This window comes from Manihot esculenta, chromosome 7, assembly GCF_001659605.2.
Source record: "Manihot esculenta cultivar AM560-2 chromosome 7, M.esculenta_v8, whole genome shotgun sequence".
Lineage (NCBI taxonomy): Eukaryota > Viridiplantae > Streptophyta > Magnoliopsida > Malpighiales > Euphorbiaceae > Manihot > Manihot esculenta.
Genome location: NC_035167.2, coordinates 1 through 72,089, shown reverse-complemented (window position 1 = coordinate 72,089; position 72,089 = coordinate 1). Strand labels below are relative to the sequence as shown.

The 72,089-nt window shown below is 35.2% G+C and overlaps 2 protein-coding genes, 1 non-coding gene and 1 pseudogene across 3 annotated transcripts; 1 reads left to right on the top strand and 3 right to left on the bottom strand.

The window, feature by feature from the left end:
• The first annotated feature begins 6,326 nt into the window (after positions 1-6,326).
• Positions 6,327-9,523, top strand: LOC110618575 (trihelix transcription factor PTL). Its single transcript, XM_021761731.2, has 2 exons — positions 6,327-7,074; positions 7,952-9,523. The coding sequence occupies exons 1-2, from the start codon at positions 6,596-6,598 to the stop codon at positions 9,156-9,158; spliced, it is 1,686 nt and encodes a 561-aa protein (XP_021617423.1). The 5' UTR covers positions 6,327-6,595; the 3' UTR covers positions 9,159-9,523.
• A 6,326-nt stretch (positions 9,524-15,849) lies between these two features.
• Positions 15,850-15,956, bottom strand: LOC122724276. Its single transcript, XR_006351540.1, has one exon. It is a non-coding gene; the product is annotated as a small nucleolar RNA R71 (small nucleolar RNA).
• A 39,028-nt stretch (positions 15,957-54,984) lies between these two features.
• LOC110619424 (fructose-bisphosphate aldolase 6, cytosolic) lies at positions 54,985-57,512 on the bottom strand. Its single transcript, XM_021762863.2, has 3 exons — positions 57,355-57,512; positions 56,197-56,424; positions 54,985-56,035 (listed from the first exon to the last, which is right to left on the bottom strand). The coding sequence occupies exons 1-3, from the start codon at positions 57,380-57,382 to the stop codon at positions 55,215-55,217; spliced, it is 1,077 nt and encodes a 358-aa protein (XP_021618555.1). The 5' UTR covers positions 57,383-57,512; the 3' UTR covers positions 54,985-55,214.
• A 3,001-nt stretch (positions 57,513-60,513) lies between these two features.
• LOC110619252 lies at positions 60,514-66,493 on the bottom strand (annotated as a pseudogene).
• Between the last annotated feature and the right edge of the window lie 5,596 nt (positions 66,494-72,089).

Below are 72,089 nucleotides of genomic sequence, written 5' to 3'. Positions count from 1 at the left end.
TACTTTTGTTTTTTTTTTTTGGTCGAAGTTCTGAAGTACTTCAATCTATAGATATATAGTGCTCAGACAATTCTTCAATTATTGACATCGGGTTTGAATTGAATGTCCACCCCTATTCCCTATTTATTTTTCATTTTTATTTAAAAAATCTTTTCAAAATTTAATCAAGATTAATCGCAGTCAATAATATAAAGGACACTAATATTTCTCGCTTTCTCTTGTTAGACTAGAAAGACATTCTCCTCTGATCTTCCCTTTTTCTTCTTGTGATGCACAGTTCTCCTCGCTCCGTCGTGTTGTCGATTGCCCTCTATTCCATTTGGGTGAAGGACGACTCTCTTTTCAACTGAAAGTAGGTTCTTTTCTCCCCATTTCAAATGGGTGTATAATTTTATTTGAATGAATAACGATAAATCAAGATTTTTTTTTAAATTAATAAAATAATTAATTAATAAATATTTTAATATATTAAAAATATTTTCATATATTTTTTTTTAAATTAAAAAACTAAGGAATGAATTTTTTTTTTATTATAGAAATTAAATAATAAATTTTCTTAAATTTAAATTATTAAATCCCTGCTTTTTGAACTGATTTTTTTTTTATTGGTGTTTTTCTCTTTTAAAGGTTCTAATTATATGGATCGGATGTTAATGGTTATCTTGAACTGAAATGGATCCATCTTGTAATAGCTTCTCTTCTACTCTTTTTCTATTAAATTTTCTTTGTTCAGGCGAAGATTTCTTTTAAAGGAAATTTATAATTTAATCTTTAGATATTATCATTATTAATAACTTAGTTTTTATATTTTTAAAAACATATTAAAACGTTATTATCTTTTCTCTCCGTTAATAAAATAGTAATTCTGTCCTCTTTTCCGTTAAAATAGATAAATGATGATAGAAAATTTTTAAAATTCAATTTTATTCTCAAATAAAAGTCCTTATTTAATCTTTGGATATTGCTATTATTAATAAGTCAGTCCATACATTTTCAAAAATCTATTAAAACGTTCTTATTTTTTTTCATATATATTAAAACGTTCTTATCGTTTTTTTCCGTCAATGAAATAGTCATTATCGTTTCTTTCCGTCAATGAAATAGTCCCTATATTTTCTCATATATATTAAAATGTTCTTATCGTTTATTTTCATCAACGAAATAGTCTCTTCTCATCGTTTCTTTTCGTCAACTAAATAGTCTCTCCCCATATTTTCAAAAATCTATTAAAACGTCCTTATCTTTTCTTATATTTATTAAAACGTCCTTATCGTTTCTTTTTGTCAACGAAATAGTCTCTATCTTTTCTCATATCTATTAAAACGTCTTTATTGTTTCTTTCCATCAACGAAATAGTCCTCCTCCTCCTCCTCCTCCTCCTCCTCAAAAAAGAAGAAAAAAAAAAGAAGATGATGATAATGAAGGAGAAGAAGAAGAAGAAAAAGAAGAAAAAAGAAGAAGAAGAAGAAGGAGAAGAAGGAGAAGAAGAAAAAGAAGGAGAAGGAGAAGGAGAAGAAGAAGAAGAAGAAGAAGGAGGAGAAGGAGAAGAAGAAGAAGAAAAAGCAGAAAAAAGAGGAAGAATCGATGAAGGAGGAGGAGGAGGAGGAGGAGGAGGAGGAGGAGGAGGAGGAGGAGGAAGAGGAAAATAAGAGAGGGTAATTTAGTCTTTTACTATATTTTTAACGGTAGAAATAGACGGAATGACTATTTTGTTGACAGAGATAAAAGATAAGGACGTTGTAATAGGTTTCTGAAAATGTAAGGGCTAACTTGTTAATAATAGTAATACTCAGGAATTAAATTATAAATCTCCCTTCTTTCAATGATGTGAGAAGAAAATTCTTATTTGGCTAATTAACAGGATGAGACGGTATGATTTTATTCATATAAATGGATTGCCTTGCACTTGTATAATTCCACTAATAGTTTAAATTCATTGGCTTCCTTTTATGAAAACAAATATAAATATATATATATTTTTTTGCTTTACATAAAAATATATTAATTTTTATTGTTAATAATATTGATCATAATTATAACAATGTATACTAACAGAATTAATGTGGTGGTAAGTGCACCTTAAATAAATCTCTTAATTTTTATTTAAAAAAAATTATAATTATAATAATGTGTTATAATACATATCTTTATATTTTTTTTAAATAATTAAAGAAAACTATAAAAGACGATATTCACTTGTAAAAAATTCGGAGTAATTCTTTTAAATTTTTGAAACTGAAAAATAAAATTTCATATTTACATGTATTGGTTTTTCAAATGAAAAATTGACAATGAATTAGCTCTTCATTATTTCAAAAACAATTATTTTTCATTTATTCCTTCATAAAAAATTTATTTACAAAAATTAACAAATTATATAATATTTTCATAATTAATATTCAATGATTATTTAGAAAATATTTATTTATAATTATAAAAATATTCTAATACAGTACAATAAATATTAAAATAATGATAAAAAATTTTACAACGATATTGATTTTACTATTATAATAGCTAATATATAACCATATAAATAATTATATTAAGGATATATAAAAAATATAATATTATTAAAAATTGTAGAGAATAGCAAAAAAATTTTAATAATAATATTTGTAATTATTATTTTAATAGTAATCATAATTTTATGATAAAATATTTATGACCATATCTTTATAGCACTAATATACAATAATCACATATTATTACCATAAATTTCATAGCAGCAAATTTTATATTTTTTGCAATAAATAAATAGCACACATTTTAAAATTTTTAAATAAATAAAAAGTTTTATTAACATATTATATTATAATAGTTTATTTTTAATTCTTAAATTAAAAAAATGACATTTTACTATTGACAATAAACTCGTTTTTCATTTTTTTATAAAATAAAATAAAAATTTCTAAAGAAATAAAAAATATTTTTCATTTAAAGTATCTACCAATAAAGCAGGGTTTCTTAAATCTATTGATTTTTGAAATTAATTGTATATGGTATTTAGAGGTTTGAGGAGATAAAAAAAATGTTGGCAAATTAAATTAATCCAAAAAAATTAAAAAGCAGGAAAAGTAGCACTCACAGAATATTTATAAAATTTAAAAAATTATACTAAATAATATAATATAATAATAATTTAGAATAAATTAAAAACATATTCACATCATAAGATCTTATAGGTTAATATGCGGTCTCATCCGTAAAAAAAAAAAAAAAATTCAAACACCATAACATCGGATTTTTTATCAAAATTCATTTTTTTTAAAAAAAATATAGTGTTTACATAAAATTACTATTAACTAGCATATATAATCCATTAAAATTCTCGTTACGCTTGTAATTATGAAATCATTAATTAATTAAACAAGTAAAATCGCTTATCAATTAGCTGGTACAAAATAAATTTTTAAAAAATGTTATAATTAACTTGATGTTTATAAAATATAAAAACTAATGATTGTATAAACAAAAATTTAAAACATTACATTCCACTCGGTTTTGTTTTCAGTTTATTGATTTAAACATTTGAATAGTTATTTTAGGCACCAACACCTTACTTTTTCTTTCTTACAGATTGACTAATCGCGATACAGTTTCGTTTTAATCACATCACTAATAATTATTTTATTAATTTTAGCCATTAAGCATCTTACTATTTAATTCTTGTGATAGTTGAAAATTTATTAGTTAGTCTTTCAATTTGTAATAATTAATATATAGTAATTAACCCTTCGTATTAAGTAAATTTTAAGTTTTTATAGAATAATTAATGGATAAAATTATTAGATGAATTAATTAGTAATTTTTTTAAAATTTAAAAGATTTTTTAATATATTTTTAAAATTTAGAGTAATAGACTATTATAAATTGAAATTCATGTTTCCATATGCAACTACAGAATTCTCATGTTGACGAGATGGAATGAATTTGAAGTGAGAGTGTCTCGTAAACTAAATACCTTAAAATTTTAGGTTGAATATAGTGCTAATATGCTTTTTTTTTTTAAGGATATCTTTTTATTAGCACTAAATTTAATTATTATTATTTTTGAAAATAAAATTATAAGAGAATTTATAAATGCGGTAAAGTTAAATTCTCAGTTTTAGTAGTGAACATGTTAAAAACTAAAGTTTCATATTTGACTAATAAAAATTGATAAAAAAAATGGTTAATCAGTTTTAGAAATTTAGTTAATTACGCTAAAAATTCTTTGATATAGATAAATTAATAATATATAGCTTAGTCAATAATATCTTTAAATCTTTTATTGATCGATTTACGTAAAATTTTCCTTTATTAAAATTTCTTTATTTCACTTTTATCACGATTTAGCTGGCTTACCTTTCCAGGTAAGGGAAAATATCTTCTCCACATGGTCGTGGGTCTGGGATGGTTTTGATTGTAAAATTTTAAAATTTCTACATAAAATTTTTTATGTTATTTTGCGAAGATGGGTTTGTTAAGAGTTAAGCTCCCTTGTCCTATAAATTTAGAGTTTTTTCTGTTGTAAATAGAAAAAATTAATTTAAAAAATTATTTAAATCAATTTTAATTAGATTGTAACGGCCTTTAAGATGGATTCTCAGTCCTAATATGCTGGCTCAATAAGCTTTGCCGCCCAACACTCTGAACCAGGCAAGGCCGTCACAATGGAAAGCTAAGTTGTCGGTGATGCCCTTTCTTTCTAAGCCTCTCGATTTTTCTTTTGTCTATATATTATGTAGGCCCATGGTTCTAACGTTGGCTTCAGGTTATTGTATGTAATATTCAATTAAAATAAAAAAACTAAATTATCTAAATCTGGAAAAATTTTGTCGAATATAATTTAATAAAATACTTATAAAAATTAAAAATATATATATAAAGAAATACTTTATAATTTTACTTTTTCTTCTTTTTATTTTAATATTTATAATTTAATTTATTTTAAAATAATATTTCGTAATATCACACCATTAATAATTTTTAAATATTAAAAAAATATTAATTATGCAATAGAGTCATGTGACAAGGTTATAATAAACCGTGACACTCAATTACAAAAGTTTTATCAATAAAAAAAAGAGATTTGAGCATTATAATGGTTAATACTCAGAATATCGCCCTCCCACAACTAGTCGAATCTTTCATAACATTTAAATTAACATTAAAAGATATTATACAGTAAATTTTTATTATATCTATAATTACAAAATCTCTTATCTATTAAGTATTAGTCGAATTTTTAAGAAATTTACTAACAAATTTTATTTTATTTTTTTATGGTATAAAAACAAAATATGCACAAAGTTCAAGATATATATTATTATACTCTTCTCAAACTCAAGTAATTTATTTACAAAGTATGCATTATCACACACTCTTCTCAAATTCAAGTAATCTATTTACACTCGGACTCTCTGATAATTTACTGATTTGAGCATTGAAGTAACTGTCTGTAGACACCAATTACTAGGGGTGAGCAGTATTCAGTTCAAATAAAAAAAATCGATGGAACTAAATTAATATGAAAATTTGATTTATTTTTTATTCATTTCAATTCAGTTTGGTTCGGTTTTTAATTTTAAAAATTTTTATTATTTCAGTTCGGTTCGGTTTTGATAAAAAAATGAAAAAATCAAATCGAACCGATTAGTGATAATAGTATATTGTTTTTAATAATATAAAAAAATTAGATTATATCAAGATTAAAATATTTCAATTAAATTTTAAAATATTAAAATTAAAGTGTAAAAAATAAAAAAAATTATTAAAATTTCAAACTGAATTAAATCGAACCAAATCAGATCGATTCGATTTCTAATCAAAATTGATTCGGTTCGGCTTTCATAAATACCAAAATTTTGATTTTCAGTATATTCTATTCGATTCGATTTTTAACTAAACTGAGCAAATGCTCAACCCTATTAATCACCTCACTTTCTTTTTTTGCTGAGTGACTAATCATTTTCAGTTTTTTTTCGACCATATAATATTTAAAAAAATACTCCATGGTTTCACTATTTTTTTCATTTTAAAGTTTGTGATTTAATTTGTATTAAATTTTAATATTTAGCGATATTAAAATTAAAATTTTAATATAAATTAAATTATATATTCTGAAATAAAATGAGAAATAAAGTATATGATATTTTTTTTTGTATGGACATAAGCGTAATTGTAAATAGGATAATATCCTAAATAAGAAAGGTTGCACTATTTGCCTACATATGCAATTAGATCATGGCAAAGCTTAATTAGGGTACGAAACATAAAGAATTTTTTAACAACAGAAATCTAAAATAGAGAGTGAAGCATTTGGGGTTCTTTGATGGCTCTGCTGATACTTGAAAGGAATCCCATATATAAGAGGAAGAGGAGGTGGGAGAGAATCTGAGAAAGATCAATGTACGTAGTTACCCAAACTTACACACTCACGCTCGAAACACACATGGGACCATTGTCCTGTGCTTAAATTCGAGCTTTTTCGTGGACGACACGATCCGAGTCTGCCGCTCTCTCTCTCTCTCTCTCTCTCTCTCTCTCGAGAAAGCTTTTATCTTTCTTGTTTAGCTTTCTTTCTCTCCTCTTTCTTTCTTTCAAGAATCAAATGGAAATGGAAGATCACAATCACCATAATCAGTATAATATAGATCTCAGGCAGTTCATCAGTGGGAGGCCAATCCATTTCCCTGCAATCCCACAGCCATCGCCAACTGAGCTCTTCGCTGCCCACAGGAGTCTACCACCACAGACCCGCCACTATGATATGATGATGCTGATGCCTCGGAGTGGTGGTTTACACGACTTCCACTCGGATTCTACTACTGCTGCTTGTGTCCCTCCTCCACCTCCTCCTCCTCCTGCTGCCACTGCTGCTGCTAATAGTGGCAATACCACTGTTGCTGCAACTTCTGCTACACCTACACTAAGTGGTTTAGAAGCTGAGATAGGCTCCTTTGGTGGTGATGCTGGTACTGGAAGATGGCCTCGACAAGAGACTTTAACACTTCTTGATATCAGATCTCGTCTTGATTCCAAGTTCAAGGAGGCTAATCAAAAGGGTCCCTTGTGGGATGAAGTTTCTAGGTATGGTATATGTTACCCTAACTAAAATTCTTGTTTTCGTTTTTGTTCTTCTTCTCATTCTTCGCCCTCCCCTTCTTCTTGTTTGTCATATTAATGTGCTGCTTTGGTTGAGATTAACATCTTAATTTCGTTTTGTCAATTACTTAGTATTGCTTAACAAGGTTTTAACAAAACCCATGTCCTTACATTTTTTTTCCCAAAAAGGGTATTCTTTCTTTCTTCCTTCTTTAATTTTTGCTCTTTTGCTTTCTTACTGATGGTAATGATGTGAGGAAGAATTGTTCGCTTTGATTAATAAGAAGATGCCAACGAAGTCATTGTGGCTTTTTGCTAGAAAAAATGACTACTCTTTTACTGCTGCCTGATAAAACTTTTTGAAGCAAATTTCGTTTACAGGTTTTTGACTAAGAAAATGACTGCTCATTCACAGACTGAGATGCTATAATTTCTTAGTCTTGTTTTTGTGATTTCGTGTTTGAAAAAGTCGCTGATGGGCTTGTTTATGGCTCCATTTCTGACTCGTTTTTCCAATTTGAAAATCTGTACCTTGCTTTCTGGTGCAAGTTTCGCTGGTCTTTTTTTTTTCCCCCTAAAAAATGGCTAAACTTTTGGATCCTTAGGCACCCATCTTCTAACAGGAAACTTCTCTCATAGGCTTTATGTTTGTTTCGCAATTTGAATAGTCGCATACTAAATTAGGCAAACTACAAGTACTCAGCAAGAAAAGAACTCCAACTTACACAGCATTAGCAAAGCTCATTATCACATGAAGTTTCTTTGTTATTAGTTAACATTTCAATCTAGGGTTCCTCTTGATCTCTCATGACTTAATTTCTTCTCTCTATTTTTATATGTATATATATACACATATATATAGGATCATGTATGAGGAACATGGGTATCAGAGAAGTGGCAAGAAATGCAGGGAAAAGTTTGAAAACTTGTACAAGTACTACAAGAAGACTAAGGAAGGAAAAGCTGGAAGACAAGATGGCAAGCACTATAGATTCTTCAGACAACTTGAAGCTCTTTATGGAGAGACAAGCAATCCTGCCTTAGTCCCAGAAACCCAATTTGGTGGAACTGGTCTTCGATTTCACAGTAGTAACCAAGCAAACAACGGGATCTTTCATTCTCAAAAGCTTTGTGATAGTCTTAGCCTCTCCGACTCTGCCGAATTTGATACTTCTTCTGAGGAAAATGATCTAAGCACGGGTACATTAATGGAGAATGGTTCAACAGAAAAGAGGAGGAAGAGAAGAGATGGCAAGAGCTGGAAGACAAAGATAAAAGACTTTATCGATTCCCAGATGAGGAAGCTAATTGAAAGGCAAGAGGCATGGTTGGAGAAAGTAACAAAGACCCTGGAGCAAAAAGAGCAAGAGAGAACTTTGAGAGAGGAAGAATGGAGGAAACGAGAAGCTGCAAGGATAGATAGAGAGCAGAAGTTTTGGGCTAAAGAACGAGCCTGGATCGAAGCTCGTGATGCTGCTTTAATGGAAACATTACGAAAATTAACAGGAAGAGAAGTGAATGCTTCGTCTGCTGAAGAACTAATAAGGGTCTATGAGATTCAAAACCAAAGAGAAAATGGAATTGAAAGTGGTAGTGAAAGAGCACACAACAGTCTCAAATGCGAAAGCTGGACAGAAGCTGAAACTGCAAGACTAATGCAATTGAGAAGTAACATGGAATCAAGATTTCAGCAAAGTGGATGCATGGAGGAGGAAGCTTTATGGGAGGAAATATCAGCAAAGATGGCTTATATGGGCTATGAAAAGAGTGCCTTGATGTGCGAAGAGAAATGGAAAAACAAGGAAGGCAACAATAAGAAACGAAAGGAGAATACAAGAGGCTCATGTTACTTCCAAAGCAATGAATCTATATACAATCCTGGAGGAACTTATTGTGAAATCAACGAACAAGGGCCAGAAACAGTGAGGCTACAAGCAAACGAAGGTTCATCACCAGCAAATTCTAATGCTGGAAACACAGTAAGTGAAAGCTGCTTTCGATTCTTGATGGGGGATGGAGGAGAGAACTTGTGGGAGAATTATGGATTGAAGCTTAGTAAAGGAGATTAAAATCAATAAAGCCATAACTCTTACTGACAGTTTGTTTAGTTGGTCTACTAAGCAGGACCAAGGAGATGATGATGTGAGGGAGAAAAATTTACTAATTAAAGAGGACAGGAGATGGAATTGCCACAGATGGGACCTGATTATTACAGTCTGTAAGCAAGAAGAGCTGACTTAGGATTTTTATATAAATATTGGGATTGGTGTTCATCTTTAATGGGTTTTTATTAATTATATAGAGATCATTTAAGAGAAAAAAAAATAATGGGTTTTTTTCTTTTCATGAGGAGCAGGAGGAAGATGTAGAGTTGCAATGTCGCCGGCCAGTAGTAGCTTTTGGCTCTCTTTCTAACAATTTCCCTTTGAGATTCTCCAATTTGTGCTAAATTTTCCTTGGGCATGCAATTGCAATATGCTACTGCTCTAATTCGTTCATATAATATTGAAGAAAATTGATCCATTTCTTTAACCATTTCACCCTACTTTGGGAAATCTTAGAGAAGTTTTAACCAAGAAGAAAACTTGGAATTTCATTTCAAGAACAGAAAATGAGCAAAAGCAACATAGGCCACACTACAAGAAACTGAATTTTTAGCGACCATATTGTAGTGAAGGGCGCTCAAATTAATTGCAATTACATATTTTTAGAGACCAATATAATTTTCCTTTGCAATTTAATGTATTATTAGCGACATGAAATTATTTCCGTCGCTAATTGAACTAAATCCCGTCGCTACTCCTAAAAGAACCCACCTCTCACTCCAGCTTTATTTTTTTCTATTAATTAAAAAATATATAATAAAAAATAAAAGTTAAAGTTATAAAGAGGGATCAGGGTTTTCTTTCACTCTCACTTTTCTTCATATTCAAACAACCCTTCATCAATTCTTCACCGATTTTGCTCTGTTCTTAGCTGATTCTACTTGATTTTTCGATTGGTTCTGCAAGAAAGTGCATTTGTTCAATAATTCTTCCAACTTGAGTGGGTGACGCTGCAACAAGTGAAGAGAGCCACGAAACTGCCAAGGTGGTTGAAATACGGTTCTTCATACTTTGAGGGAGACTGGGCAATAACATATTAAGACTGAATTAAGGCTGTTGGTACTGAAAGGTAAGCATGGTTGCACTAATAGGAAACTGCCTAAAGTGGATTTCTTTTTAAGTTTTTAATTTTTTTAAGTTATATTTTTCGTTTCCTATTCAATTTGACTGAGTTTCTAACATTCTAACTCAAGTGAGTTCCTAAATCTTAACTTCAAGTGAGTTCCTAAATCTTAACTTCTTACATCTTAAATTAAGTGAGTTTATAGTATCTTACATTTTAAAGGCTAACGAGTTTTCAGTATTTTAGTATTATTTTTAATTCTTTTTTAATCTGAAAAAAGGAAAGAAAATTTAAACTTTTTATGATAGAAAATATAATATAAAACAAAAATTAATGAAAATGAAGATAAATTAAAATTTAATATTAAAATCACAATAATATCATTTATTAAAATTAATGAATGCACTGTACAGCAAGTTCTGCTGCACTGTGCAACAATCACTTGCTGCACTGAGCAACGATCACTTGTTGCACTGTGCAGCAAGCTCCTGTACAAATTAGGCTAGTTAAAAAAATTAAAATACTGAATTTGAAACAGTTTAAATTCAATTAAATTTACTTATGCTATATTAAAATTGTAAGTACAATTTCTCTTAGACTAATTAAAAATATATTAAAATAAAGATAAAATAATAAAGAATATCAAAGCTAAAAGGGAAATAAGAAGAGATTAAAAAAGACACAAAATATAACATGGGATGATATATATTTACTTTTAATTTAAGTCAAGTGTGTGGAGTTGAGTAGAATATGTAGTAAGAACATGATGTACCATACATGATTATGGTTAATCATTAATAATCCATTTCATTAATATAGTGTAGCAGTATATCACCGTTAATTGCTATGATTTTTATGAAAATATATATTCTCACTGTATTTTCTTAAATTCACTTACATTACTAAAATTTTTATTTGGCATGTAATTCAATTATTCCATTGCTATGATTTTTATGGAAATATATATTCTCACTGTATTCTCTTAAATTCACTTACATTACTAAAATTTTTATTTGGCATGTAATTCAATTATTCCATTTTTAATTTTTCCACTTACAGTTTATTGAGAATTGTGTATTAAGAATTTATCATTCCCTATTTAAATATTATGTGGTTTTTATTTATTAATAGGTACTTTCAAGATCGTAATCATCGAACCACTAGAATATGGCATCTAATAAAGATTGGATGGACTTTGTTGTCGATTGGCTTAATAATGCATATCAATTAGGGGTTAGGAAATTTATGGTATTTGCTTGTAATAGGGCAAGAGAGAAATATGAGATTAAGTGTCCATGTGTGAAATATGGGAACACACATTCAGGAACTCGTAAAGTTGTTGAGACTCATTTAAAAATTTATAGGATAATGAAAAATTATACTTTTTGGTATCACCATAGGGAAATGTTAGGTGAGGACCAATGTGAAAGTAGTGATGGTGGTGAAGTAGGAGATGAGAGTGAGGATAAGATGGAAGAAATGAGAAGAGATTTTTATCCCAATTTTAATGATTTTAATGAAATTTTTCAAAAGGAACCAAATGTTGAGGCAAAAAAAATTTATAGGTTAGTGAAGGATTCACAATAGCCATTGTACGAAGGTTCTACGAACTCAAAGTTATTTGGTAAAATTAATTCATACCAAAAGTCTTGGTAAAATTACTTCATACCAAAAGTCTTGGTCGATAGAGTAATGAGTCATTTAATATGTTACCGAAGATGCTTAAAGAAGAACTACTTCCTAAAGAATCTACTTTGCTCGATTCATATTATGAGGCGAAGAAGATAATTCAAGATCTTGGCCTTTCTTATGAAAAGATTGGTACTTGCATAAATAACTGTATGTTATTTTAGAAAGAATACAAAGATGTCAATTTTTGTAAGGTTTGTGGTTCTTCTAGATGGAAGTATGAAAAGCATAACGGGAAAGTAAAATATAAGGAAAATGAGAAGAAAATACCAATAAAAATATTGTGTTACTTTTCATCAAAGCCTAGGCTTCAAAGATTGCTTATGTCTACCAAAACATTTTATTTGATGAGATGGCATCATGATAAAAGATTTGGTGATGGGATGATGCGGCATCCAGCCGATTCAATGGCCTAGAAATCACTTAATGAGCTTTATGAATCATTTGCCTTAGACCCTCGAAATGTTAGACTTGGCCTTGCTAGTAATGGTTTTTAACTATTTATAAATTTCAAGACACCACATTGTTGAGAATCTTATAAGCTTAATATCAGATTGGTGCAGCGGAAAAACAAAATAATTTTAAGCCATAAGAATAAATAAAAGTCGATGCATGCAATAATGGCATTAAAGGTGCAAGAGTTATCTTTGCTGAATTATTTGTAAGACTAGACCAAAATGAAACGAATCAAAATCACTTTTTTAATCTCCTCTCTAGCTGCAAAACGTGACCAAGGGATTACCCAATAGCGACTCCCTTCTACAATTTTACATACTGAAATTTTCAATCAAAGGAAGTGTGCTAACACCTTGAATGTTTGCTTCTTCCTTTCGGGTTTTGTGAATTTGATTTAGGTAGAGGATTGGAGATCTGATCTCATTCAATCTCTGAAGTGTTTAGTTCTAAAAACTTAAGAGCAAATAGGAGAAAAATCTCTTCTTTTTCTCTAAGAGGTTCGGCCAAAGAGAGGAGGTGGAAGAAGCTTGCCCTTTTTTCTCCTTTTTCTCACTTATATATAGTCACATCTTCAGAGTCCTATTAGAGTTTTATTTCTCCCTATTTTAAGCACTCTAATTCTGCAAAGGAAGTGAAAAACCTGGAGAGAAATTTTTTATTTAATTTGAATTCAAATCCAATTAGATATTGGCATTTAATTCAAAATAAACTTTCTTAAAACAAGTTCTAATCCTATTATGACTCTCTCTTTTTTTAACTAATTAATTAAACATTTTAATTAACTAATTATATAAGAACTTAAACGACATCGAGTGGGTCTAAGAATATGTACCGAAATTTACATGAGCCCATGGATAATATTTTAAATAAAACACTTATTAATGGCTCGATAAAAAAAGACTAAAGTACCCTTTGTCTAAATTTCATTGTGTGCGATCTTGTAGGACTATTCAATATTGAAATGGATTTTTAAGGTCCTGATCAAACATAATTTAGCCATATTTTTATTATCATTATTGCTGTTTAAATATGCATTTTTCTAGTTTGATTTATGTTTTTATGATGTTTTTGCAGAAAAGGAGAAAAATGAAAACTTGGAGAAAATTTGTAGAAAAAGCTGAAAAATCGATTTGGCCAAGGTGATTTGGCCAAATCACTTGCAGAAAGTTGAAGCAGAAAACTGGAACTGACTTACATAAATGATTTGGGCAAATCAACTGCCCAAATCAAACTGACGCAGCAGAGTCCAGCAGTGCGGGAAAAAGAAAAATCAGAATTTAAAAAGTGTTGGAGTCATATCCTATTTCAAACATCTCAAGACCAATCCTATGACATCTCCAAGAGCCACTCCAAAGGAAGACTCTCTCCAAAAGAAGATTTATTCATGATTAAATATAAAGGCAAAGAAGGAATAAAAGACTACAAAAGACCAAGTCAAATTAGGATTCCAAATCCTAATTGGATTAGGACTCACCTATAAAGAGGGACAACAACCAACCAGCAGAAAAATAATCGAATTCACTGCAGAATTTCGGCAGCAACACAGCAGCTCTCTTCCTCTACTTTTCTTCTTTTTTTTTGTGTGTGTATATTTTTGTCCACCATGAGTGGCTAAACATCTTCTTTTCTAGTTGAAGTTGGGAAATTTCAATTTTGTGATGAATTGGGAGATTTAAAACTCCATTGTTAAGCTTCTATTTTTCAATATTTATGCAACTTGTTCTTCATGCTATTATTGCTTTGCTATTAGAATCAATTAAGACCTGTTGCTTTTAATTGCATAAGTGATAAATTGTTAGTTTAAATAATTTAGGTCCGTAATTGCTTAAATTGTTTGAACACAAGCACACTTGGTTGCATAATCTAAACTTGATCACGCGGTTGGCAAGGTTAGAATTAGGTTTCTCTAAGTCTTAATGCAGTTAACAGTTGAAAAGTAAAAAACCCCAAGGACGTTCCTTGGCAACTTGTTAACTAGTGTTTGATTAGCGAACATTTCCTAGTCGAACTAAAACTAAGGAGGAATTTGGTTGTGAGAAGCGTCTTCCACAACCTAAACTAATTTATTAAAATAAATAGGAGTATCAAATAATCAATGATCAATTCTAAACAACTGAAATAGATCCATACTTCAACTAGAGTCCTTCTCCCATTGATTTACTCATCTTTTCAAATTATTGCTTTCTTCTACTACATTTTTTTTTTAAATTTCAAGTTCTCTATCATAAAAAACAAACCCTCCTTTATTTTTACTTTTATTATTTAATTGCCCAAGTCATTATCCTTAGTGTCAAATCCCTGTGATTCGACCCTATTGTCACTATCTACAAATTATTTTGTTGATTGATAATAGATTTATTTTTTACGGCTTCGACAACCGCTATCAAAAATTGGCACCGTTGCTGGGGATTTGACTTAACTAATGAATTTTCCTTTTATGACTAGGGCTGGCCTTCTTTACGATCCAGAAATCGAACGTACTGCCAAGAGTTTAAAGACAAGTAAATCCGAGGAATCAAGCCTCAAGACTGTCTTCATCAACAATAGCAACTGATCTGGAAACTAGAATACATTCTGCTGCACAGAACACAGAAACAGCTGCTGCACAATTCACAAATACAACTGTTGTACCCGAAGCAGAATCCCCTGCTGCACCTACTGTAACTGCAGCTGCACCTGAAACTGAATCAGTTGCTGAACCTGCTGAACCTGCTACAGTTGTTGCTATATCTGCTGCACAAATCACTGCTGTATTTGCTGCACAAATTGCTGTTGTACCTGCTGAATAAGTTGCTGAACTAATTACTGAAACTGCTATACATGCTGCACTTGTTGAATCTATTGCTGCACAAGCTGCTGCACTCAAAACTAGCCTTTAAAACTGCACCAGAACCAGCCCAAAAACCAGAAATTTTTGCTAAAAAAATTCCAGAACTAGCCCTTAAAATAGTAGCTAAACCAGCTGCTATAAAGACAGTCACAGCAGCACCTGAAGAGGCAGAAAATGCAGTAGCTACTGCTCTTGAACCAGCTACTGTCCTTGCTGAATTTGAAGTTAAAAACGTTGAGGTAAGAGCTTCAAAGGCACAAGAAAGAACTCTTCGCGAATTAGCAACACCCTTGGATGATCAAGCACTATGGTGCATCACTTACCCACCTTTGGTAGCCCCTTTTAAGCTTAAAACCAGATTAATTCATCTCCTTCCAAAATTTAGAGGTTTGAAAAATGAGGATCCACACAAGCACCTCAAATAATTTCACATTGTGTGCTTAACAATGAGGCCTCAAGGTATTTCCGAAGAGCATGTTAAATTAAGAGCTTTTCCCTTTTCTCTTGATGATTTTGCCAAAGATTGATTGTTCTATTTACCACCTGGATCCATCACTTCATGGGCTGGGATAGTGAGAGCATTCTTGAGCGAATACTTTCCAACCTCAAAAGCTATTGGCATCAGAAGAGAGATTAGTTGCATCAAGCAAAAAGATTATGAAGAGCTATATGAATATTGGGAAAGATTCAATCGATTGTACATAAGCTGCCCTCAACATGACATCTCTTATAAGTCCCTAATTGAATACTTTTATGGAGGTTTGTTACCTTTCGAAAGGAGGTTGATTGATGCAGCGTGTGGAGGATCAATTGAAGACAAAACACCTCAAGCCATAAGAGACATAATCTCCATCATGGCAGCAGCCTCAAAATAATATGGAGATCAAAGAGAATTGCCAAGAAGAGTAAATGAGGTAAGTACATCTTTCTTAGCTTCACAGATTTTTGATCTAAACTCTGCTATCTGTAGCCTTGTTGTAGGACAAGCCCAATGACTATGCAGTTGTCGACGCCGGTAAAAAATAACCTTATTGGTTATCAATAATTTTACAACTGTAGATAGTGGCAAAAGGATCGAATCCACAGGGAATTGATACTTACCTATTTTCCTTATCAAGACCAAGAAAATAAACTGAAAGCAAAATAAACTGAAGGTAAATAAACTGAAAGTAAAATAAAGGGGGGGGGTTTGAGATTGATTCAATTAAACTAATGATGAAAGCAATAAAGTAAGCGAATAATAAAAATAAAGAGATTCAATTATGAGAAAAGTTCTAGTTGAAGAATTGGATCTACTTCAGTTGTTGGGATTGATCATTGATACTTAGGTTCCTTTGTTTGATTCAATAAATTAGTTATGAAGATGGAAGACGCTTCTCACCACCATATCTCTCCTTAAGCATAAATTAATTAGGGAACGTCCTCTAACCAATCACTAATCAACAAGTTGCCAAGGAATATCCTTGGGCCTTAGGCATCTAACAACTGTCAATCGCATTAAGAAATAGAGAGACCTAATTCTAGCTACCCAAACGCATGGTGATATCGCTAGATCATGCAATTTTCTCAGTTTTTACACCAAGAGTTACTTATGTTTGAACAATCCAAGTAATTACGGACTTAAAACTATCTAAACTAACAATTTATTACTTGCAATCAAGAATCAATTGGCCATATTGATCAAAATAACAAAGCAACAATGGAATTAAGCATGAGATTGCACGAATATTGAAAAATAAAAGTTAAACAATGTGTGTTCAGATCTCCCAATCCATAAAACAACAAAAGTATCAACCAATCTTCAACTGAAAATAAAGGTTTTAACCACTCATGGCTGAAACAAAACCAAAAATAAAGAAAGAGATAAAGAAGAGATGTGGCCACTTGCAATCCCGTATGTATGTCCAAGGAAGAGTAGTAAAAATATGGGGAGACTCCTTATGTGTCTTTTTATAGTTGAAAGTGTTGCCCTAGGTCTCCTTGCTGCCCAAGTTGGTCTCCTTGCCGCCCAAGTTGGTCTTCCTTGCTGACCAAGTTGCTACCCTTGCCGCCCAAGTGTACATTAGTGAGGTGAAGCCTCTTTTTGAATTTTGTATTTTGAATGTGCAAGACTTGGGGGGCAAGTATGTCTTCTTTGGCTTCCTTAACAAGCTAAATTTTGAATTTCAAATTTTGAATGTGCATCTTCTTGAGATTTGGCTTCCTCAATAAGGAATAGGATTCTTGAAGATTTGAAATTTGAATTTCAAATTGCTCTGCTGACTGCACTTTCCTTATTTGCCACTTTCCTTATTTAGCACTTTCCTTAATAAGCTGAATCTTGAATTTTGAATTTTGAATGCTCTTGGAGATTTGAAATTTGAATTTGAAATTACTTTCCTTGTTTATCTCCTCTTCAATTGCAACTTGGCATGCTTGCTCTCCTTTGTTCCATTTTAGGCAGTTTTAAGGGCATTTTCTCCAAATTATCTCTTTATACCATTTTCTGCAGAATAAGATAAAAATCACAAAATTAGGCAGAAAAAGTGTAAATTAACATCAATAACATCATGATAAAATGGTCTAAATTTGGACTGATCAAATACCCCCACACCTAGCCTTTTGCTTGTCCTCAAGCAAATAAACTTAGTCAAACAAGCTCTCTTTTCCACTTGATCCTTTGTTGCCACTTAAGCTTTTACTGTAGATCCCTATTTTGAAGTATTGCAGTGAAGAATGTATGCATCAAGGTTACTCACCTTCTTTCGTTGTCTCCCTTTACCTACCATGGCTAGTATTTGTTTTCCTCAAGAGAGAGATTATACATGCACATATTCTTATTCAGTTAAGACTTTTCCTAGCTTTCGGAGTGACTTGCCCTTACTTGGAGCACATTATTCAGCCTTTTGCACTTTAATCTTGCTTGAAAAAGTCACCAACCTTTTGACGTGAAGGTACATATTTGTGATACCCACCCCCAGTTACTCAGTTGGTCACCTGTCCAAGTGGCTACTAGCTCTGTTCATAGTCTTTCAACCATTGGAACAGTTTAATTTGTGTGTTTGAAGTCTTTGCCTTTGCTGAATTTTTTTCTCAATGAGTTGGGCAAATCAACACCAATTGTTAAAATAAGCCATATTAAGTTTATTCACACATCTTTCAGTTTATTCTCTCTAATGAGTAATATATATTTTTCACCATGGCAAGCTCAAAGATTCAATTCAAAAGGAAATTTTCAAAAATGAATGCAACTCACTGTAATTAATTCAACTTAAGTTTAAAGAGTCATCACATCAATGGGGTCATGGAAAGAAAGCTTATTCAACATAATCTATGTGTTTGAATAAAGCATATAAAAAAAAAAAAAAAACTGTGGCTACATGTGTGTGTATTGAAAGCAAAAATAAAAAAAATCAAACTGTGGCTATTCAAACTAAGAATTAAAAAAAAAGGATGATCAGTAGAATTAAAAAAAAATGAATGATCAAGTATAATTTAGCCACATTTTTATTATCATTATTACTGTTTAAATACACATTTTTCTAGTTTAGTCTATGATTTTATGATGTTTTTGTAGAAAAGGAGAAAACTAAAAACTTGGAGAAAAATTGCAGAAAAAGCTGGAAAATTGATTGGGTCGAAGTGATTTGGCCAAATCACTCGCAGGAAGCTGAAGCAGAAAACTGGGATTGACTTGCAGAAACGATCTGGGCAAGCGATTTGGGCAAATCAACTGCCCAAATCAAACTGACGCAGAAGAGTCCAGCAGCGTGGGAAAAAGGAAATCCAGAATTTAAAAAGTATTGGAATCCCATCCTACTTCAAACACCACAAGACCAATCCTATGACATCTCCAAGAGCCACTCCAAAGGAAGACTTTCTCCAAAAGAAGATTTATTCATGATTAAATAGAAAGGCAAAGAAGGAATAAAATACTACAAAAGACCAAGTCAAATTAGGATTCCAAATCCTAATTAGATTAGGACTCTTCACCTATAAATAGGGACAACAACCAACCAGCAAAAATCATTCAGATTCTCTCCAGAATTTAGGCAGCCCTCTTCCTCTACTTTTCTTCTTTCTTTTTGTGTATTTTTGTCCACTATGAGTGGCTAAACATCTTTTTATCTAGTTAAACTTGGAGAATTTTCAGTTTGTGATGAATTCGGAGATTTAAAACTCCATTGTTAAGCTTCTATTTTTCAATATTTATGCAAATTGTTCTTCATGCTATTATTGCTTTGTTATTAGAATCAATTAAGGCCTGTTGCTTTTAATTGCATAAGTGATAAATTGTTAGTTTAAATAATTTAGGTCCGTAATTGCTTAGATTGTTTGAACACAAACACACTTGGTTGCATAATCTAAACTTGACCACGCGGTTGGCAAGGTTAGAATTAGGTTTCTCTAAGTCTTGATGCAGTTAACAGTTGAAAAGTAAAAAACCCTAAGGACGTTCCTTGGCAACTTGTTAACTAGTATTTGATTAGCTAACGCTTCCTAGTCGAACTAAAACTAAGGAGGAATTTAGTTGTGAGGAGCGTCTTCCACAACCTAAACTAATTTATTGAAATAAATAGGAGTATCAAAGAATCAATGATCAATTCTAAACAACTGAAATAGATCCATACTTCAACTAGAGTCTTTCTCCCATTGATTTACTCATCTTTTCAAGTTATTGCTTTCTTCTACTACTTAATTTTTAAATTTCTGTTCTCTATCATCAAAAACAAACCTCCCTCTTTTTATTTTACTTTTGTTATTTATTTGCCCAAGTCATTATTAGGAAGATCCTTAGAGTCAAATCCCTGTGGTTCGACCCTATTGCTACTATCTACAAGTTATTTGTTGATTGATTAATAGGTTTATTTTTGACGGCTTTGACAACCGCTAGCTTGGTCGTCATGTTATTATTGCCTTGCTTTTAGAATCAATTAAGGCATGTTGCTTTTAATTGCATGAGTAATATATTATTAGTTTGAATTATTTGGGTCCATAATTGCTTAGATTATTTAAACACAAGCACAAATGGTTATATAATCTAAACTTGACCATGCGGTTGACAAGGTTAGAATTAGATTTCTCTATGTCTTAATGCAGTTAACAGTTGAAAAGTAAAAAAACTCAAAGACATTCCTTGGCAACCTGTTAACTAGTGTTTGATTAGCGAATGTTTCCTAATCGAACTAAAACTAAGGAGGAATTTGGTTGTGAGAAGTGTCTTCCACATCCTAAACTAATTTATTGAAATAAATAGAAGTATCAAAAAGTCAATAATCAATTCTAAAAACTGAAATATATCCTACACTTCAACTATAGTCCTTCTCCTATTGATTTACTCATCTTTTTAATTATTGCTTTCTCTTACTACTTAGTTTTAATTTTAGTTCACTATCATCAAAATAAACCCCCTCTTTTTTTACTTTTGTTATTTATTTGCCCAAGTCATTATTAGGAAGATCCTTAGTGTCAAATCCCTGTGATTCGACCCTATTGCCACTATCTACAATTTTTAATTGTTGATTGTTAATAGGTTTATTTTTTATGGTTTCGACAACCGCTATCAGACTCTCAATAGCCTCTCGGTAGGTAACCAGATCATTTTGATACATTAACTCTACAGTTTTATCGTCAGTCATAAGAAAACCATATCTTATGGGCTTGTGATGAATCCTACTAGACCTTCTCAAATATTGTGTAATGGGCTCGGACTCTACAACTTGTTGTGAATTCGATTCCATTTTCAAACTATATTGAATAGAAGTTTGTGGAACTTGAATTTCTTCAAGTTGTATACTACTCCCATTGTTTTTCTTGAGAATAAATTCTCTTTTTAGAAAAACAGTTTTTAGAGCAACAAACATTTTGTTTTCTTCGAGATTATGGAAATAGTATCCTTTAGTTTCTTTAAGATACCCCACAAACAAGCACTTTGAAGTTTTAACGAATAATTTTTCCGATGTTAATTTCTTAACATGAGCTTCGCAATCCCAAATTTTCAAAAAAGATATGTTGGGCTTTTTTTCGATCCATATTTCATATGTTATCTTCTCAACTGCTTTAGTTAGAGTTCTATTTAGCAAGAATGTAGCTGTTTCAAGGGTAAAACCCCAGAAGGAAGTTGGAAGATCAACTTGGCTCATCATTGATCAAACCATATCTAATAGAGTTTGATTTCTCCTTTCGCACACACCATTCCATTGAGGTGTTCCTGAAGGGGTAAGTTGTGAAACTATTCCACACTCTTTTAGATGATTGTCAAACTCTTGGCTTAAGTATTTGTCACCTTGATCGGATCAAATGACTTTTATACTTTTACCAAGTTGGTTTTGCACTTTATTTTAGAACTCTTTGAACTTTTCAAAAGTCTCAGATTTGTGCTTAATCACATAGACATAGCCATATCGACTAACATCGTCTGTGAATGTTATGAAGTAACTAAAACCACCTCTAGCAGATGAGCTTAATGGTCCACATACGTCAGTATGTATTATGTCTAATAACTCAGTTGCCCTTTCTCCTTTCTTGTTGAATGGGCTTTTAGTCATCTTGCCACGTAGACAAGATTCACATGTGTCATATAATTCTAAATCAAATGATCCAAGAAGCCCATCTTTATGGAGTTTTGATATGCGTTTCTCATTCACGTATCCTAAACGACAGTGCTAGAAGTAAGTAGGGTTTAACTCATTAGTCTTAACCTTTTCGTATTTATGTTATAGATGGGCATATTGCTTTCTAATTTTAGGATATAAAGACCATTATATATCATGGCATTGCCATAAAAAATATATTGACGATGAATTGAAATAACATTTTTTTGAATAATGAAATGAAATCCGTCAATATTTAAACATGAAACTGAAATAATATTCCTGCTCATAGCAGGAATAAAATAACAATTATTCAATGAAATAACAAGTCTATATGGTAAAGTAATAAGATAGTCTCCTATCTCCAAGGTAGCAAGTCTTGCTTCATTTTTCATGCGGAGGTCTACTTCTCCCTTTGCAAGCTCCCGTCTATTTCTTAATCCCTACACATTTGAACAAATGTGAGAACCACATCCAGTATCCAATATCCACGAGTTAGAAATATAAAGGTGATTGACTTCTATAATATAAATACCTGATGTGAAAAAGCTTTGTTCTTCCTCAACTCTTCCGGGTATAGAGGATAGTTCTTTTTCCAATGTCCAGCATTGTTATAGTGGAAGCATGTACTCTCTTCTTGCTTGGGCTTAGACTTGGGTGCCTTTTTCTTCTTGCCTTTGGACTTAGGCCCAACCTTGTTATCCTTGGGCTTAGGTGGAACCTTTCCCTTGCCTTTTCCCTTCTTGCTAATGCCTTTTTGAACCATGAGCACGGATTTAGTTTTATGGATGTTCTCTTCAGTACTCTTAAGCATCCCATGTAACTCGGTGACTAATTTATCCATTCTGTGAATGTTATAGTTCATGATAAATGAATCATAACTATTTGGAAGTGAACCCAAAATTAGGTCAGTTGTAACATCCCTATTAACGCGCACATCAAGCTTTTCAAGAGTATCAAGATACCCTTCATCTGTACATGGGAACTAACAGGAGTCCTTGGTGCCATCTTGTAGGATGTCAATGCCTTAATAGTCATGAACCTTTCGTGACGGGCTTGCTCTTGGAATATTTTCTTAAGATGTACCATTATCGCGAAGGCCTTTTGATTCATGAATTGCTTTTGCAAATGAAGAATCATAGTTGCCAACATGAGGCATGTCACATCGTTGGAGTCATTTTTCTTTTTCTCAAAAGCCTCCCTTTGAGCAGTTGTGACATTTCTTGCAGGTTCAATGGGCAATAGTGAAACAGTCCGGCCCAAACTGACCCAAATAACTTTTGGACCCACTTTTCACTTGGTCCAAAATGATTAAACCAAGTTATTTAGTAGTTTTGTGCTAGCTATTATATACAATTCTGATTTGCCGTAAACCGCCGATGGGGATTCCTTCCCGAGATATAGCTGAACGCCACATTCTCTCCTGCTAAATTTGCAATGTCCTCGTCGCAACTGAATCGGATACAATTGCTAAGTCAGGACCAAACCCTTGAGTATTGTGGTTTGCTAGTACCTCGGGTGGCTCCACCTCGTCTCACATGGGTAGCCCTTTCCTCACAGGCCCACTAGCTTCGCACAATTTTTCTGACTCAGGGTGGCTCTGATACCAATTGAAATAGTCCGGCCCAAACTGACCCAAATAACTTTTGGATCCACTTTTCACTTGGCCCAAAATGATTAACCCAAGTTATTTAGTAGTTTCGTGCTAGCTATTATATACAATTCCGATTTGCCGTAAACCGCCAATGTGGAATTTCTTCCCAAGTATACAGCTGAACGTCACAAATAGTCCAATACATGTAACTTCTTATCCTGTTTGAGAATAATTCTCAAATTGCAAGACCAGTCAATGAAATTGATTTCATTCAGTTTGTCCTTCTCAAGGATAGATCGCAATGAAAATATTTGATTGTTGTTGGTAGTCATTGTTCAATCTACAAAGTTAATTGAAATAAGATTAAATAAAGTCTTTAATTATAATACCACAATTTGAATTAATATCCATAAATAATTCGTTTATTAGTAATTAAATTATGGGCCAAGATCCGTATTTTGCTTTGTATTAGTCAAACTGAGTTTGTACACCTAAGACTAGGCTATTTAGGTAGAAACTCTTTTCAATCATATCCTATATGATTCTTGATTTTAATAGGTTGACATTGTATGTCAGGCACATACACATTTTAGATTACCTAAGGCCAAGAGCAAATCTAACTACCCATGTTAAGTCTAAACCTACAATCGAGTATTAAGCATAACAAATTATCCTAACACTTGCCTCACAAAGATAATCTAATACACCTAGCTTTGGTTAGCCCATACTTCGATGATCGATACCTTGATAAGTTTCAATTTAGGAAGGCAATTCGCATTGTCTTAATTTTTAGGGATTGTTTGGAAAATGACTTACATGGCAAAATGGATATCCATACATTCACATATATATAAGTATAAAGCGTAAAAGTTAAACATGTCACTCATGGGCCAATGTACCTATAACTAAGATCTAAAACCTATTACAAAATAGTTTCTTCTTCGAGTTAGGCCAAAATGAATTAGCTCACAACTATTGGGCCAAGACAAGTTAGCTCCCCAACTTGAACTCCGTCTTCAAATTCTATACTATAAAATTTAATGTACATTACAAAATTGATAAACAACACGCAAGCCGTATTTAATTTATAAACCCAAAATAAGGCCCATTAGTGCATCATGCAATTATATTCATTATATATAGTAATAATAATCATGGCATTTTCAATTTTAGTTTTAGTTTAAGTCTATTAAGGAAATTGTGTATTTAGACTTTTATAATTATCCCGATGAAAGGTTTGGGTCTAAGCCCATTAGGTCAACCATTGACCAACTTATCTTATGAGTTATTCTTAAAACCTAGAAAACACAAAGCAACTTTGATTAGTATCATTAATCAAAACAATCCAATTTTCGATTTACATATTTAGTGATTTAACATTTAAAGTATAAATATATAATTTGCATATACCAAAAATATGAAATAAACAATTTAAAGATTTAATTTTATGAAATAGTATTCGCCATTAAAAGAATAAAATTGATAAAATTCAATCATGACAAAACAAAACAATCAGCATACATATACAATATGCAAAAGTGTATATTATGAAGATGTTTCATTAAACATATTAAGATTAACTATTAATCACTAAACACTATGTTTATTACTTAATTAAAACACTCATTTCAGATCTAATCTAAATGATGTTTGAATACTCTAAGAGAATTTAAACCTTACTAATCATATTAAAAAAGAAAATCCTAGCCGATTATGAAAAATCTCTCTTAGTCGATTATATTCTTCATTCTAGGGGCAGTTATGAAAATTTAATAATTTTGTCTATATTTGTTTTTGATAAAATAAATACCCAAATTAGTTATAAAATAATTCTGTCTATATTTGTCTACACGTCTAGGTGAGAGTTTAAGTATACAAACTATTTTAATACCAATATTAATCATGCAACCTGACTCTAATACCACTGTTGGAAATCTTATGAGCTTAATATCAGATTGGTGCAGCGGAAAAATAAAATAATTTTAAGCCATAAGAACAAATAAGAGTCGATGTATGCAACAATGGCAGTAAAGGTGCAAAAGTTATCTTTGCTGAATTGTTTGTAATACTAGACCAAAATGAAATGAATCAAAATCACCTTTTTGATCTCTTCTCCAGCAACAAAATATGACCAAGGGACTGCTCAATAGCGACTCCCCTCTACAATTTCACATACTGAAATCCTTGGCTAAAGGAAGTGTGCTAACACCTTGAATATTTCTTCCTTTTGGGTTTTGTGAATTTGGCTTAGAGGGTTGGAGATCTGATCTCATTCAATCCTTGAAGTGTTTAGTATCAAAAACTTAAGAGCAAATAGGAGAAAGATTTCTTCTTTTTCTCTAAGAGGTTTAACTAAAGAGAGGAGATGGAAGAAGCTTGCCCTTCTTTCCTCTTTTTTTCACTTATATATAGCCACATCTTCAGAGTCCTATTAGAGTTTTATTTTCCCTTATTTTAGGCACTTTAATTCAGCCAAATGAGTGAAAAACCTGGAGAGAAAGTTTTTACTTAATTTGAATTCAAATCCAATTAGATATTGTCATTTAATTCAAAATAAACTTCCTTAAAACAAGCCCTAATCCTATTAGGACTGACTGTCGGTTGTCGAAGTCGGTCAAAAATAACCTTTCTGATTATCAGTAATTTTACAACTGCAGATAGTGGTGAAAGGATCGAATTCACAGGGAATTCAAAACTTACCTATCTTTCTTATCAAGACCAAGAGAACACACTAAAAGTAAACTGAAGGCAAAGTAACTGAAAGCAAAATAAAAATAAAGTGCAATAAAAGTAAAAAGGGGGGTTTTGAGATTGATTGAATTGATCTAATGCTGAAAGCAATAAAAGAAAGCGAAGAGTAAAAATAAAGAGAAATCAATAATGAGAAAGATCTAGTTGAAGAATTGGATCCACTTTAGTTGTTGAGATTGATCATTGACACTTAGTTTTCCTTGATAGATTCAATAGATTAGTTATGGAGATGGAAGACGCGTCTCACCACCATGTCTCTTCTTAATCATAAACCAATTAGAGAACGTCCTCTAATTAATCACAAATCAATAAGTTACCAAGGAACGTCCTTGGGCCTTATGAATCAAAACAACTGTCAATTGCATTAAGAAATAGAGAGATCTAATCCTAGCTACCCAAATGCATGGTGATATTGCTAGATTATGCAACTTCCTTAGTTTTTACACCAAGTGTTCTTATGTTTGAACAATCCAAGCAATTACGGACTCATAATTATTCAAACTAACAATATATTACCTTGCAATCAAGAATCAAGTGGCCACATTGATCATAATAACAAAGCAATAATGGAATCAAACATGAAATTGCACAAATATTGAATAACCAAAAGATAAACAACTTATGTTCAAATCTCACAATCCATAAAACAACCAAAGTATCACCTAATCTTCAACTAGAACAAAAGGTTTCAGCCACTCATGGCTGAAATAAAACAAGAAAATAAAGAAAGAAGAAGAGATGGTGCCACTTGCAATCCCGTATGTGTGTCCAAGGGAGAGTAGAAAAAGCATGGGGAGGCTCCTTATGTGTCTTTTTATAGTTGAAAGTGTTGCCCTAGGTCCTTACTTACTGCCCAAGTTGTTAAGTTGCTGCTCAAATGCTGCCCATGCCGCCCTACCTTATACATTAATGAGGTGGAGCTTCTCTTTTGAATTTTGAATTTTGAATGTGCAAGACTTAAGGTGGCATGTGTGACTTCTTTGGCTTCTTTGACAAGCTGAATTTGAATTTCAAATTTGAATGTGCATCTTCTAAAGATTTAGCTTCTTCAATAAGGAAAAAGATTCTTGAAGATCTTGAATTTCAAACTGCTCTGCAGACTGCACTTTCCTTATTTAGCACTTTCCTTAATGAGCTGAATCTTGATTTTGAATTTTGAATTCTCTTAAGGATTTGAAATTTGAATTTCAAATTATTTTCCTTATTTGGCTCCTTTCAAGTTGCACTTGGCATGCTTGCTCTCCTTTGCTCCATTTTAGGCAGTTTTAGGGGCATTTTCACCAAATTGTCTCTTTACACCATTTTCTGCAGAATAAGATTAAAATCACAAAATTAGACAGAAAAAGTGTAAATTAACATCAATAACATCATGATAATATGGTCTAAATTATGCTCTATCAAATACCCCCACACCTAGCCTTTTGTTTGTCCTCAAGCAAATAAACATAGTCAAACAAGCTTTCTTTGCTACTTGATCCTTTATTTCCACTTAAGCTCTTACTCTAGATACTTAGTTTGAATCATTGCAGTGAAGAATGCATGCATCAAGGTTATTAACCTTGTTTCCTTGTCTCCCTTCACCTACCATGGCTAGTATTTATTTTTCTCAAGAGAGAGATTATACATGCACATATTATTTGTTCAATTAAGACTCTTTCTAGCTTTTAGAGTGATTTGCCCTTTGTAACGACCCGAAAATCGGACCGCTACCGGCGCTAGGATCCAGATCGGCTTAAGGCCGCCGGGACCCGTAGCAAGCCAAACATTCATCCTGTGAACCTGTTTAATCCCATACATGATCAACAACATACATAAAAATTTTAAACTTTTCTTACCATTCAATCACCAAACTCAACCTGTGCATGCATTATTCATAAACATAAACATTAACCCCACCTTGGAGTCCTCATCAATGCTCCAATGGGGTGACATATCATAAATTAAGTTTGGTTTACAATAATCATCATTAGACATTAAGATCATGTACTAGAAAGGGATTAACAAAATACTATGGTCAAGCACAACTCTAAACTCCCATAAGCATCATTACATAACATTTCAATACTTTAATTTTACATTACAACATTTTCATGTCCACAGCTAGCTATTACATAACACAAGACTCTACTCCTGCTGACCTCCTAGTCTACCCTGTACCTGCAAACCTGGGGGTTAAGGGAGAGGGGTGAGCTATAAAGCTCAATGAGCAGAATAAATAAACATTCAATTTAAATTTCATGGAATGCAACACATCACAGACAAATCACATCAAGGATGGTATTGTCACCAATAGTCCTCTACATTCCAAGGTGCCGGGAAGTAGAATGGGTCAACCGGTCTTTCTCTTAAACATAACATGTCATAACATTCCAACGTGCCGGGACGTAGAATGGGTCAACCGATCTTTCTCTTACATAGTGCCAGGACGTAGAATGGGTCAACCGGACTTCCATACCATGCCATACCGTATCATATCACATCGTATCATATTGAGGACTAAGGATCATCCAACATCCATCCACATCATCATCAAGTTATGTAATGCAACATATTCGTGAATTCTAATGCAAACAACCTATAATATCACATGGCATTCGTGATGTATGAACATGCTCAAATCAATATTTAATTGCTTTAAAACATAAATATTTATTCCACTCACCTCTGGCTGAAGCTCTAACAGACTCAGAAGCACATGAACTCACTACTGGGGTCCTCGGTTCCTCGGGTCCGAACCTACACAGGTGGACTCAAATGAGGGACCTAACATACATAAACATGACACTAAAATACTTCCTAAAAACCCCCTAAAACACCTTAAAACAATCACATAAATCATGCAAATGAGGGCTGAACAGGGCACTTTTGGCGGCAGGTTCGGCGGCCGAAAGTCCCTCCAGAGCCGAAAGTCATGCACCTTCGGCGGCACTTTCGGCGGCCGAAGGTTCCCTTCAGAGACGAAACTCATGCATGTTCGGCGGCACTTTCGGCGGCCGAAAGTCCCTTCCAGAGCCGAAAGTCATTTTTCGAGGGCAGGGTTCGGCAGCCGATTCATGCTACCATAGGCAGGTTCGGCGGCCGAAAGAACCTTCGGCTGCCAAACCTGAGTTCTTCCCAAAGGGCAGAAACTCAGCCTTCCTCATGCATAAACGCCTCCCAACACATCCAATCATGCATTTTCCTATTCTACAACATGCATACTCAAGCATACAAGCTCCTAGGGGCTTCAAACTATCCTAAACCCCATCTACAACACATCAAACATGCATATCCATCACACATTGTTCATAAACACACAGTAAACCCATAAGCTCCACATAAACCTACACATGCATTTCTACCCCAAGAAACTTCATAAAACCTACTTAAAACATTAAAGGAACTATGGATCTACTCTTACCTCTTGAAGAACGAGAGGAGAGACGATCCAACTTGGGGATGGGAGAGATCTCAACTTTGTGGTCTCCAAGCTCCAAAACTTACTCAAATATCTTCAAATCAACATAAAGCTTGTTAAAACATGAAAGATCAGAAGGAAAAACATTGAAAACAACCATAGGAGAGCATGAACTCACCGTGGCCGAAAATGAGGAGAAAACTCGTCCGTTTCGGCCATGGAGCTCTTATATAGGGGCTGGCAGACCACCTTTCGGCAGCCTAAGGTACCTTCAAAACTCATGCAAGTTCGGCGGCCGAACCTTTGAAACTTTCGGAAGCCTAACTTGCCCCCCTAAACCATCCCACGTTCGGCGGCCGAACTTGAGGTTCGGCGGCCGAACCTGAAAATGTCTCCTTGGTCTTTTTCATTTAAAACTCAATTTCCTTTTTGCTTAAAACCATAAAATACATTAAAACATTTATGAAAACATGCTTTTACCCTTCTAGAGGTTTTCGACATCCGAGATTCCACCGGGCGGTAGAAATTCCGATACCGGAGTTTAGCCGGGTATTACATTCTTCCCCCCTTAAGTACATTCGTCCCTGAATGTTCACCAAACAAACACATGGCATAGCATAAAACATAAACATTCATACAAAGCACATAAAACTCACCTTAGAAGAGATGAGGATACTGCCGGAGCATAGACTCCCGTGTCTCCCAGGTACACTCTTCGATATTGTGGTGATTCCAAAGGACTTTCACCATCGGGATTTCCTTGTTCCTTAGCTTTCTGATCTGGGTGTCTAGGATCCGTACTGGCTGTTCAACATAGGTGAGGTCCTCTTGGATCTCCACATCAGGCTCACTAAGAACCTTGCCCGGATCTGACACGAACTTGCTTAACATGGAAACATGGAAAACCGGATGGATTCTCTCCATTGAAGCAGGCAAGTCCAGCTTGTACGATACATTCCCAATCTTTTGCAAGACTTCAAAGGGTCCGATGTACCGTGGAGCTAGCTTACCTTTCTTCCCAAACCGAATCACCCCTTTCATTGGAGACACCTTGAGCAATACCAAATCCCCCTCCTGAAACTCTACTAGCCTTCTGCGGACATCTGCATAACTCTTTTGCCTACTCACAGCTGTCTTGATCCTTTCTCTGATTATGGGCACCACTCTGCTGGTGATCTCTACAAGCTCGGGCCCTGCCAAGGCCCTTTCCCCAACTTCTTCCCAGCAAACAGGTGACCTGCACTTCCTTCCATACAAAGCTTCATATAGGGCCATCCCTATGCTAGCATGATGGCTGTTATTGTAGGCAAACTCCACCAAGGGTAGATGCTGCCTCCAAGAACCGCCAAAATCCAGCACACACATTCTGAGCATATCCTCTATTGTTTGGATGGTCCTCTCTGATTGTCCGTCCGTCTGAAGATGGAAAGCAGTGCTAAAATCCAACCTGGTACCCATAGCGTTCTGCAGACTCCGCCAAAATCTGGAGGTGAACTGGGGCCCTCTATCAGACATTATTGAAACAGGGACCCCATGCAACCTGACAACCTCATCTACATACACCTGCGCCAACTTGTCCACAGAGTAGCCACTCCTGACAGGGATGAAGTGAGCAGATTTGGTCAGTCTGTCCACAATCACCCATATGGAGTCCAATCTGTTGGATGCCGCTGGTAGCCCCACCACGAAGTCCATAGCTATATTCTCCCATTTCCACTCTGGAATAGGTAGTGGGTTAAGCATCCCAGCCGGCTTTTGATGTTCCAGCTTCACCCTTTGACACACTTCGCAGGTTGACACAAACTGTGCCACTTCTTTCTTCATAGCTGGCCACCAATACACTTTCTTCAGATCTTGATACATTTTGGTGGCTCCAGGGTGAACACTGTATCTGGCATTATGAGCCTCCCTCATAATGTCTCCCTTCAGTCCCACATCATCTGGTACACACAATCTATTCCCATAGCGGAGGATCCCCTTGCTGTCAAACCTGAACTCTTCATTCTTGCCTGACTGAACAGTCGTGGCAATCTTTACTAACTCTGGGTCCTCATGCTGTTTCTGAGCCACCTGCTCTAGAAACACGGGTGCCACTCTCATCTGGGCTATCAAAGCACCTGTACCAGACAACTCCAACTGCAAACCTTCATTGATGAGCTCTAAGAACTCCCTCACTATTGGCCTCCTCTCTGCTGAAATATGGGACAAACTGCCAAGTGATTTCCGGCTTAAAGCGTCTGCCACAACATTCGCCTTACCCGGATGGTACTGGATCTTGCAATCATAGTCACTGAGCAGTTCTACCCATCTTCTTTGCCTCAAATTCAAATCTCTCTGACTCAGGATGTACTGCAGGCTTTTATGATCTGTGAAGATCTCACATTTTACCCCATAAAGGTAATGTCTCCACATCTTGAGTGCAAAGATTACCACTGCCATCTCTAGGTCATGTGTAGGGTAATTCAACTCGTGCTTCTTCAGCTGCCTAGAAGCATAAGCAATCACCCTTTCATTATGCATTAGCACACAACCCAGTCCCACACGGGACGCATCACAATACACTAAGAAGTCTTCATTACTAGTCGGCAGCGCTAACACTGGTGCTGAAGTCAACCTCTTCTTTAGCTCCTCAAAGCTCTCTTCACACTGGTCGGTCCACACAAACCTCTGGTTCTTCTTAGTCAATCTGGTCATGGGAGCTGCAATCTTAGAGAAGTCCTGAACGAACCTCCTATAGTAACCTGCCAAACCCAAGAAACTCTTGATCTCTGTCACCGTAGTGGGTCTAGGCCAGTTAGCTACAACTTCCACTTTCTTGGGGTCTACCTCGATTCCATTTTCTGACACCACATGCCCCAAGAATGAAATGCTCCTCAGCCAGAACTCACACTTGGAGAACTTGGCATACAAGTCGTGTTCCCTTAAGGTCTGTAGAACTAACCTCAGATGATGGGCATGCTCCTCTGCATTCCTGGAATACACTAAGATATCATCTATGAAGACAATAACAAAGTGATCCAGGTACTGACTAAATACTCTGTTCATGAGATCCATGAATGCAGCAGGGGCATTGGTTAACCCGAACGGCATCACAAGGAACTCATAATGCCCATATCTGGTCCTGAATGCTGTCTTCAGCACATCCTCTTCTCTTATCCTCAGCTGATGGTACCCAGATCTCAGATCTATTTTGGAGAAACAACATGCTCCTGCTAGCTGGTCGAATAGATCGTCGATCCTTGGCAACGGGTACTTGTTCTTGGTAGTGACCTTATTCAACTGCCTATAGTCGATACAAAATCTAAGAGATCCATCCTTCTTTTTCACAAATAACACTGGAGCACCCCAAGGTGAGGTACTCAGTCAGATGAAGCCTCTATCTACCAACTCTTGCAACTGCTCCTTAAGCTCCTTCAATTCTGCTGGTGCCATCCTGTAGGGAGGGATAAAGATCGGTCTCGTTCCAGGCATCAACTCAATTTCAAACTCTATCTCCCTAGCAGGTGGTAAACCTGATAGCTCGTCTGGGAAAACGTCTAAGAACTCACTGACCACAGGCACTGAGGCGGGCTCTCTAACATGACTATCCAGCTCCCTCACATGAGCCAGAAAACTCTGACAACCCCTCCTAAGCAACCTACGAGCCTGAAGGGCTGATATCAAACCTCTAGGTGTACTCCCCCTGTCTCCACTGAAGACAACCTCTGACCCATCCTGACATCTGAACCTGACTACCTTGTCCCTGCAATCCAAGGTAGCACCATGGGTAGATAGCCAATCCATCCTTAGAATGACGTCAAAATTTGTCAAATCTAGAACCACAAGGTCGGCGGACAGGCATCTTTCCTCCACAAAAACTGAACTACACTGGCAGACTGACTCTGCCACTGACGGGTCACACTTGGGTCCACTAACCCATGGGGGACACTCTAACCCAGAGACCATCAATCCCAACCTCTCGACGGCCCTCGGAGCAATGAAAGAATGAGATGCACTAGGGTCCATTAAGGCATAAACATCTGAGCAACCAATGATGAGATTACTTGCCACCACGGTGTTCGATGCATTTGCCTCCTGCTGAGTCATGGTGAAGATCCGTGCTGGGTCTGATGGACCTTCACCTCTGAAACCTGCTGAAGAAGAGGCTGCCCCTCTCCCTCGGCCTCTGCCACTAGCCTGAGTCGCGGTTGGAGCTGCTGGCTGAGCCACACTACCAGAAGCTGTCTGCTGAGACTGTGCCATAAAAGCTGCTCTGGGACACTCCCGTGCCATGTGTCCCTCCTGCCCACATCTTAAGCAGGCTGTCGTCCCAACCAGACATACTCCCTTGTGCAGCTTCCCACACTTCCTGCATACTGCATTATCTGCACCTGAGCTCGAACCACCTCCTAATCCCAGACCTGACTTGATCTTACTCCAGAACTTGTTCTTCTTTGGCTTCCTGGTGGTGTTGCCCCACCTCTTACTGCCTGAACTCAGAGAAGAAGGGTCCAACTTGCCCCCACCAGGGGTCTTGGAACTAGAAGGCTGTGCCACTGACTGTTTAACCTTCCCCTCGATTATTGCACTAGCCTCCATCCTCTGAGCCATATCCACTATGGCATGGAAACTCTCCCTCTCTACTGACTGAATCAAGGAGGAATACCTGGAATGGAGCTTCATGATATACCTCTTTGACTTTTTCTGATATGTATCCAGATTCTGCCCAACAAACGGCAACAGCTCCAAGAATCTGTCCATATACCCATCCACACTCATCTCATCCGTTTGCCTCAGCTGCTCGAACTCAATCATCTTCAATTCTCTTGAACTGTCAGGGAAAGCCCATCTTGCAAACTCATTTGCAACTTCCTCCCATGATAGACTGTCCAACCTCGGGTTCACATAGTTCTTAAACCACTCTCGGGCCTTCTTGCATTTTAGTGTGAACCCAGCCATCTGGATGGCTCTACTGTCATCAGCTCCTATCTCATATGTAATTGTCTTGACTCTCTCAAGGTACACAAACAGGTCATCACTGGTTTCAAACTGGGGAGCACCCAGCTTCATGAATTTGGTCATCTTGACCTTGCTCCCCCCAGATGAGCTAGGTTTAGGCATTTGGGTTTCTGGGACAGTAGGTGCTGTTGGTGGTGGAGGAGGTGCAGCATCCCCTGGGGTAGGGTTTGCTGTACCTGGATAGTAGGGTGGGGTGGATACATAGGGTACTGTGGGTACGGTGGGTAGAAAGGTGGGTATGGCATCTGAGAGTGATAAGGGTTAAAACTGGGGTAATCCGATGTACCTCCCATCGAATACCCGGGATTATGTGAAAAGGGTGGGTAGTAAGGTGGCTGAACAAATCCCGAGGCCTGAGTGCCTCCTTGGGACTCTCCCATTCCCTCTTCCGACATACTTACTCTGAGACTGCCATCCCTCCTCTGATCCACATCCATCTGATCCCCCACATCCTCTGACATATCCCTTTGCACTGTTCCCCTCACTGATCTGCTTCTACCCAGATCCAAAGACCTTCTAGGGTCTCTCACTGCTCTTTCTCTGCTAGACCTGCTAGACATTGCCCTTGGCAATGCAGGAGAACGGGCATCAGTGCCCTCGTCCTAGGGTGGTACTCCAGTCAATCGTGCCGATCAACGAGTTCCTCTCATCCTGTTTACTGAAAAACAACATACAACTCACAAACATTAGCATCAAATGATTCATGTGCAAACACATGAACCCGCATCACATACATCACATACATAGCATATCATTAATGCACATGCATAAAATCATGGCATTTCACATTATCATTCAAGACAGGACTCTTTATCCTATCCTAGTGGACATAATCTTCCTATTATGCTTAACCTTCTATAACATCTATGAGCCCGACACTCTAGGTCCGACCATATGAACCTAGGGCTCTGATACCAATCTGTAACGACCCGAAAATCGGACCGCTACCGGCACTAGGATCCAGATCGGCTTAAGGCCGCCGGGACCCGTAGCAAGCCAAACATTCATCCTGTGAACCTATTTAATCCCATACATGATCAACAACATACATAAAAATTTTAAACTTTTCTTACCATTCAATCACCAAACTCAACCTGTGCATGCACTATTCATAAACATAAACATTAACCCCACCTTGGAGTCCTCATCAACGCTCCAATGGGGTGACATATCATAAATTAAGTTTGGTTTACAATAATCATCATTAGACATTAAGATCATGTACTAGAAAGGGATTAACAAAATACTATGGTCAAGCACAACTCTAAACTCCCATAAGCATCATTACATAACATTTCAATACTTTACTTTTACATTACAACATTTTCATGTCCACAGCTAACTATTACATAACACAAGACTCTACTCCTGCTGACCTCCTAGTCTACCCTGTACCTGCAAACCTGGGGGAGAGGGGTGAGCTATAAAGCCCAGTGAGCAGAATAAATAAACATTCAATTTAAATTTCATGGAATGCAACACATCACAGACAAATCACATCAAGGATGGTATTGTCACCAATAGTCCTTTACATTCCAAGGTGCCGGGACGTAGAATGGGTCAATCGGTCTTTCTCTTAAACATAACATGTCATAACATTCCAACGTGCCGGGACGTAGAATGGGTCAACCGGTCTTTCTCTTACATAGTGCCGGGACGTAGAATGGGTCAACCGGACTTCCATACCATGCCATACCGTATCATATCACATCGTATCATATTGAGGACTAAGGATCATCCAACATCCATCCACATCATCATCAAGTTATGTAATGCAACATATTCGTGAATTCTAATGCAAACAACCTATAATATCACATGGCATTCGTGATGTATGAACATGCTCAAATCAATATTTAATTGCTTTAAAACATAAGTGTTTATTCCACTCACCTCTGGCTGAAGCTCTAACAGACTCAGAAGCAGCTGAACTCATTGCTAGGGTCCTCGGTTCCTCGGGTCTGAACCTACACAGGTGGACTCAAATGAGGGACCTAACATACATAAACATGACTCTAAAATACTTCCCAAAAACCCCCTAAAACACCTTAAAACAATCACATAAATCATGCAAAGGAGGGCTGAACAGGGCACTTTCGGCGGCAAGTTCGGCGGCCGAAAGTCCCTCCAGAGCCGAAAGTCATGCACCTTCGGTGGCACTTTCGACGGCTGAAGGTTCCTGTAATACCCGGCTAGAGTCCGGCATCGGAATTCTACTTTCCGGTGGAGTTCAAGATGTCGGAAGTCTCTAGAAGGGTGAGATTTATGTTTTTCTTAAATGTTTTGCTATGTTCATGAAGTTTTAAGCATAATGACATGAGTTTTTGAGTGAAATGAACCAAGGCAGAAAAGCCAGGTTCGGCCGCCGAAGTTGAGGTTCGGCCGCCGAACATGCATGGCTTTCGGTTTCACGATAGGCCGCCGAAGGTGGTCTGGCCAGCCACCTATAAATGGCCCTCAGTCGGTTGAAGCGGTAGAGCACCATTTCTTTCACTTGCTGAGGTGAAACTCTGTCATTTGTGAGTATTTCTTCATGTTTTCATTAAATCATGCAAAGATTTGATTCGTTTTTATGATCTTTTGAAGGTTTTAAGCTAAAAACTCAAAGTTGTGAAGTTTGGAGAGTTTGAAGGAAAGTTGCTCCAAAACTCCACGTGAGGATCGTTCATCTTCTTGATTTCAAGAGGTAAGTGAAGATTCTGAGCTTGTTTTTATGTTTTCTGAAGGTTTTATGGGGTTTATAGAAAGAGATGCATGAATAGGGTTATGTGTGAGGTTTGGATGATTTTGTGCATAGAGCTTGTTTCTGTGTTGTTTTTGTTGTGTGTTTGGGGTTTTTAGGTAGTGTTTGACCCCTTTGAGCATATACATGAGTGTATGCAAGTTGAGGAAGTGTGGTGTGAAGTTGGAGAGGAGATTGGTGCATTTGGCGAGAGGCAGGGCAAGTTTCTGCCCTGCTGATGAACTCAGGTTCGGCAACCGAAGGTACATTCGGCCGCCGAACCCCTAAAGAGGTGTGAGGAGGTGGCTTCGGCTGCCCAAGCTTGCCCCCGAGCTTTTGGACTTTCGGCTCTGGAGGAAAGTTCGGCCGCCGAAGGTTAGAGACTTTCGTCTCTGGAGTGCCTTTTGGCCTCCGAAACTTGCCCCCGAAAGGGTTCGGCAGCCGAAAGTGGAAGTTCGGCCGCCGAAGGTGCTTGAGTTTCATCTCTGGAGAGGACTTTCGGCCGCCGAACCTGCCGCCGAAAGTGTTCTGTCCAGCTTTCTTTTGCATGCTGTGCATGGATGTTAGAGTGAGTTTAAGGGGATTCTTGGGGAGTTTAATAGAGTTGGTCATAAGCTAGTTTGGTCCCTCATTTCAGTCCATCTGTATAGGTACAGACCAGAGGAACCAGAGAGAGCAGCAGTGAGTTCTGCTCCAGAGCCTGCAGAGTCAGTCCAGTTAGCCAGAGGTGAGTGGAACTAAACTTAACGCTTTTACTTGCACAATGGAATGTTTTAGCATATCTCATGCATCATGATTATGCCATAGGTTGATTGCATTAGTATCCACGAATATGTTGCATTGCATCGTTATTTGGTGATGTGAGTGAATGCTGAATGATCCAATAGTCTCAGACAGGAAGTCCAGGAGCCTTTGACTACGCCCTGGCAGGTATAGAGAAGTCCAGGAGCCTTTGACTATGCCCTGGCAGGTATAGCAAAGTCCAGGAGCCTTTGACTACGCCCTGGCAATGGTAAGTACAGAGGTGTTATATACACATATATCTATATGACAGGAAGACCAGGTGCTCGATTCTATGCCCTGGCACAGAGTTACTGGGACTATGTGGTGACAGGTTTACTCTTGATGTGGCTTGTCTGTGATATGGTGCATTCCATGAGAGCATATTTTACTGAGATGTTTTACTGTTCTACTCACTGGGCTATAGAGCTCATCCCACTCCCTTAACCCCAGTTTTGCAGGTTCAGTGTACAGTGTACAGGGACAGTCCAGCAGAGTTCAGAGAAAGAGTAAAGAGATTTGTAATAGTTTAGAGTGGACATGTAATATTAAAGAGATGTAATAGTTGTGTATAAAGTTAGAAATGTGCTTGACTTAGTGATGTATGTTTTGTACATGATCTGAAAATGTGTATATGTTTTACTGTATGTGAAAAACCAGGCTTAACAGGTATGAGTTAACCCATCTAGAGCAAGCTCTAGTCAGGGGTACAGAGTACAGAGTACAGAGTACAGAGTACAGAGTACAGAGTACAGAGTACAGAGTACAGAGTACAGAGATAGTGCATGCACAGGTTAAGCCTTGGTTCAGAGAAAAGAATTTTTATTTTTCACAGAAAATGTATGATCATGTATGAGGTTTACAGGTACACAGAGAGTATAGCAGGCTTGCTACGGGTTCTGGCGGCCTTAAGCCGACCTGAATCCTAGCGCCGGTGACGGTCCAGTTTGGGGTCGTTACAGTTCCCTCCAGAGACGAAACTCATGCATGTTCGGCGGAACTTTAGGCGGCTGAAAGTCCCTTCCAGAGCCGAAAGTCATCTTTCAGGGGCAGGGTTCGGCAGCCGATTCATGCTACCACAGGCAGGTTTGGCGGCCGAAAGAACCTTCGGCTGCCGAACCTGAGTTCTTCCCAAAGGGTAGAAACTCAGCCTTCCTCATGCATAAACGCCTCCCAACACATCCAATCATGCATTTTCCTATTCTACAACATGCATACTCAAGCATACAAGCTCCTAGGGGCTTCAAACTATCCTAAACCCCATCTACAACACATCAAACATGCATATCCATCACACATTGTTCATAAACGCACAGTAAACCCATAAGCTCCACATAAACCTACACATGCATTTCTACCCCAAGAAACTTCATAAAACTTACTTAAAATATTAAAGGAACTATGGATCTACTCTTACCTCTTGAAGAATGAGAGGAGAGACGATCCAACTTGGAGATGGGAGAGATCTCAACTCTGTGGTCTCCAAGCTCCAAAACTTGCTCAAATATTTTCAAATCAACATAAAGCTTGTTAAAACATGAAAGATCAGAAGGAAAAACATTGAAAACAACCATAAGAGAGCATGAACTCACCGTGGCCGAAAATGAGGAGAAAACTCGCCCGTTTCGGCCATGGAGCTCTTATATAGGGGCTGGCAGACCACCTTTCGGCAGCCCAAGGTGCCTCCAAAACTCATGCAAGTTCGGCGGCCGAACATGAGGTTCGGCGGCCGAACCTTTGAAACTTTCGGAAGCCTAACTTGCCCCCCTAAACCATCCCACGTTCGGCGGCCAAACTTGAGGTTCGGCGACCGAATCTGGAAATGTCTCCTTGGTCTTTTTCATTTAAAACTCAATTTCCTTTTTGCTTAAAACCATAAAATACATTAAAACATTTATAAAAACATGCTTTTACCCTTCTAGAGGTTTTCGACATCCGAGATTTCACCGGGCGGTAGGAATTCCGATATCGGAGTCTAGCCGGGTATTACACCCTTACCTTGAAGTACTACATTCAGTCTTTTGCACTTAAATCTTGCTTGAAAAAGTCACCAACCTATTGATGTGAAGGTATATATTTTCAATTGGTCACCTGTCCAAGTGGCTACTAGCTCTGTTCATAATTTTTCAACCGTTGGAACAGTTTTCAATATGTGCTCATGAAGTCTAAGCCTTTGCCGAATTTCTTTAATCAATGCATTGGACAAATCAACACCAATTGCTAAAACAAGTCATGTTAAGTTCATTCACACATCTTTCAATTCATTCTCTCTAATGAGTAACATATATTTTTCACCATGGCAAGCTCAAAGATTCAATTCAAAAGGCAATTCCCAAACATGAATACAACTCACTGCAATTGATTCAACTTAAGTTTAAAGAGTAATCACATCAATAGGGTCATGGAAAGAAAGTTCATCCAACATAGTCTATAAGTTTGAGTAAAGCAAATCAAAACACAAAAAAGAAAAAAAATTATGGCTAAAGTATGTGTTATTGAAAGCAAAAATAACAAAAATGAAAAAAATCAAACTGTGGCTATTCAAACTAAAACTGAAAGCAAAAATAACTAAAAATAAATTCAAAGATATGCACCCCCACACTTAAATCATGCATTGTCCTCAATGTATAGGAAATATAAAAGTCCAAAGAAAACTGAGTACTCCCTTGGGGTGGTGTGCATGGTGCGATCACTTAAGCAGACTGAGAGAGATGGTGTAGTGAAATTTCTTCCACCACTTGCGTTGTGAACCCTTCATAGTATGGTTTCAGATATGGTTCCTCCCAAACATCATGTTTTGCATTCTTCTTGATTTTATCTTTTGTGTGCTTAGGCCTATCAAATGGGAAGTTGCTTTCTACACATTCAGGAGGTTGCCACATGGAGAGCTTCTGTTTGGGCAGACGAGATTCTGCCTTATCTGGTGGCTTGGGCAGAAAGTGTTTCTCATGCTCCTTTGCTTCGGGCGATTAGAATTCCATTTGTTCCTTGTGCGCATGGGCTGTTTGCGTTGGCTGTCTGGCTGAACTGGATTCTCCCTTTTCCATTTGCGCAAGACCTGTCTGAAAGGGGTGTATCGCATGATTGTACTGCGGTTCAAGCTGAAAAGGCGCGCTTGGAATGCCCTATATCTGCGCAAGGTTCTTCTATGAACTGATCTGAAGAGGTGCGATTGGTTTTTGTTCTTCCTGCGATTGTCTGTAACTCATTTGTTGGATGCTGCAGACTGTTTCTTTCAGTTCTGGCTCTTTCTGGCTTTCATTCCTACAATAGTCATTGTTTAGTATATCATCTTGATTCATATCAAAAATTTCTTGGCTCAAACAATCAATGATATCTAAACCATAAACAGGGGACATATCATGGGGATATTTCATAGCATCATAAACATTAAATTTAATCACTTCCCCTTCAAACTCCATGGTGAGAGTGCCATCATGCACATCTATCTTAGTTCTGACTGTGCTTAAGAAAGGACGTCCAAGTAGGATGTCTGAAGTAGTGTTGCTATTGTCTTTCTTTGTATCAATCACATAAAAGTCTGCTGGGAAGACAAGTTCATCTACTTGTACTAGAACATCTTCTAGAACTCCTTTTAGATACACCACAGATCTGTCATCCAACTGAATCACTACTCTGGTGTCTTTCAGTGCACCTGCATTCAAAGAATTATAAATAGCAAGAGGCATAACATTAATGGATGCACCTAGATCACACATGGCTTTCTTTATCCCAACATTGCCAATTTTGCAAGAAATAGCAAAGATTCCCTTATCTTTGCATTTGGTTGGAAGTTCTCTTTTTACCACAGCAGTAACAACCTCACCTACACTTATTTTTTCTCTCTCAGCAAGCTTCCTTCTGTTGGTACACAGTTCTTTCAAAAATTTTGCGTACCTGAGAATCTGTTTCACAGCATCTAGCAAAGGTATGTTGATTTTCACTTTCCTGAAGGTCTCAAGGATCTCATTTTCTTCTTTTTCTTTTTGTGTCCTTTCAAATCTTTTTGGAAAAGGAGGTGGAATTTTGAAACTTACCTGTTGATTTGCATTTGGCTGTTGAACCGGTTTGGACTGCTCATTCAGCTTTGAGAGGTGGTGCATTGGAAGGTTTTTTGAAACACTTTGTTCTTGCACTCTTGGCTTTTCTTCATCAGATTTGGCATCTTGGAGCTCTTTCCCACTTCTTAATGTGATAGCACTCACATTCTATCTAGGATTAGTTTCAGTTTGGGAAGGTAGCTTATCTTAGGATTCAGACTTGCTCATAGATTTGGCCATCTGTCCCACATGTTGTTGGAGAGTTTGCACAGAGTTTGCCAAAGTCTCTATCATCTTCTCAAGGTGCTGGTTGGAACTTGGATGTGCTGGTTGGGCTTGATTTCTTTGATAATTCTGATAGCTCTGGTTGTTGTTAGCCCTTCCATAGCTGAAATTGGGGTGGTCTCTCCAACCTGGATTGTAGGTGTTAGAATAGGGATCATGTCTCACCTGGTTATTGTATCCTCCAATAGCATGCACTTGCTGGCTATCTTCTTGAAGTGTAGGACATTGATCATTTGGGTGTCCTACATATGCACAAATCCCACATGGCCTAGGTGGCTGGAGTGTTTGAGCCTACTGAGCTTGACCTATGATAAAATTTTTCATAACAGAGGTCAGTTCAAAAGTTGAGAGGAAAGAGTAGATGTACTTACCTCATTTGCTTTTCTCTGCAGTTGCTTTTCTTCTCCATATTGCCTAGATGAGGCTGCAAGTGTTGAGATCAACTCTCTCATCTCCCTAGGTGTTTTATCTGCAATGGAACCTCCACATGCCACATCAATAAATCTCCTTTCAGATGGTAGCAAACCTCCATAGAAGAATTCTATGAGTGACTTGTCTGAGATATCATGTTGAGGACAACTTGTACACAATCTTTTGAACCTTTCCCAATAGTCATATAAATCCTCAGATTATTTTTGCCTAATGCTACTGATCTCTCTTCTTATGCCAATGGCTTTAGAAGTCGGGAAGTATTTGTTCAGAAAAGCTATTACTATGTCATCCCAAGAAGTGATACATCCAGGTGGTAAATAAAATAACCAATCCTTAGCATAATCATCAAGCGAAAAAGGAAAAGCTCTCAATTTAACATGTTCTTCAGTTATGCCTTGCGGCCTCATGGATGAACAAACAATGTTAAATTCTTTTAAGTGCTTGTGTGGATTTTCATTCTCTAAACCTCTAAACTTAGGGAGTACATGAATCAAACCGGTTTTCAGTTCAAAAGGAACTGTCAGAGGTGGATAAGTGATGCAAAGAGATGTTTGATCACCTATAGGGGCTGCCAACTCTCTCATGGTTCTTTCTCTTGGCATTGGGGCCCTCATAGCTGGATTTTCTTGTATTAATTCATCATGAACAGCATGTCTAGCATGGGCAGCAGGTTGTGCCACGTTTTCAGCCATCTTTGTGGCTTGGTGGTGTGATTCAGATGCTTCATAAGGTGGATCTGCGATAAGGTGTGCTTCCTGCGCAGATTCGGCTTCAGTTGTCTCCCAAAGCCAACTTGCTTGCTTCCCTAATCTCTTGATTGTGCGCTCAATTTCTGGATCATAAGACAGAGTTTTCCTATGTCCAGATCTGGTCATGAAAGGAAAATAAATCAGTTAAATCAATTTCCCGGCAACGGCGCCAATTTTTGACTGTCGATTGTCAAAGTCGATCAAAAATAACCTTTCTGGTTATCAACAATTGTACAACTGCAAATAGTGGTGAAAGGATTGAATCCGCAGGGAATTGAAAACTTACCTATCTTTCTTATCAAGACCAAAAGAACACACTGAAAGTAAACTGAAAGCAAACTGAAAGCAAAGTAACTGAAAGCAAAATAAAAATAAAGTGCAATAAAAGTAAAAAGGGGGGTTTTGAGATTGATTGAATTGATCTAATGCTGAAAGCAATAAAAGAAAGTGAATAGTAAAAATAAAGAGAAATCAATAATGAGAAAGATCTAGTTGAAGAATTGGATCCACTTTAGTTGTTGGGATGGATCATTGACACTTAGTTTCCCTTGATAGATTCAATAGATTAGTTATGGAGATCAAAGACGCTTCTCACCACCATGTCTCTCCTTAATCATAAACCAATTAGGGAACGTCCTCTAATTAATCACTAATCAACAAGTTGCCAAGGAACGTCCTTGGGCCTTAGGCATCAAAACAACTGTCAATTGCATTAAAAAATAGAGAGATCTAATCCTAACTACCCAAATGCATGGTGATATTGCTAGATTATGCAACTTCCTTAGTTTTTACACCAAGTGTTCTTATGTTTGAACAATCCAAGCAATTACGGACTCAAAATTATTCAAACTAACAATATATTACCTTGCAATCAAGAATCAAGTGGCCACATTGATCATAATAATAAAGAAATAATGGAATCAAGCATGAAATTGCACAAATATTGAATAACCAAAAGATAAACAACTTATGTTCAGATCTCACAATCTATAAAACAACTAAAGCATCACCTAATTTTCAACTAGAACAAAAGGTTTCAGCCACTCATGGCTGAAATAAAATAAGAAAATAAAGAAAGGAAGAAGAAGAGATGGTGCCACTTGCAATCCCGTATGTGTGTCCAAGGGAGAGTAGAAAAAGCATGGAGAGGCTCCTTATGTGTCTTTTTATAGTTGAAAGTGTTGCCCTAGGTCCTTACTTGCTGCCTAAGTTGTTAAATTGCTGCCCAAATGCTGCCCATGCCGCCCAACCTTGCACATTAATGAGGTGGAGCCTCTCTTTTGAATTTTGAATTTTGAATGTCCAAGACTTGAGGTGGCATGTGTGACTTCTTTGGCTTCTTTGACAAGCTGAATTTGAATTTCAAATTTGAATGTGCATCTTCTAAAGATTTGGCTTCTTCAATAAGGAAAATGATTCTTAAAGATCTTGAATTTCAAACTGCTCTGCAGACTGCACTTTCCTTATTTAGCACTTTCCTTAATGAGCTGAATCTTGATTTTGAATTTTGAATTCTCTTAAGGATTTGAAATTTGAATATCAAATTACTTTCCTTATTTGGCTCCTTTCAAGTTGCACTTGGCATGCTTGCTCTCCTTTGCTCCATTTTAGGCAGTTTTAGGGGCATTTTCACCAAATTGTCTCTTTACATCATTTTCTGCAGAATAAGATTAAAATCACAAAATTAGACAAAGAAAGTGTAAATTAACATCAATAACATCATGATAATATGGTCTAAATTATGCTCTATGAAATACTCTCTCTCTTTTTTTAACTAATTAATTAAACCTTTTAATTAACTAATTATATCAGACCTTAAGCCACATTAAGTAGACCTAGGAATGTATAGCGAAATTCAAATGAGCCCATTGATAATGTTTTAAACAAAACACTTATTAATGGCCCGATAAGAAAAGACCAAAGTACCCTTTTTGCAAATTTCATCGTGTGCGATCCTGTAGGACTATTCAATGTTGACAATAGATTTTTAAGATCCATAAATTATAATTAGTTTCTAGTAAGATATTATAATTACCCAAATTGAATAGTTATGGATTTGCTAAAAAAATCACCGAACTAGTGAACTAGTACAATCCTTTACCATAAGATATTATGATTTGTATAAGGTATGAAATAAGTCATTCTTACTCATTGCTAAAATATTTTTCCTTGACCTATTAGTGATATTGAATCAATCAACTTGGATGTAGCCACACTCTTCTCAATTTCATTAGTCAAGTGACCGATGATATTTTTTCTTTCTTCGAAAGAGGCAATCCCTTCACTTCTCGCATATTGCTTAGCATGAATTATGGCATACCTAATCATAACTGTACTTGCCAACCCATTTACCAACGCATTAGGTGTAAGTCAAAGCATACAAGGACTCATCTAGACATCCATAGAGATTTTCAGTCTAAGGATTTCTAGTATAAGTATCACTAGAGAGAAACTTATGACTTTCAACCATGTAGTGTTCTTGTAAGTGGATCATTTCAAATACAACGTTCTTAACTTGTATTTATATTCTCTAATTGATATCCAATATCCTATGACCCGTAAAACATTATCATCTCATAGAGACCATACTAACCTTAGTTCAATGTCACTCCCATGACAAAGATTGACTAGGGAGGTTCAGAATGTTGTTCTTTAAAGTTTCAATGTTTTACTACTAAGTGCCTCACACTTGATAACTTGAACAGACCCAACATTCAAGGATCTTTTATCAATTTAATATGTACAGTAATAAACAAAGTGATAAAACAGATGTCTCATCTTTATTTATTGTAGATAAAATGTCTTTAAAATATACATGGGACTAGGGCTTACACTAACACATATAGCATATGGCCAGTGATTCTCATTCCATATAATTTTCCACTTTGGATGTGGATGAAGCAATCAAATTGTATTTTGTTGATGCTTATTCTTGGTCCTAAAGGTCCTGGTGATGCAATTGATGTCTATCTACAACCTTTGGTTGAAGAACTAAAAGAGTTCTGGGAAGTTGGAGTTGAGACATTTGATGCATCAATAAGATAAAATTTTTCTTTACGTGCTGCCTTGTTATGGACCATTAATGATTTTCCAGTATATGGGAATTTATATGAATAGAGTACCAAGGGAAAATTGGCTTGTCTTTGTTGTAACAAAGAAACTTTTTCATTAAGATTAGCTCATGGTTGCAAGTAGTGTTATATGGGACATCGGTGTTATCTTCCCACTACTCATAAATGGAAGAATGAGAAGGAGTCATTTGATGGTAGAAAAGATCATAGATTAAATGGAAGAATGAGAAGGAGTCATTTGATGGTAGAAAAGATCATAGATTACCTCCAAAGCCTTTGTCTGGTATTGAAATCCTTGAACAAGTGCAAGACCTGCTGCACTGTACTGTGCAGAGTGCATGTTGCTGCAAGTATAGATGTTGCACAATCAGCACTTCCAGTGCAGCAAGTAGCACTTGTCACACTGTGCAGGCATTGCACAATAGCATTATGTTGTGCACAAGTGCAACACTTGTTGCACTGTGCAGGTGCTGCACAACAACACATGCTACACTGTGTTGTGCAGCACTTGTTGCACTTGTGCACAATGTAGCAATTGCTGCACTATGTAGGTGCAACACTTGTTGTACAGTGCATAAGTGCAGCAGGTGCTACACAGCATAGTGCAGCACTTGGTGCACTTGGTTGTGCAGCAAGTGTGGGCTGCTACTTGTCACTTTGCAAGTGCAGTTGCTCTGTGCACTGTGTGTGAAAAATTACATAGTATGAAAAATTGACTATTAAATTTCATGTACTTGTAGATTCAAGTGGTGCCAAAAAGTTTAAGAAGGTAAGAGGAAGAAATATAGTCAAACATGTGGCAAGTTTGAAAAGGAGAGAGAAACTCAAAATCACTTTTTACAATAATCATGCTATTGGGAAGAATCACAAGTCTTTTTCTAGGCATCTAGGGAAGATAATACATAATCGTCAAATTTGTCCTATTCGAGTGAGTTCATAGACACAAATTGATAATGATAAAAAAGACCATATGTGGGAAGCTGTTAAGATATTAATTATTATTTTATTTATATATTTCTTTTTCTATTCTCATTAATTAAACATACGTATTTATGAAAGACTTGGCAATGTATATAGGAAGCATTTGAAGGTGAAGATTTAGAAAGCCACAAAGATGATGTTCTTAAGCATATGTAAGAATTATGAATAAGTGGAGGGGAAGGATGCATTTCACGTATGTAAAGGACAAACTTAGGCAATAAGCTTTGAAGAAAGTTCCCCTTGGTATAGATAAAGAAGATTGGGAATGGTTGATAAAGAATCATTTTAGTACTGAAAAGTTCAAGGTACATATTATAAAAATTCAAATTTTAAGTAATGAGAGAGCTATGATTTTTTTATTTTTTTTAATTTGTATATTTAGGAACTAAGTGCTTGAAACTCAAAGAACAAGGTCAATTTAACAATGCCTCCTCATACTGGAAGTAAGCCTATTAGAGAGCTCATTTACGAATTGATAAGGCAGAAAAAGAAAACATTGTTGATGAGTCTCCATTGAGAAAAACAATATATTTTATGAAATGATAAGAAATATATATAAAAATTTATATGTATATATCATTTCTTTGTATAGGGAGGCTAAGATGGTAATCCGCCAGATTTAGCAACTATATTTTTTGAGAGTCGCAAGAAGAATGATAAGCTTATTGAACCTAAGACCATTGAAAAATATGCAAGTCATTAATTAATTGATATAATAGTTTACCATTTAGCATATTTATGTTCTTATTTGATTATCTTATATTGTAGGATGAAATACAAGAAGCAATGTAAGTGGAACCAAATCTTTCTACCATTGAAGCTGTTGAAAAGTGTTTTGGACCTTCACAGTCATGTGGTTGGTTCTGGTGGTGGAGTGAAGCGTACGCATCTAAAGGAAGCATCTTGTAAGAAAGCTCAACTTGAGGCTTAACTAAGTGAAAGTCAAGAAAAAAACAAAGAGATGAAAAGTCGGTTAAATTCATTAGAAAGTGAAGTTCAAGTGCTTAAAGAGATGATTTTATCTCAAAACTGTAATACCCGGCTCGAGTCCGGCATCGGAATTCCTATCGTCCGGTGGAATCTCGGGTGTCGGAACCCTCGAGAAGGGTAATACATATGTTTTTTAAGGTATTTTCACTGGTTTTCATGTTTTGAAGGGTTAAAAGACTTGAGTTTTGAAAGCAAAGCAACAAGGGAGAAATGCAAAGGTTCGACCGCCGAAGGTCACTTTCGGCCGCCGAAACTTGCTTCTTTTGCTCAAAACCTTCATAAGTCACCAAAACTCTTAAAACTCTTGAAAGATTTGATGAAAATCATGGAAAACATGAAAGTCAACGTAGGAGAGGCTGAAACTCACCTCTGGCTGCAAGTGGAGGAGAAATAACCTCCTTCCACCGACCCTTGGCCCTTTTATAGGTGGCTGGCCAGACCACCTTCGGCAGCCGAACGTGAAGCCGCAACCACATGATCAGTTTATGTATGTTTCTTTATTGTTGTATGTTTATGAGCAAAACCAGGCTTAACATTATGAGTTTGATCCGCCTAGAGCCATGAGGAGCTCTAGTAGGGATTAGTAGAGAACAGAGAGTGTGCATGCACAGGTTAAGCCTGAAAATGAAGAAAAGGTTTATGTTTTTATAGCAAATGTATGATCATGTATGGGATTGCACAGGTATACAGACAGGATAGCAGGCTTACTACGGGTCCCGGCGACCTTAAGTCGATCTAGATCCTAGTGCCGGTGGCAGTTCGGTTTCCGGGCTGTTACAAAAACAATGCTCCACCCTCAACTTCCTCACCTCCAACTGGATCACCATCAACTTGATTAAAAATCTTTGAAAAGGTCATTTACTATCTTTCTAAGATATTAAATATTATAAAATTATTTATCTTTGTCTTTTCTTGATATGAAAGTGCACTTCTACTATTAACCGTTGCTTGGAAAGAATATTATTAAAGTGAAGATAATTATGATCTTGCTAAATATTAAAGTGTACTTCTAATTACTTTTTTTTTTAAAAAGTTTTACAGCCCCTTCTTCAATTAAGTCTGACTTTTTTGAAGTATAGCTAATTGACAATAGTGATTTTTATGTTTTTTAAAAGGGTAAACTGTAATTTAGTCCCTCTGGTTTAGTGAAATGCAATCTTTTGTCCCTCTGTTTTAAAAAATCTTTAATTTAGTCACTGTGATTTTTAAAAATTATGACATTAGTCCCTCCCGTTAGATTTTCAGTTAAATCACCGTTAATTTTAGTTAAAAAGACTAAAATACCCATTCTCTCTCCTTCCTCTTCCTCCTCCTCTTCCTCTTCCTCTTCTCCTTCTCGATCTCCTTATTCTGCTTCTTCTTCTTCTTCTTTGATACCATGGATGAAATTGGTCCTATATTCAACTGTGCGTAGTGGACCTTTGACAGTTGTTTTGATGAAAGGACAATGTTTACGTTTGCTTCCTGCACCATTGGCTGGTTGTGAAAAAGCCCTTGTATGGTCCTGGGATGGTTCTGCAATTGGGGGACTAGGAGGCAAATCTGAAGGAAATTTGGTTAAGGGAGGTGTAATTCTACATTGTTTAAATTCACTTCTTAAATATTCCGCTGTCCTCGTTCAGCCTCTCAGTAGATATGACCTTGATGAATCTGGAAGAGTCATTACTATGGATGCACCATTGCCCCTCAATAACTCTGATGGTTCAATTGCTCGCATAGAGAATGAATTAGTTCTATCTGAAGATGAGAGAGTGAAATTGAACTCCCTGTTAACCCAGTTGACAAAGAAGATGGGATTGTCGACAATTGGTTATATTCGATTGTTGAAGCTTTTCAATATAAAAGAGTCAGACCACTTTGCACCTGATCAGAGTTATGAATGGGTACCACTAAGTGTGGAATTTGGGATGCCACTTTTTAGTCCAAAATTATGTAATAATATATGTAAAAGAGTTGTATAGTCTGACTTGCTTCAGTCAGATTCTTTTACTGGACATCATGATGCAATGCAAGGCCTGCGGAAGAAGTTGCGTGAAGTCTGTGCAGAGTATCAAGCAACAGGTCCTGCTGCCAAACTTCTTTACCAGAAAGCGAAGTCAAAGGACTCATCTCCGCATCTTATCAACTATGCCAGTGGAAGATGGAATCCCCTTACGGAACCATCTTTCCCCATTACTGGAGCCATGAGTGAGCATCAGAGATTAAAACTTGCTAATCGTTATCGTTGTAGTACAGAAGTTCTGAGTTTTAATGGTAGCATACTAAGGTCTGTCTACTTCATTGTTACAATTTTCCTATAGTAATTGATTCCTTGAATGAACTTTAGAAGAAGAAGAAGAAGTAGAAGAAGGAGATCGGGAAGGAGAAGGAGAAGAAGAAGAAGAAGAGGAGGAAGAGAAAGGAGAGAGAATGTATATTTTAGTCTTTTTAACTAAAATTAACGGTGATTTAACTGAAAATCTAACGGGAGGGACTAATGTCATAGTTTTTAAAAATCACAGTGACTAAATTAAAGATTTTTTAAAACAGAGGGACAAGATTGCATTTCACTAAACCAGAGGGACTAAATTACAGTTTATCCTTTTTAAAATGTCAACTATTTAGATTATAGGGACTGAAATTTTTAGTCGCAATTAATTATAAATGTAAATTTATTTTTTTTAATTGCAACTGTTATTCTAATTGTTGTTACCTTCATACAACTATCACTATTGTTAATAATAAAAAAATAAAATTTTTAATTGCGAAGGTTTTTTTATCACTATTATCTTCACACTACCGTCACTATTACTAATAATAAAAATATATAATTTTGAATTGCGAAAATAATTCCAGTCGCAATAGTACGTTTTTGCGACCACCATTAAGTACTTTCTCTAGAATGTATTTGCGACGAGTAATTTTTCCGTCTTTGTAAATTTTTAATGACGAAACCTGTTGCGACAGCATACGACGAGATAATGTTGGTCGCTATTTATTTTTTACAACAGATAACTAACTTTTAGCAACTGAAATTCCTTTTGCTAAAGCTATTTTCTTATAGTGCCAACAGCTATTAAGCAATGACCAATATGAATTGTCTTTTTGCAAAGAATATGATATAGGCTATAGTACTATGATGATAACAGTGAAAGTTGTATGCACGCATCCAAAAATATTCAAGTTTAATCCTCTAGCATGAATCTCTATTAACCCTTCATTGTGATTTCTAAATAATAGGATATTTAGGCCAATAATAAAATTAATTTTTGTTATTCTTTACACATGCACAGCAAATATGCAATTAAACCATTTAATATTATATTCCAGTTTAATGAGTCTTCCCATCTGCAAGAAGCATGTTAGAGAATACATATGCTCCTTAATGTTTACAGTAAGATCAGAAAGCACCGTCCTTCCCTCAATTCTCAGGTTCTTGGCCAAGTTAAGGAAATAAGTTTAAATTTTAACTGCGAGTGAGTTAAATTTAAATATATTTAATAAAATATCACAAATGATAGATAAAGTTTGTTAAAAGTTATCACTCTCCTTAAATTTTAACTTTTAAGTGTAATCTCTTTTTAAATTTTAACTTTTAAGTGCGAATAGATTGAATATAAATTTATTTTTTATAAACGATGTGTTCCCAATTTTTGATAAAAATTTAAAAAATTAATTATATTTTGACTCTCTCTAAAACGTTAATATTGTATTCGTCACTGCTTATATTTTGATTTTTTACATTACAATACAGTCCATAATTGCACTATTAAGGATTAAATTTCATAGTTTAATTAATGAAATTTTATATTGTAACTAATAATTCTAAACTAAATTAGCAAGTTAACATTTGTTATGAACCTGGATTATATGAATTCATCAATCAAGTTAACATTTGTGAATTCATGAAAATTATAAAATGCATAAAACCAACATTAAAAAAAGTTTAATTATATCTACATCCAATGCTATTGCCATTCTAGGCAAAACCAAAGCAGATGAAATTTCTCGGCCAGAATAGACAAAGAAAAGAAAAGAGATTGACAAAGTGGCAGGCTGATGAGGAACCTTGCTCTTCAATAACAAACATGATGGTACCATACAAGCACAAATCACAAACTCAACTGATCATCCACATTCACAAGCAAGCAACTGTGTCATATGTTCGTCACAGATAATTAAGGAACTCTTTTCGTACTCTGTAAAGAGTAAAGAAGCTTCCTTTCAGGAGAAGCCAAAGAAATTGGAGACATTTCAGTCATTTTCACCAGCCAAAAGTACCACTAGTCTCTTCTTTTACTCAGCTTTCTTTCTTTTCTCTCTTTTCTTCTTCTTTCTCTGCATATTTCTTGAAGCCAGCCAGCCATCCATCTGCCAGTTTTAGTCATTGATACAGTCAATTAAAGGAAAGGATATTACATGACAATTATGGGAAAGAACTGAAAATTAAAGCACACCCAGTTTCTAGGTTTTGGTCACTGTGGTGGTGGTGGAGGAGGAGCAGTGATGGGTAGAGTGTGATTTTTGAAATGACAAGTTACTGAGATTTTAAGCAAAAGTTTTCTTCTTCCTTACTATTTTTGATCCAGAAATAGCTAATGCAAACTCAACAGCGTAACCTTTAAATAGATTTTGATGCTATTTTAATTTATAGTAATTCAGATTCATCTTCAGTTAATTAGATTGGCTCATAAACTAGTGCAGTTATCGTTTTTGCTAAGGTCAGTCTCAGCCTGCATGAGTCGATCATTCATTTATCTTTTCAATGCTCACTTTTCTTACACATCTGAGGGTTGGGACTGCAAATTCATTTGGGTGCGTGCTCAGCCGGTTCTTGTTTTCGCAGTGGTTAACAACTGCATTATATATATATATATATAAACATTTTCATGTAGGAAAAAGGGCCTGGGCCTAAAAAATGGCTAAGAAAACATGGAACCCACATCATGCGCATGGCAATGTACAATGAACTTCTATATGATGCTTAATAAAATTAAAATTAAGTTTTAAATTTAATTTATTCAAATATTTTGATTTAGGCAAATTATTACTAAACACTTGTACTATATGCATGCAGCAGCTTCACTTATAAAAATGTAAATTTTTTCTTGAATTATAGATGAATATTGTGTGTGAGAGTAAGCACATGAACTAATACTTACCTTTGATTTAAAATTGAATTGGTAAAGACAAATAATATTTTTTAAAAAATTAATAATAAAAATATTATTTTATATTTTTAATATTACAAATAGTAAAAACATTATATAATTAAAATATTACAAATTAATAATATTTATAATATTGTTGGCTTAAAATGTAAAATAATATTTTTAGTATTAAAAATATTCTTTAACATTTCTATTTTTATAGAAATATACTAACTATTACATCAAAAGATTTAAATAAATTAAATCAAAATTTTAGTTTTAAACAAAATTAGACACGTCCAATGCAGGAATAAAAATAAAATCTTCCACATATTAAATATACGTGTTAAATAAATTTTACATAAAAAATTCATTAATAAAAATATTTTGAAAGAATAAGAAAGCACTATACAGTCTGAAACTTCTAATAATAATAATATTATATTATAATAGTCTAATCATAACATATCGTTTGCATTTAGATTCAAAATTTCTCAAGCTCGTCACCGAAAGACGTCAAGGAAATTTTATACGACGATTCGAAGAGTATAAACTAAATTAACCAAAGAAGAGACGAAGTGGCCATCAAAGAAATTTTATTTGACGATTCGAAGAGTATAAACCAAATTAACCAAAGAAGAGACGAAGTGGCCATCACTGGAAAGAATAACGTTCTGCAACAAACAAGTAATTTAAGAGTAAGATTTGTATTTAAATTTTGAACTCGACGCTCAATTTCTATCAGCCTTTACCCTTGCCATTGCTTGCCTGCTACATTATCAACATAAACGAACAAGAATACAGCTTACTTGAAGACAAGCAGCAACCCCCTTCTCAGCAAACGACGCCCAGCTCGCAAGTCTTGCTTTTCCATTTTTGGCTCTCTTAACTAGGCTAGGCTCTCATTCTCAGAATGTATTGCTCCTTTTATCCAATTAGCAAGCGAACAAGCTCGCAGATCCAAGCACACACATCCAGAAGAACGTTAGAAAATTCCTTTTTGAGAATATCAACATTGCATATGAAATTATTTTGAAATTTTATTAATTTCCTTATCATCAACATATTTTAAGAAATTAACATTACATATTAGAAATACACGATAATAATTAGTTTGCAGGTACTAATAATTAAATATTTAAAAAATTAATTATTATAAAATATAAATTATTTTTGAAAAGATTAATAACTGTATAAAAAAATTTTCCTAGGCATATATATGCAAACACAAGGAAATTAGAACACGGTGGGCAAAACGTGATTCAGAAAAGAAAAGAGAAAACGGTTCATTCAATTTTTCATTAGAACTGTAGGAAAACAAAACGTAACCAGTTCTCAATCGAAACTGTCCAAAAACCATTCAAATTAAACACGCCAATATTTCCTCAAGCCTTCTTATTATGCTACTTCGCGCTATAACTGATCAGCAACTTAAGAGGGGAAAGGGGAAAAGATTAAATGAAGCCCTACAATTACAATGCCGCAGACCTCTTAGTATTTGTAGTCCTTGACATGGAGGCTCTCTGCAGCACCCTCGCCAAGAGTGGCATCGCCCTTGTAAGCTCCAAGAGTGGCCTCTGAGTTGGCCTTGCACCTGACAATGAATGCATCCTGAGCCTTCTTCACATTCTCCTCCTTGCCTGCCCAAGCCTTGAGGGTGCTCTGCTGAAGAGCACGTCCAAAAGAAAAGGACAATGACCATGGCTTCTTGGTCTTGAGCTTGTTCATGGCATTGAGGTTGAGGGTTGCTTCCTCCTCACTTTGGCCACCAGACAAGAATACAATGGCAGGAACTGCAGCAGGCACAGTGCGTTGGAGGGCGAGGACTGTGTACTCAGCAATCACCTCAGGTGCAACCTTTTTGGATTCTGATCCTGGTGTCACCATATTGGGCTTCAAAAGAGTTCCCTCAAGCAAGACATGGTGGTCATTGAGAGCTTTGTAGCATGCAGCAAGTACTCGTTCGGTAACCTCAGCACACTTGTTGATGTCATGAGGCCCATCTACCAAGATCTCAGGCTCAACAATAGGTACCAAGCCATTCTCCTGGCAAATGATGGCATATCTGGCCAACCCATTGGCATTCTCGTTGATTGCAAGCTGAGATGGCTCATTGGGGCCAATCTTGAGCACAGCACGCCATTTGGCGAAGCGTGCACCAGCTTCATAATACTTTTGGCAACGCTGGGCAAGGCCATCAAGACCCTGGGTTGTAGTCTCACCATTGGTACCAGCAAGCTCAACAGTACCCTTGTCAACCTTAATACCAGGGAGGACACCACCCTCCTTCAAGATGTCAACAAAAGGCTTGCCTAAAGAAAGTAGTATTCAAGGGAAAAAGTCAACAGAAGAGCATAGCATTCAGGGGGAGGAAAAGAAAACTACATTGATAAGAAATTACTTATAGGACAAAATTAATCAACCAGCATGACATAAATTCCACATCTGTCCAAAAATTCACTCACAAAAATACCTGATTTAGACTTCTGGTACAGTGTTTCCTCAAAAAGAATCACACCGCTGAGGTATTGGAGGGCACCAGGGGTGGTGAATAGGAGCTCACGAAGAGCCCTTCTGTTGTCCTCAACATTCTCAACATTGATGCTGGCTAGACGCTTGCCAATTGTGCCTGTAGACTCATCGGCAGCGAGAATACCCTTTCCAGGGGTGCCAATGTAAGCAGCATTGGCAATGAGCTCATCTGCAATGAGAGAGAAAAATCTTATTAGACGTTTAGATGCATATATGAGGAAGGAATTTGAAACCAATTAGACAAGCATCAAGATCTGGAAGGCCCAGCAAAATTCATTCAATTTGAAGATCAAACTCACAACATAAAATCAAGAAACCAATCAAAGCGCCAAATTCAGCGGCGACTAATAACATACTAACATTTACGCTTGTCCAACGTTTAACATCATTTATCACAAGATTTCATTCGATCAAGGTACCTGGCATTCATTCGATTCCAAATCATCGCGATTTAGAAACAGAAAACAAAATATAATTACATCATGAATGATAATAACATAGTTTCCTTTGTTCAGGTGACCCAAGTGATTCAGCTTAGCTGAACACACTTCATGACTCAAAAGACGAGTGCGTAAATCAGAAGTTTGTACACCACAAGACTAGTTAGTTGATCGATCAAAACAGAGAACTGCAACCATTTCGTTCTACAAACTACTGTTCTTCGTAAAGTGAACTATAATAAAAAAGGATTTGATAGTCTAGAATTAAAAAAAAAAAAAAAACAGCTCATTAAGAAATTTGCAGAGAACAAACAGATCTACTCATGCCATAACACTCGTCACACAAATGAAAACGCAAATCAGATAGGTAGATCATAATTAAGAAGAAGAATCAGATTCCAACGAAAACACAGTGATCGGGGAAATCATATAAAGAATCAAAACAAGTTCAGCATCTCTAATTCAGCAATAGATCTAACAGATAATCTGAAAATGAAAAGAATCAAATAAGAACAAACTCAGATCTAATCAAGTCAGAACAATGAACAAAACAACAGTAACCGAAGATAAGATCTAACAAGAAAATAGCCTTAAAAAAACTCCAGATTCAAGCCAAACAAGCTAAAACCAAAGAAAGGAGAATAAGAAGAAGAGGTTACCGGCGTATTTGCCCTTGTAGCAAGACATTATCGAATTATGAATAGTAGAAACAGAGATTACTAGAGATGGTTTTGAGAGAGAGATAGAGCAAGGGGCATTAGGGGTTTTATTTGAGGGAGGGGTGGGTTTAGGAGGAGAAAAAGGCCAGAAAATTAAGTAAAGGTTGCATTTTTTTCACGTAACGGTGTACCGCCGTTGTACTTCACGTTCCCCTTTGGCCGTTTTCATCTTTTACTCTTTTGCCCTTTCAACTCTCGTCCTATTATTTACTTAATGGTTAATCGCCTTGACTTTGGGCCGAAGCATAGGAATTAACGGAAGGATAAAACTGGAAAATCGGTGTGTATCAAAACCACATGCCGTGAACACGTGGGCAGAAGATGGTAAAAAACTTGACAAAACCAGACAACAAAAATCATTATTGGATCCACAGTGGGTAGGTAGTGCGGACGCTGTGGTCTGGACGGGGTTTGGTTTAGATCGAGATTCGGACCACAGTTGGCCACCCACCTAAAAACCGATAGCGACCAAAACCAGCGGTTAGGTTGTGGTTTTCTGAAAAATTTCTGTTTTAAAGTTTTTTCATCTGCCCTGGTGCCACCTGCCCTTCTTTCTCCTATTCTGTTCTGAATGTGATATTGCTTAAATCTAAAATCAGAAAAGAATTGTGCTCTTTTTGAAAGCGATCATGTTCTGAATGTGATATTGCTTAATTAGTATCCTTTTATATTTTAATTATAAAATACGAAAATATTAAATTTTTGGTAAATTTAAGTAAAACTGAATTTGAATTGAAAATATTTTTTAATTTATAAATTAAGTCAAGCTAAACCTTTTATTAAACCAAATAAAAATTTAAAATTTTTTGTTTTATTTTTTTTTGGATAAATCATGATGCACTCTGTTAGCAACAATGCAGTGTTTTTAATTAATAATAAATAATTTATTCTTATATTTTCGTTCAATTAATAAAATAAATTTCTGATTAAATTAAACTTCAATTAAACATAAATTAAAGAAGTTAATTGAAATTAAAGTAATTAAATTATTATAAATATTAAAACTATAGTACTAAATTATTATAAATATTTAAATTATATAAACTAAATTATTATAAAATTAAAATTTATAATTAAATTATTATATTTTAATAATAAATTTTAATAAAATAATTATTTTTATTAATATGGTGAAACCACATATGCTAGTGATGAATAGCAGGCAATTAAAGAGCTTGGAGAAACATTATAATTAAAACTGCATTTGTTTTAAAAAAATAATTTATATTTAAAAAATATTTTTTTAATGACAATTTATTTTTTATTATTTAATTTTAATTTATTAAATAAAATTTATTAATAAATTTATATATAAAAGTCTTAATTTTGATTTCAAAATAAAAAATAATTTATTTTTTAATTAGAAGAATATTTTTTATTAATTAAATTTTTAAATGTTTAAAAATTAAAAAATATAAAAAAATATTTTCAAAAAAAATATTTTTCATTAAATAAACGAAAATTAAAATTTTATTTATATGTCAAAAATAATTTATATTTGAAAAATATTTGTTTACAGTGAAAAATATTTTTCAATAAAATAAGTTATTTTTTATTATTTAATTTTAATTTAAAAATAATATATTAATAATTATATATATATAAATTCTAATAAAATATTTAAAGTATAGAAAATAAATTTCTTTTTTAAAAAAATTATTTTCTTTATCAGTAAAATATTTTTTGTTAATTAAATTTTTTAAATAACTCAAATATTATAAAATGTTGAAAATATTTTTTTGCTGACAGCAATTAAATGGTTAAAAAAATAAAAATTACATATATAATTTAATTAAAATTTTATTTTTGAAAAGAGAAAAGTCGTCCATTTCATGCTCCTGCCTTCAACTCATAAGGTTCGAGAATTTCGCCGGCAACATGACTCAGAATCAATTAATTAAAGAATTTGCCCCACCAGGAAGCGTGGATCCAACGCAGTATACATTTAATTAAAAAAAAAAAGCAATTTATAAGAAAATAATAAATAATTTCTCAAGTCCAATAATGATAATAACAATAATAAATTTACTTATTGACATTTCTCAAATCCAATTGATTGCTACGAATTATATAATTCATGGGTTTGGAACCCCTCCTACTTTCTTTTGTTTTTTTGAAATAAAGAAAAAATAAAAAATATATTCCCTAACACAGTATTTAATTAACTATGAAAATTCAAATTACTAGAAAATATTAAAATTTTGTTATTTTTTATTTTAAGGAAAATAATTCATTTTCTCTGATTTTATTAAATTACTTATTGAAAAATAATGCTGTATGTGTGTGATTTTGGTTATAGGGTCTTTTTAAGCAATCTAAAATTTTTGTTCTCCGTTTTTTAATCTTCTCCTCCCCGATCGTCAGCTTGCTTTGCCTCCATAATGCTTTTATTCTTCCCTTTGGTCTGTCTGTAAAACTTAGAGTATGAGCAATTGATTCTTCTCAAAGTCTTTATTGACTTGATTTAGGTGTTTTTTGCATTTGATAATAATTTCCGTAATTGTTCTCATGAAAAATTATATTTGAATTGTTATTTAATTTTTAAAGTGGGTTGTTACTACATAATATATCATGTAGTATATATTTTAATTTGACTTAATTATATGTATAATTAATAAACAATTAAAAAGCTATATAATCTATACACTGCACTATTTGTGTTATGTAATATGCTTAACCTTAAAGAAAACTAATACAATTTTTGTATTTTAATTTGATATAATTTTTATAAAATTTCAATTTGATTTTCAAGCTAAATTAAAGTAATAAAATAAATTCAGCTTAATATAATTTTTTAAATTTTAATATAATTTTTCAATTTAATTTAAAATTTTTAAAAATGAATACACTTTCATTTCTGATCCCTTATAAAAACCATAATAAAAAAAATCTAATCCCTTAATTTATTAGTTTATTAGTAATAAACTGAAATTATAAGTTTAAAAAATGTAATAAATAAACTGTCATTTAATTTTAGAATTTATAACTTTATTTTACTTGTTTATAAATTTAGATACTCTTTTATTTCTATAATGTTGTAATTGAGTTTTAATGCGTTTTATATTTTGTAAAGAAAAAAAAAAGAATTTCGGGCAATCCCTAGTTGCGTAGGTAAGTCCAAGTAGTGTCGGGCCACGTACAGTTTTCTGAGTTGCTTAGCGCCGACCCATCATGAATGTGTCTAATGGTTTCTAGCAAAGTTTCCCTCCTTAGTGGTTTGCGCAAATGGTAATTCGTTCCTGCGCTCTTCATCCTCTCCCAATCTTCGCTTGAAGTATGCGCTGTTAATGCTACTACAGGTATGTGAAAGTTGTAAGATCTCTCTTCCTCCCTTATTTATCTTATTGCTTCATACCCATTCATCACTGGCATCTGTTAGAAGGAATATTGGTGTGCAAGATCTCTCTTCCTCCCTTATTTGTTTTATTGCTTCGTACCCATTCATCACTGGCATCTGTTAGGAGGAATATTGATGTGCAGTACAAATTATATACACTCGAATCACTTTGATTATATGTGTGCTAATAGCTATAGCTTCAAAAAGAAGAAAATTATAGTGTTTACCTCACAGTCCATTAGTATATAATCATATGGAGGATAAGGAGAAGTGGAGGAAGTTTCATATTTCCTTTGTTCTTGTAAACCAAGACGGACTAATTGTAGAGCTTCCTCTCCATTTTGACGGAGCTCAACAGATGCATCCAATCTCGATAGATTAATCATGACCATGGGTGTCAAAATTATAAAAAATAACCTATTAAAAACAACAAATATGAATTGTGTATATAGTGAATAAAATCAAATTCACAAGAATTTGATACTAAGAATTTTCAAATAATGATGAGTTAAAATTAAAATGAAAGCAATTAAAGAAGGCGATAATTAAAAGAGAAATAAACAATGTAAACAAATTCTAATGGAAGTTTAGGATCCATTTTAATTTGAAAATTGATCATCGAAACAAAAATACTTTTATTTATTCCAATAAATTAGTTATAGTTATGAAAACCGCTCCACATAACCAATCTCTCCTTATATTTAAATTAATTAGGAAATGTTCACTAATTAACCTTAGTCAACAAATTGCCCAAAAAACGTATTTGAAATTTTATTTGTCAATCGCCTTAAGAATTAGAAAGACTTAATTTTAACCAACCAACCAAATCGCATGATGAGTTTAAGTTAGATCATACAATTTCTTAGTGCGTTACACTAATTGTTACTTATTCAATAATCTAAGTAATTATAGATTTCAAGTATTCAAATTAATAATATATTACTTTGAAATTAAGAACAATGGGCCCTATTTATAAAATAACAAAGCAATAATAATATGAAAAACTAAATTTGCATAAATATTAGAAGAGTAAAAGATGAACAATTGTATCTAAATCTCACAATTCATGTATAAACTGAAATTTCACTCTAACTTCAACTAGAAATAAAGAGTTTAGCCACTCATGGGTTTCAAAGAAAATATAAAAACGAATAGAGAATTCAAGATAAAGGCTCGATGCTGAAGAATAAATCTTTTAGCTGTCCTAAATGATGGGCTTATATAGGTGCTTAACCCTAGTAAAGTCCTTTTGGGAATAAGAATTCTTCTTTGCTTTGAATTAGTAATCCTTCATTTAATATGTTTCTTCTATGGATAAAACTCCTTGACTTGAGGAGGATATGGTGCCGCACTAAAGGAGGAGAAATTGTGTAGGTCCTACGGCTTTTAATGAGGAGACCTGGTCTTTTAATTTTTAAATTTGAATTTTTTCTGCTTACTGTTAGGTTCTATACAGACTGTTGATTTGCTTAGTAGTTTGGGCAAATTGCTGGTCAAATCAACCATCTGAGAATAGTTAACTCGCTTGCGGGTCTGGGCCATTCATGGCTTCTGTGCAGTATGATTATTTGATGAGTTTTCCCAAAACGCTGATCAAGTCAATTTCAGCGCTTTTAAACCACTATTTATCAAATCTTTTTCTCTTTTTGCTTCTCTATGAAATATAACAAAAAATACAAAATTAGTTAGAAAAATATTCAATTCAATGCTAAGAAAAGTATGAAAAATGTGTTGAAATTATGTTTGATCAGCCACATTACGTAAAAATAAATTATCTTCAGCAACCATGAATCTCAACCCACTCAAGGGTTTATCATTGCATTGGTTACTATGAAATTCTTCTACTTTCTCTTCTTTTTGTTCTACTTCTATCTCTAAAGATCCAACTGAATATTTCCTGGCTAGATAATGTCTTGGTTTCCTATGTTTTCTCATCCTTGAGCTACCTTCTCCAAGCAGAAGCGAGTGTCCATAATATTGCGAAGTTGACGATCTTTTTCAGCTACGACAATGCATTGGTGATGATGTTTCAGGATCTCTAACAAATTTTCCACTATGATATGTAAATTCTCTCTTGATTTTGATCAATGGAACTCTATGGTGCAAGGTACCCCAAAATTCTGGTAAAAGTTTAATTATCTTATATAAGTGAGATCCATGAAAAGGTTTCAGCAAAATGTCATTGTCTGGATGGATCATATCCTTTTCAAGGCTTCCAGGGTTGATGCTTCGAGAGGTTGGTTTATCTAACTAGACAACTTTGCAATAAGATCTGCGAAGGCCTCTTCTAAATTTAGTTACAACTCCATAGAGTTCTTGAAATGGTCCAACACTAAGATCAATGACAAGCAATATAAAGCTTGAAGAATGTCTAAAATTGCCTTCACTTCTTTGAGAAGGTAGTCTTTGTTCTATACCATCCAAGGCACTTAAAGGAACATCTTTTGATCTGCTACTAGAAATTTCACTCTTGGAACAAAAACAAAAATCTGATCTTTCTGAAGAATTGTAAGGTGAAACATTCTGCTCAGATTTTGTCTTTCTTAATGTAGAATGGAGGTGTTCTCATTTTCTCACAACCGATGCATCTATCCCCAAGCTCTCCATAAACTAGTGTACAATTCTTCACCTCTCAGCAGTTTGAATCATGAGAACAACATGGGATCTTTCAGTCTTGGGACTAGAACCAAGTTTTGACTGCCAAGGACTGAAGCCACAAATTTTAAGTCTAGGAGTAGAAACTGAATACTGATGTGTGGTACAAAATCTAGTTTCAATATCACCCATTGTATTATTGGTTGAAGGACTCCCAACTGATGCAATAAGGAAAGTGTTGAACCTAAAGCAAGTTCACTTCTCTTTATCTACAATTTTTATTTCTCCACCCATCAAACGTACCTAAGACAGATTTAGATGTTAGATATCAAAATATATCCAAATTGGATAAAAAAGAGTAAGTAGGAAATTGATTCAAAATTTTGATTAGGCCCTGCAATATAACATACCAAAGACTGAACTATTCCACGTCCTAGGCTAGTGCCTCCTTGCCAAAATGTTGTTTCTTTAACTTGAACAAAATTTTCAAAGACTAATCTTTGTTTCTCCTTAGGAATTCCTTTACCTGTGTCATCCACCTCAAATACAAAACTCCGTACAATTTGGATTTTGCTTCATTGAATTTATGGCTTTCACATCATTATCTTCTTTGTTTTCAGTAAACCTGTAAGAAAGGTGTTTCTAGAAATCATTCGGATTGGAAGCAATTATCTTATTTTCTATACCAGGCTTTCATGCCCATGCTCGAGCTAATACATGCCCTTCAGAAGTAAACTTAACAGCATTCTGAGTAAATTGCAAAGGACTTGTCTCAGCTTTCCCCAATCTCCTTTTACTTGAGAAAATTCAAGAACAGATCCATCAGAAGGATCTAACACAACATCTACACCTTTTCTCATACCCACAAGATGAAACAAATCTACCACATCTTTAAGAAGGTGGGCTAAATCAAATTCTTCTGAATCAACCTGCTTCCACCTTGCTCGTATCGAGAATAGAATTCAATAAACCTAAAAATGTAATGTAATACTATATCAAGGAGATTTCTAAAAGAATCCATCAATATATAATGGTGCTTTCAGTGAACTTACCTACTAGGTTCTTTGCACAATCGTCCATTTTATGTAAATTTGTTTCTAATTTATAACCTAGACAAGCTTCTTCATAGCTTATCTCTATCAATCCAGTAATGCCTCTAAGGCAGCACGAATATCATGGCTAACTCTAGCAAAGGCAAGAATCTTGTTCATGCTCTTTCTCTCTACTTGTTGAGTAACTTCCATTTGTTTTATCAATGCTGAACACAAGTATATCTCACTGGTTGTAGCCCTAACAATCAACAATACAAAAATAAGTATAGAGATGAAGACTGCAGCTATCATTACCATCAATAGAATGAGAGCAATTTTGGTGCTCCTATGAACGTTACTTGCAAATCTATTATATAGGAAAGCCAATGCATATACCTGAAATCCAAATACTATAGTGTTAGATATATGCTTGTAACAATGGTAATAATAACTCTTTCCATGCATATGCAATGCATTTAGATTTCTTTAATGTCTGTTACCCGCTTTGATTATTATGCTTTCATGAGAAAGAAATTAAATCTTTTATACCATCTAAAGAATAAAAAAAAAAAAATTCAAATGCCAACAAGTTAAATGTTAGAGAGTGTCAAACAAATTATATTTTGATAATTAATATCTAGTATCATGTTAAATTTAGAAAGAGTATTGCATAAGTTACAATTAAATTCATTTTAATAGAAGCTTATAGGAGTAAGTAAGTTACATATCAAAACAAATAGTTAATGAAAAAATTATTATTTAGTCTCTGTAATATAAGTAAATTTAATAGGTAGTCTCTCAATTTTAAAAAATATATTAAAATGTCTTAAGGTTTTAAAATATCTATTAATTATTTTCTCTATTGATTTTTCCTTTTAAATATTTTAGAAAATTTTAAAATGTTCTCATTATGTAAGGACTAACTAGTAAATATTTTTCTAAAACTAAGGGACTAATTAATAATTTTTTCATATATAAGGACTAAATAGTATAATATTTAATGGTTAAAACTAACAAAATTAATTAATTAATAGTAAATTTCATGTAGTTAATTTAATGTTATAATCGACCATTTATAGTTTGTCTTTTAAATTTCTTATATATCCAATGTAGAAAAAAACTAGTCATTTTTTGAAGAAATGAATCATACCAATTGCACTCCAACAATTTCAAGCGAAGAATAGAAAACTCTACTTCGTCTCCCCGACCTTCAAAATTGAAGGTCTTAGCATACCATTGTTGGGCACGCAAGAAACATCTCTAACAATAATTTGATCTCCATGCAGCTTAAATAAATTGAAGGAAACTGATTTTCCAATTACTACAATTTAAGTGTTTGGTAACCCATTTGCAAAAACTTTCCCATTTTTTGCAGCAAAGTATAGGCTTCCACGATAAAGATCAATATCCATAAAGAAATTAATGAATGCTTTTACGGGAAACCTTAAGGAGATAACACCTTGTCCATGTATAGTAATTGAATTAAGAAAGAGAAGATCATGGGCACTGTTCCAACCATTTCCTAACGAGGCATATCCATTAGTACTTGCTAAAGCTTCTTGAATCCAGCTTGCATTAGCCAAAATGTTAAACCAGGATTCAAAGGCATCTTCATATAGCCTTCATATCTGTGTCTACAGGTTGCTTATAGCAAGTGTATTTGATTGGCTTGTTTGTGGAACTTGAATTAGAAGAAGTTGTAGAGTTAGAGTACATTGCAAAAGTCTGGTTACCTTCGACATAGTGTGCAAAAATGTTTCCTTCCAATCCAATATATGAAATCTGCTATATGTGAGGAATTATTGAAATTGTTTAAAATAATATTAGAGCAACGTGCATGCAATGGAAAAATTGAAAAATTTTAAAATATTTTTTCTTGTTGGAATTAGATCATGAATCTCTGGTGAAAGGAAATAGATAGAAGATACTGAACCTTATTTTGGAGGTCAAACTGCAAGAGGTCACTTCCATTGAGAGATGAACTCAAAATTCTTGCTAAATTTACTGCAGACGAGTTTATTGGCAGTTTATCTGTATTTTCGATTTGAAATAGCAATATAGAGCATAACATGTTAGCATTCAAATCAACTTTTTCTTTCATATGCTGAACGATCTTATACCAACTTAGGATCACTATACATGGAAGAAGCAACGAGTGAGTTGAACTTCATTGGATCTTCTAGTTGTGATCAAACAAGGCTAAATCTTCTTCTTCTTCTTCATTTGTGGAAAGCATAGGAATGAATATCAATAAACGAGTAGTGCATTTCAAGAAGAAGAAGAAGGAGGGGTTATTAGGGTAAAATTGGGTTTTAACAATATCCTTTTTAACCGAAAGAGAGAAAAAATAAAAATATTTTAGTAGATTTTTTAAATCTCTTCATCTATTTTTAATGAAAAAAAGAATGAAAATACTATTTCGTTGATCGAAAAAAAAGATAAAAATATTTTAAAAAATTTTTCAAAAGATTTTTTCAAATTGAAAAACAATGACGATGCTAATAGATTAAATAGTAAATTTTTCTATTTTAAAATATTGTCTTAATAAAAAGGATTAATGGGTCCAAACATGCTAGCAAGAAATGGTTTCGAGAAACATTATCATACAAATAGAAATTAAGACTTTTTTATGTGTAGAAAATAATTTGTATTTAGAATTTGTTTTTTTGAAAAATATTTTTTAAAAAATAATTTATTTATTATTATTTAATTTTAATTTAAAAAATAAAATATATTAATAAATTTATATATTGAGATTTTAATAAAATACTTCAAATGCAGAAAATGAATTTTTTTAAAGAGAAAGTTTTTTTTTTTAAAATTGACTTAAATCTTTTTCTTTAGTAAAATATTTTTTATTTATTAAATTTTTTGAGTATTTCAAATATCATAAAATGTAGAAAATACTTTTTTTAAAAAATATTTTTTTTAAACAACACTCATAAAAATTATTCAATGAAAAATATTTTATTGAAAATCAAAGAAAAAATTAAATAATTTTATAAAAATTGATTTTTTTTCTTTTAAAAGAAAAAGTCATTTTATGCACTTTTAGAATATTATTAAAATCTCAATATATTAATATGTTTTATTTTTAAAATATAATTAAATAATTATAAATAAATTATTTTATTAAAAAATATTTTTAATTACAAATTATTATTTTTTAAATAAAATAAGTTTAAATTAACATTTTAAATGGGTTGGCATGTTGGATGTGATCAGCCATCTCCATTATTCTTTTCTTTTTCTTCGCACACATGCTAATTTACCAAATCAATTGCGCAATACAAATTGAATAGGACAGTGGACATTTTGGGAAATTATTTATACACAACCTCTGAAATTTTAAATAAGTTTATTTATTTTTGTCTCATAAGTACAAAATATATAATTGAAACGTTAAATACACAAGAAAAACACATACGCACTCAATTTATTTAATATATACAAAAATTGTGTAAAGAAAAGTCCACTTTTCTTTTTCTTTTTTTTTTTTGAGCTCTCTAGTTCTAGATGAAATAAATTTTACCCACTTTTCTGCCCCAATAATACAATATTAATAGGTTTTCTTGCGAATCTTTCGTTTTATGAAAAAAATTTAAATAAATCCTTATAAAATTCAACCTTCTCAATTTAAAAATAAATTATTTTATTTCAAATAAAAAATTAACTTAATTAACTTTTGTAAAACTAAATTTATATTCTTCTCATTATTTATTATAATAACTAATAAATATAAACAATTTATTTTACTGAAAAAAATGCATTACATGACTCAAAAGTGTAATAAAAAGTATATAAAGTTTAACTAATACACTGCAATTTAGTTTCCAGCAAGACTGATTTTGAAAAAGAAATCTGATTTCTTAAATACATATTTGTCACATAATCGCTAACATATTAGCAGAATAATAAATTAAATTAAAAAATATATACTCAAGCTAAGGTCGCAAAACTGAAATGATAATCACATACGCGCGCAGACATCTTATAGAGCCAAACTAGAGAGATGGAAAAGAGCTCAATGTACTTCAGTCGAATCTATCTTATAAATAACATGGCAATAATCTAGACCCAACGGTAATTTAACTGCTTCTTTGAGTGGAAAGCCTCCTCAACTATAGGAGAATAGCACAAAACCCATTTTATTAGATTAGTGGAAATATTACTAATATAATCTATTACAATTACAACAATTAGTACTAAAGAAAATCTGCATGAATAAACCACAGCACAATAAAGTTTAATGATACAACTGGAAAAATATAAACAATTAAAATCATGTGTACACTTTGTATTTAAGTTTTAATCAAAATAAATTATATACGTATATAAGACAAAAATGCAGGATTATATTCCACTTTCACCCGCCACACCACTCTGAAGTCAACAATATTTCCTTCTTTTAAAAAAAATTTTTTTTTTTCCATGGTTAGTTAATAGTTACGTCAGAATAAACTTTGATATCAAAGATGGCAAATAGGTACATTTCATGCTCCTGCCTTCAACTCATAAGGTTCAAGAATTTGGCCGGCAACATGACTTAAAATCAATTAATTAAAGAATTTGTTCCACCAGGAAGCGTGGATCCAACCCAGTATACATTTATATTAAAAAAAAAAGAAAAGCAATTTACAATGGAAATAATAAATAATTTCTCAAGTCCAATAATAATAATAATAATAATAATAAATTCACTTGTTGACATTTCTCAAATCCAATTGATTGCTACGAATTATATAATTGATGGTGATGATTTGAGATCCAGAAAATAGGGTTTTACAAGAGTTCTCTGAACTTAGAAAAACTTCTTCTTTCTCTCGAGGAAAGCCATCTTCCTCTTATCTGTTTTCCTTTGTTCGCTAGTGACGTATAATGAAGTTTTCACCATTGGACCACGTGTCTCTGCTATACTGATATGGACATACGAGAAGATCAGATTCCTGCTACAGGCGTAACGGTCTCTGATTCTTCCCGGACGTGGATGCTGAGGGACCCACAAGACGGATGGGTCGGTTTTCTTCTTGGTTCCGAGCTGGGCCGGAAGATAAGATTAGAACTGAGCCCAAAGAGGATCTGTTTGGTGAGCCGTATGGGCTGGGCTGGCCTGATTGAGAAATTCAGATGGAGCCTGGTCTCAAGGCAGAACGGGCTGGACTTGGTTCACGCAGGAGACTTGAGGGCTTCCAGATAATGGGCTATTGTCATGGGCCTGGCTCCAGACCGAGATGAAGAAATCCAGCGGTCATCAATTGCCCCTTTACCTTCTCGTCAGTTATTGTCCGACTGATAAAGGGGTAAATATCGAGAGTAATAATGACCGCGCCGCCCAAAGACAAAACTGCTCAAAACATCTTTTCGGCTCTTCATTATTTCAAATTTCATCTTCTGCCAGTCTTCTTAGAACGTTTGCTCTCCTCCGCTCTTATGCTCTCTTTGCTTTCCTCTGGTCATCCGTCCCAATTGTTTTCCAGGTACGCCTCTCCTTCCATCATGCATAGCTGCAGTCTTCCCGAGGTTGTCAATCTAGAGTCTAGCATCACCCAGTCCAACATTAGGAATTTCATGTCGAGGGAATACTTGGATACCCCTCTTTATCACATTAGAGCTCCTTATCGGAATGAAAGGATCGTTTTCCCCGATCCTTCTCCTCCTGGCCTAGTCGACCCTCAAAGGGACGTCAGTCTAGTCTTCTTCATCAAGCAGAGGGAGTATGGCTTGACTTTCCCCTTTTCTCCGTTCTTCAAAGAGGTCTTCCGGTATTTTGAGATCACCCCTCAAATGCTAACCCCTAACTCTATTCTTTTCATGTCTTCCTTCGAATCTGTGTGTCTGAGTTGGGGTTCGAAGTTCGAGGTTCGGGTTCGGGTTCGGGGATCAGGGTTAAGGGTTCGGGGTTCGGGGTTCGGGGTTCGGGGTTCGGGGTTCGGGGTTCGGGGTTCGGGGTTCGGGTTGAGGGTTGAGGGTTGAGGGTTGAGGGTTGAGGGTTGAGGGTTGAGGGTTGAGGGTTGAGGGTTCGGGGTTCGGGGTTCGGGGTTCGGGGTTCGGGGTTCGGGGTTCGGGGTTGAGGGTTCGGGGTTCGGGGTTCGGGGTTCGGGGTTCGGGGTTCGGGTTCGGGGTTCGGGGTTCGGGGTTCAGGGTTCGGGGTTCAGGGTTCAGGGTTCAGGGTTCAGGGTTCAGGGTTCAGGGTTCAGGGTTCAGGGTTCAGGGTTCAGGGTTCAGGGTTCAGGGTTCAGGGTTCAGGGTTCAGGGTTCAGGGTTCAGGGTTCAGGGTTCAGGGTTCAGGGTTCAGGGTTCAGGGTTCAGGGTTCAGGGTTCAGGGTTCAGGGTTCAGGGTTCAGGGTTCAGGGTTCAGGGTTCAGGGTTCAGGGTTCAGGGTTCAGGGTTCAGGGTTCAGGGTTCAGGGTTCAGGGTTCAGGGTTCAGGGTTCAGGGTTCAGGGTTCAGGGTTCAGGGTTCAGGGTTCAGGGTTCAGGGTTCAGGGTTCAGGGTTCAGGGTTCAGGGTTCAGGGTTCAGGGTTCAGGGTTCAGGGTTCAGGGTTCAGGGTTCAGGGTTCAGGGTTCAGGGTTCAGGGTTCAGGGTTCAGGGTTCAGGGTTCAGGGTTCAGGGTTCAGGGTTCAGGGTTCAGGGTTCAGGGTTCAGGGTTCAGGGTTCAGGGTTCAGGGTTCAGGGTTCAGGGTTCAGGGTTCAGGGTTCAGGGTTCAGGGTTCAGGGTTCAGGGTTCAGGGTTCAGGGTTCAGGGTTCAGGGTTCAGGGTTCAGGGTTCAGGGTTCAGGGTTCAGGGTTCAGGGTTCAGGGTTCAGGGTTCAGGGTTCAGGGTTCAGGGTTCAGGGTTCAGGGTTCAGGGTTCAGGGTTCAGGGTTCAGGGTTCAGGGTTCAGGGTTCAGGGTTCAGGGTTCAGGGTTCAGGGTTCAGGGTTCAGGGTTCAGGGTTCAGGGTTCAGGGTTCAGGGTTCAGGGTTCAGGGTTCAGGGTTCAGGGTTCAGGGTTCAGGGTTCAGGGTTCAGGGTTCAGGGTTCAGGGTTCAGGGTTCAGGGTTCAGGGTTCAGGGTTTAGGGTTTAGGGTTCAGGGTTTAGGGTTTAGGGTTTAGGGTTTAGGGTTTAGGGTTAGGGTTTAGGGTTTAGGGTTCAGGGTTTAGGGTTTAGGGTTTAGGGTTCAGGGTTTAGGGTTTAGGGTTTAGGGTTTAGGGTTTAGGGTTTAGGGTTTAGGGTTTAGGGTTTAGGGTTTAGGGTTTAGGGTTTAGGGTTTAGGGTTTAGGGTTTAGGGTTTAGGGTTTAGGGTTTAGGGTTTAGGGTTTAGGGTTTAGGGTTTAGGGTTTAGGGTTTAGGGTTTAGGGTTTAGGGTTTAGGGTTTAGGGTTTAGGGTTTAGGGTTTAGGGTTTAGGGTTTAGGGTTTAGGGTTTAGGGTTTAGGGTTTAGGGTTTAGGGTTTAGGGTTTAGGGTTTAGGGTTTAGGGTTTAGGGTTTAGGGTTTAGGGTTTAGGGTTTAGGGTTTAGGGTTTAGGGTTTAGGGTTTAGGGTTTAGGGTTTAGGGTTTAGGGTTTAGGGTTTAGGGTTTAGGGTTTAGGGTTTAGGGTTTAGGGTTTAGGGTTTAGGGTTTAGGGTTTAGGGTTTAGGGTTTAGGGTTTAGGGTTTAGGGTTTAGGGTTTAGGGTTTAGGGTTTAGGGTTTAGGGTTTAGGGTTTAGGGTTTAGGGTTTAGGGTTTAGGGTT

Excerpts from the sequence above, each read along its gene's own strand:
- LOC110618575 (XM_021761731.2), top strand. The coding sequence starts at position 6,596 with ATGGAAATGGAAGATCACAATCACCATAATCAGTATAATATAGATCTC. Across the intron at positions 7,075-7,951 it reads TTGTGGGATGAAGTTTCTAG|GATCATGTATGAGGAACATG; the intron begins GTATGGTATATG and ends ACATATATATAG.
- LOC110619424 (XM_021762863.2), bottom strand. The coding sequence starts at position 57,382 with ATGTCTTGCTACAAGGGCAAATACGCCG. Across the intron at positions 56,425-57,354 it reads CTACAAGGGCAAATACGCCG|ATGAGCTCATTGCCAATGCT; the intron begins GTAACCTCTTCT and ends CTCTCATTGCAG. Across the intron at positions 56,036-56,196 it reads GTACCAGAAGTCTAAATCAG|GCAAGCCTTTTGTTGACATC; the intron begins GTATTTTTGTGA and ends TACTTTCTTTAG.